Here is a 72,089-nt window from a genome sequence, read left to right on the forward strand (position 1 = left end):
CAGTTACAGCATGGTTAGATGTAGAGAAAAGCTCTCTCCACTCTACTCCAACAGTGTACCTTGGTCCCAACTTCAGAAAAATAGCCCATTACTACACCAATGTGACATTTTTCCATCTCCCATGTCAGCCATCCTATGAACTGTCACAAGTGAAATTGCTGCAGCCTTATACCTATTAGGCTTTAGATTGCCTAAATTCATTTCACGTAAGAACCTCAGTAGAGAACTGCGGCAATCATTTGAGTGTTTTCATAATTAAACTAATACCCAATTTTAACACCGGACCAGTTTTGGGTAGGTGAGCAGTGGTGTGAGTTAGAAACTCACCCTCTGTTCCAGAAATGAGGCCGGGAAGTCAGCAGGAAATCATGCACTTCAGAGGCCACCCACCAAGACCAGTTAAGTGGTAGGATCAACTGCTGGGTTCTGATGATTGGGAAGCGGGGCGAGTCCGCGGCAGGGGAGGCCTAAACTTTCCTCGTGGGGTACTCCTCTGCGCCCCACGAGGAAAGTGAAAATTTTTTAAAAAACTTTTGAAGCCTCATTGGGCTTCTTCACGTCTGATCCTCTTCCCTGCTGTCTTAAATTGGTGGGAAACACTGCAGCTCCCACTCTAGCCACTGAGTTAAAATTGCAGTTGGATGCCGATGACATCATCGGAACCCACTATGCATATGCGAAAAAGGACGCCGCTGGCTTTGGGCTGGTGTCCTTGCATCCTGCTACATGAGCAGATTCCTAGAACGGGTGAGTAACCTGGACAATTTTAACTGACCACCTGCCCACCCTAGAGGGCAAAGATAACCCCAGGCTCCTTATCTCTACTTTAACTGCCTCCTTAAACTCCTCTGCTTTTTTCGTCCACTCTTACCTTAGAAGTGCTCTAAACTAATTTCTTCATCACCAAGATAAAAGACTAACTGTGCTGCTTCCCCACTTTCCCTTGCCCACCTCCTCCAGCATCCAACAATAGCCCTGAACCCCATCTCTCTCTAGTTTCTCTCCTGTCTCCCCAACACCCTCTCCAAGCTCGTCTCACATGGAGACCCACTTCATGCTCCCTCAACCCCATTCCCACGAAAGCCCTGACCACCCAACATTCCTTCCTGGCCTCCATGGTAGCTGACATTGTAAATGGTTCCTTCTCCTCAGACATTGTTTCCTTCCCTTTCAAATTCAGTCATCACCCCTTCCTCAAAAAACCTAACCTCAATTCCTCTGTCCTTGCAACTTATTGCCCCATCTCTAACGTCTCTGCCTTCTCCAAATTTCTTGAACATATTGTCACCTCCTAGAGCTGTGCCTGTCTTTCCTACAAGTTTCTTGTTTGAATCCCTCCCATTAGATTCCTGCCCCTCAGACAACACTGAAATGACTATAACCAAAGTCATGAACATCATTCTCTGTGACTGGAGTCTGGGATTATCTTTACCCTCCAGGATGATCCTAGAATAGTGGGTGGTTTCCATTGGCGACCCTGTTTTCAGTCCCACGTTCTTGAATTCCCTCCCTAAATCACTTTGCCTCTCTTCCTTTGAGACCATCCTCATAATCCACCTCTTAAGCAAGCATTTATTTACCCTCCTTAATAGCACCTTCTTTGGCTCGGCATCCATTTTATTCTTATGTCTCTGTGATGCGCCTTGGGATGTTTTTACCTTAAGAGTTACTATATAAGTGTAAGCTGTTGTTGCTTTACAGCACTTTCTATTTCTGCTAAACTAAAATTGTTACCATTCAGGAAGAGACAAACATCACAAAACTGATTTCATCTTAAATGTCTTTATTTGGCCCTAAAACTGGACAGTTTATTATTGAATACATGAGGTAAAGAGACAGGGTTCACTAGGTCAGTCTGGTTCAATGACCTTTTACATAAAACAGGATAAACTAGGAAATTGTTCCACAGATTAATCAATGTTCAAAAAGGCAGGAATTACTTAATTGGCTCTAATTGATTTCAATTATCTATGTAACTCTGAAAGTACAGCAAGTGACAGGTTGCTGCTGTGGAGCAGGCCTTCAAACATCTTCAAATACAATCTCAGGGAAGATGAGGCCTTCAAGCATTTCAACTAGAATATATAATTTCTTTCATAAAAATCAATAAATTAAATGTAATTCTGTGAATTGCAAAAACACATTTTAATTTTACAAGTTGATTGAAAAGTTACTTATTTTCTGGAATGTTCTCATCAATGAGTTAACTCACTGACTTTGGGTTAAAATGTTTCTGTTGCGAGAAATTTCCATTTCTGGTTTTCTTCATCAAATTGTAGCTGGACAATCAGCCTCCTTCATCCTGCCTCTAGTGGAATATCCTACTGATATAGCACAGTATTCCAGCTGGCGATCTGGCTGTCTCAAGGACTGATTCTGGCAATAGCAGCAGGGAGATTAGAGTGACAGGTACTCTGGGGCTCAGCCCGAACACTATGCAATTTGGAAACAGGGGCTGTAACTGCTGTGACAAGGGAATAATACCGTGCATCCATGTGGTGCATAGTGTACCTACAGCAAGGCACTAGTGTTGTTTGTCTGTGTGCATGTGTAAACAAGGGCATGTAAATATGACAAGGGAACAGTGCTGTATATAATTAGAGGATATCACCATTGATGTGTGTGAGATAAAGCAATAATGTTGAGTATGTAGGTATCTGTGGGAGACAAGGGCATTGTGTTCGTATGTATCAGTGACATGGGATTATGTGGTATGTGCACATTACAGGAAATAGATTGGTCGTTGGAAATAGATATTACATACAAATACTTTTGATATAAGAGTTCACAATGTTGAAACCAGTGATTCTAATGATTCTCCACACAGTTTTATGGTAGAAGAATTACAACCAAGGCCACCCAGACAAGTAGTAAAACCCCGCTTGCTTTTTAAAATGTATGGACATTCACAAAATAAATTGTAGAAGTATTCTTGTGTACAAGTCACTTACAGTATGTTTGATTAATATTTAAACAATATTACTTATAAAATTATTAATCTAATATAAGGATTGTTAATTTAATGCAATTATCAGCCTGCAATGACACAGTCCATTAAATGTAGTACAAAAATATAGGTTCATTAATGACAATATTTCTTGAATTGCTGGTTCTTTCCTCCCAGTGCACCTTGTCATAATTTCCAAAATGTTGTTGGCATTATCACAACATAGATGTTTAACCAAGTGACTCAGCAATTGGCTGACACCAGCATTGGTAAGGCCAGGGCACAGTAATTGGCTGGCATAAGTCTCGGTAAGGCCAGGGCACAGTAGCATGATGAGCTCAATCCTAAATAGTAACACTGCCAACTAGATCAGGGAAACCTGATGGATTGTCTAGCCTGAAAGCACCTCAGTTTCTAAATCAATGCCACTGGAATGCCTACATGACGTAGTGGTTCATATAAAAATCCTTCCAGTTGCCTTACAACATGGTTTTCATGGAGCTTTCCCATTAATTCAGTTTAGGCTTTGAACTAGGAAAAACGCCAAGATTTGAGGAGGTGTAAAAGAAAATACTTCACTGCTAGTAAACCAATACCATTTAATACCTCAATGACCATCCACTCTCTGGGTTTTACCATTACCCTGTACTGTTCTTAGAGAAAAAAAAATCCCAATTTAGGACAACAAAACCATGAATCTCCTATTGAAAACACTGGAAAGACGCTCAGTGAATCTATCCAGTCAGTAACTGAGGCTGAGCTATGCAGACCAAGTTTGATCCCAGGTTTATGTTGAGTTGGCTGATCTTAGCCAGAGTGATGGTAAGAGGCCTGCAAGGGGTCACAATGCCTCTGAGATTGGAAGGGAAAATGTCTAATAGGCACTTGGGCGAGGTACAGGAAGGTGCCCTATGCTCATGCAATCATACCCAACAAGGAGTCAACAATTTCAAGAGAGGGGGAGGAGGATTAAATTGGAAAGAGAAAATTAGCAAGGGAAAAAAAAATTAACATTTTGGGGTGGGAAAGAGGCAATTTAAATGAATTTGTTTCTATAAATGGTAGGGAAATGTATGCTGCCATTCTTCTTTGTGCCTCCAGCGACAGTCCTTTATAGGTAAATATTCATATGAATGTCAGGATGCAATCAGGCAGTAATAAACCAGTTGCACCTTTTAGTTCAGTTCTCAATCAGCATCCTGCCAACACTAGGATGACCCACCGCCCCACTACCTTATGGGTGGAACATGCAAGCAGGCATTGCGGCCTGCTCAAGGTGGAACATGTACACCTTCTTGGTTTTGTTTTATTCCAGTCCTGACTTTAAGTATAGTTCCACCTTCTTACCATCTCACTTTAACTGCTGCATCAGTCCACAGCAGGCTTTGAGGCAACAAGTAGCTCTAAGAGGAATAATGAAACAAAGGGGAAGGAGTAGAAAAGAACCAGCATTCATTTTTTCAAAGTGTTGGTACTGAAGACATCAGTCATCCAGAAATTGAGGAACATGGTGGACAGAGGCGAGAAGCTTTCAGTCTTGTGCTTCAGCTTTTTTGCCCGTTGGTAAAATTGTGCCAATGCACAATTATTGTAAACCCTGCCAACAATGTAAGGAGGAACAGACTGCATTCCTAAATCCCAGAACTCTTCAACTCTACTGTTGAAAGAAGGCACCTTCATTGTAGTACCAGTTTATGAAAAAATAATTTATAAGAAGGCAACAATTTGTTTGCAATAAACATGCCAATGTAAGACACTCTGTACAGCTACATTCAATTCAATCTTATTTACAGGAAATGTGATTGATAGAAGAGGACAGGACAATTCAGGCGACTCTGTTGGTCACATGGTCAAGGTTATGGAGGTCATATTTGTACCCATAATGCTAAAGCCTCATTCTTACCTGTTCGGATGGCATCCTATTTATAAATACTGCACCAGAGCTAACTTTTCATCAGACACCGAGTTTTGGCACATCAACGACTGATTTAAAAAAAATACATGAACTTGACTAACAGCAGCAGCTTAGCATCCTAACAGAAGCACTGTTTTTGTCGTGGTCTCTACCTTGACAACAGCCACTGACAGCATGATTACCGTAGTGGTGATGCTCCCTGAATAGACAATATCCCTGATACAAGCCTGCTATCAACATTCCTGCATCCCACTGTCTCTCAGAATGCCAAGGAAGGAAAACTTTTCAGCCGAAGCATATTGGGGAATTGACCCCGGCCCTCTGGACCAGTGGGATTACTGCAATTTCTCCCCCTCCCCCCCTCCCCCCCTCCCCCAAATTGCCAACCTGAGCTGCCTCAGTTTGTGGAGCAAAGTTCAATGGGCTCCGGCAGTAGGAGAAAGGGAACATTGGAGTGAAAGCTACTCATACTTTCATGCCCTGGGAGCTGGCTGTCCTCTCACCTCTTAGCAATCATTTGTGTGTAGTATAAGAGACCAGGGAATAGGTAAATGACAAAACAGGGAGCCTTACTCTTTTTAAAAAAAACACAAAATCCTATTTTTTTCCACAGATGTCTCTGATAGCTACTGTAAATAATTCTAGACCACAAAAATATTGACACTAATAACCAGAAAAGGAAGCACGGCTGCCAATAAGTTTGGACATGCCATTTAGAGAAAAATTTCAGATACAAATATTTTTCTATTTTACAGTTTTCTGCAGGGTTTAAAACAGTAAACTGATGATTATCTGGACAAGTGTTGCTGCAAACAGCTGGACCAGCTGTTCCCAGACTGTTCTATTCACACAGAAAAATTAATTCAATCTTCTAAAAAGGAGAGTTGCTATGGTTTTGGCTCTTTTGAGACTAGTTGCTGTTTATATAGGCAAAGGTGAATACAGTGATGCAGTTGGATAAATGATTATGTTGCCAATCATGTCTGGAGCTACAAATCTATTATTTTTGAAATCAAACATTAAAAAAAAACAATTAAACTTGAACTAAACACACAAATCTTCCCATGGGCATTTGTCACTGGGTGTTCAGAGCAGGCTGTTCCAAGAAAAGAGCAAGCCCTGAAAATACCCTAATAATACAATACCAGCTCTGTAAGGCTGGCAGAAATTAAAATTATATCACATTTACTTTGATAGCTATTTGCTTATGTAGATACAAGGATATTTTCTCTTTAAAATGGGATATCAAACTATTACATCCTTAGAAGAGATGTGCATCTGATTTCATGTACTCCAGAACTAAACACATCACTATGTGATATGGTTATGGTAGCATCATCATTTCCAGGTGGACCAATGGCATCCTACGGGATCACACCATCAGGATCAGGTGAAATCGTTATCTAAAGCACTCCATTATCGTAATAGCTTCGTACTCCTGCAGCAGTGAGTAGGAGCAAAATGGAACTTTTAAAAAAAATCTGTGATGCTAAATGATGTGATTTCATTGAGCATTGGGTAGTGCTATTAATCATGTTGTTGTTGAAGAAGATAGACTTGATCCTTTTACTGGGAATGTTAGTCCAGTAATTTCATGCTAACACATTTTCACTTGATCTGTTCCAATCATTGAAGTTTGCGATGGATCACAATAAAGGTTAAAGCATGCAGTGGGATTTTTGTTAAGGTAAATTTACTATTTTCATTGGCTGATCCTTCATGGCCACCCTTTGATCTTGATTGATTTTCAGATGATGATCCTTCTAATGTAGGTGGATTTCTATTCCAGGTAAATTCTTTAATGGTCTCCGGTGTAGCTGAGTTTATGCTCCTTCACTGCCATGGCCCATCATGCTGTGATGCAGCAGGTCCTTTGTTTGTGTCTCAAAGCAAAGCTCAAAATCATTATGATCACCATAAAGGGTAAAGCACAAAGCTTCATTGGTAGGGAGCTCTGTTGCTGCCCCATGCCTGAATACACAGAGCTTCTCTCCATTCAAATATGGCTTTCATTGTCAAAATCATCAATCTCAAATGCCAAGAATTTTGATAAGTCAGAATCAATGAAGATCTTAATGGTTTTACACAGCCATGCTATGCAAAGGGGTTTTCTTCAGCAAAAGATATTTCATATCTTTCAGGAAGAAGTAAATCTTATGGAAATTCAGTCTCTATCCAGTTTTGGATCATCCCCCAAGTACCTCGATGGTAAATTACAGGGGAAAATAACAATAGAGCCAACAGTTCCAGAATGACATTTCTCTCAAGTCCTGATTCGAGTGTTACAGTCACGATAGTTGAGTAAGCAAGGGTCATCAGACAAAGGCTCATGGGCAAAAACAGAGTCATCAGAAGAGCATGTGCTGTTGCTGTCCTCGCACAAGGGAGAATACTGCTCAAAAGGAGTCGACAGGTCCAAATACTGTTGAGGGAGAAAATTCAGACACACTTACTTCAACTGAGCAGCATCACAATCATTTACAAAATACACTATATATTAAGAATAAATCATTGAACTTTTATGTAACCTAGATGGGATGAAATTTTCCTCTGTAATGGGGAACTGGGTGGTGCAGTTGGTTATTACACTGTCCTTTACATCTCAGGCGTAAGTTCCTATCCAGCACAGACTGATAGCCATTAGAAAGAGAAGACTTTCATTCTTAGTGAAATGAGTTGGGCCAGATTCAATCCTGTTCTCAAGACAGAACTACCATAATTAAGTTCAAACTTACACTAAATTGGCAATCTCATTCAGAGGCTGCTGAGATAGCTGGTGTAGGAAATGGAAATATTTATACTGGTGTAGCAGAACTGCTATTCTGAGGTTGGGGGTCAAGGTACATTGGTGAAGCATTTTATCCATTATGAACCTGACACAGATGTATTTGCATTCTGCATCATGAGCATCTTTCACCTTGATGGGCACAAAAATTCACCAAAAAATAGGAATGAAAAACATTTTTTTGCTTCAAATGTCCTTTTTCTATGCCACAATTTATAAAGATTAACCACGTTAACCACATGGAGCACTGTCAGGAGAATCAGATAAAATTTGGGTGGTTAACTTGTACTTCAGTAACTATTTGCACTACTTCAAACTCAGGGCCATCAGCAATACTCATCATCACTGGGATGACATCATTCCCATCTGTTGAATGATCAATCATTGAATCAGTAATCTCTACTCATATTTGTGTAACTAGCCAACCAAATCCCTAGAGTGATGTCAGTGGTACATTTGGAAGGGAATCAGATTTCCGATGCCCAAGAAATTCCATTGTCCTAATCCCAGTGCAATTACTTTTATTACTATTCAGAAACCAAGGTGAAGGCCTAAGACCCATCGTGCAGGACACCACCAAGGTAAAACAAAAGGCAACATAAAATCAGGGAATAGAGATTGAGTAATGCCAAGCTTGGGTTTTAATGTATTGGGTTTCAGTTCTGAAATCTTTTTGCAAAAGAATGGGTTAGTGTAATAGCCTGTACAAGGTGTTTTGATTTCAGTACAGTAAGGATGCACAGAGGAAGAAAATTGCGTAGGGGAGAAAACCTGAGAGCACAAATATAGTAGGTGCACTGACCTCATCTGATATTGAAGTCAAGACCTTGTCAAGTTCTGCCACCAGCTGTTTGAATGTTGGTCTCTGGGAAGACACTGCGTGCCAGCACTCCCTCATCAGCAAATATCTGAAAGAGAGAAATATAATTTGTAGGATCCAATGACAATAGTTTCACACAAATCGCACATACTGTCACAAACATTTCAAAAGCAGACTTGCTATTGTTAGGTTGAATTCCTTTGCATGGAGTCTATTCAATGAGATGCTCTTCAACAGTCCAAACAATCTTCATGTCAAGACACACACAGTTAGCCCTTCTAAAGATGCTTCTGCCAGCCCTGTACAGCACAGTTATCTGGGTTTGGGTTTTAAGTCTTCAGGTGCCTCCACAGACCACAGCTGCTGCCCCGGCATGGTGAAAGAACATGGACATCCTTTTGCAATGGAGTTCTGGCTGTGACTACCAAATGTATTTCCCCTGTTATTCACCATTAAGTTTATACTACTGGAATGTATTCAGCTGTTGTAGGTCCCTTAGCAATGTTACCAATGGTACATCACTCATATCTAAGATCAAGACAAGCCTGTTTTTCCTGCTCTCCTTTCTGTCATTAAGAGTTAATTTTGCACTCCCAGTGGGGAGCAGCGGTCACAGAGGACGCATCGTGGGAAATAGCGGGCTAACGACCCATAATTTTTTGGTCCATTCATTTTAATGGACCAACTCCTCATTGGGAGTGCAGAATCTGCCTTTAATTTTTTTAAACTAATAGCTGAAAGAAGGTAAAGAAAATTTTAGCAAGTTTATATGTAAATACCCAATGCAATGCTGATGAGTTACTTACAGCTCATGTGTACAGTTGGAGGGCTTGTCCATTCGATGGCCCTCTTTGAGAAGCTTGAAGAGCTCTTCTACAGGGATTCCTGGATAGGGGGAGCCGCCAAGTGTGAAAATTTCCCACATCAAGACTCCAAATGACCATCTGCATTGGGGTGGAAACAAACCAAGGACTCAGGTCTATCATTCTGTGGTCTAATAACTTAATACACTCAAGGGAGTCATCATAAGTATAGTGATTGAGAGAATTTACAAATGATCCACAATATGTTTTCATGAAAATGATGAGAATGACATCAAGTGCAATTTTTTTAGTACAGTACAGCTCTGATTAATCACAATGTTCATAATTCAGTACAATTTGAAATAAACCTCCTTTATTTCACGAGATCACAAGATATTTACACATGGTGAAGGCCATTTGTCCCATCTTGATTCATCCATCCCATTATAGCAATCATCCTTCACATTATAGCATCCAATTGTTTCTTAAATGATTCCAGGGTTTTGCTTGAAGTTTATTCCACATGATCATCACTTCTTGTATGAAGAAATTAGTCCTAAAAGCACCCTTCTCTAGTTTGAACCTGTGTCCCCTAGTTCTACTCCCACAGTTTAATTTAAAGTAATATTCCAGGTTAACTTTTTCTATATCCTTAACATGTTATACAACATTACCTCTCAGTTGCCTCCTTTCCAGGCCATAAAGCTCAAATTTATCCAATCCTTCCCCATAACTCAGACCCCCGACACAAAGGATCAGCTTCGTGGTTCTGCTCTGCACTGCCTCTAGCACTTGACTGTCTCTCTCTTGTTTCTTGGTGACCAGAACTGGACACAGTACTCAAGGTGCGGTTTGACTAAAGCCTTATACAGTTTGATCATTACCTCCTCTGATTTATATTCTACAGTTTTGTCTATTGTAATTCAACATCCTATTGGCTTTGTTCATTGCTGCTCTGCATTGGTTGGATATGTTTAGCGTTGAGTCTGCTAAGACTCCTAGGTCTTTTTTAGCTTCATCCTTAACTATTGCCACATATTCATGGAAACTACGTGTCTCCTATTTTTCTTCCTTTGTGTAGCACTTTACATTTGTCTATATTAAATTTCATCTGTCATTGTTCTGCCCAGTTACATATCTTTCCCAACTCATTCTGTAGTTTCTGAGCTGCCTCTTCCGATTCCACTGCTCCTTCTAGTTTGATATCACCTCCAAGTTTTACCTTGCCTTGAGGTTCTGAATCCAGGTCATTTATGTAAATTAGAAACAGTAATAGTCTCAACACTAAGCCCTGAGGAACCCCACTCAGTACTTTCCCCCTCCACACCAACAAAATTCCTCTAATGAGTATTTGTTTCCTATCCTTCAGCCAGTTTCTTATCCATTCCCTAGGTTTACCCTAAATCCCCACAAGCTTTCAATTTAATGAATAGGCTTTGGTGTGGACCTATGTTTCACTTTTAATAGAAAAGGGAATAAGTGAAATTAAATGGAGAGCTCAAATATTTTGGGTAACATAAGCTCAGTAATTGGTGGCTTGGGTGGATATAATTTGTTCAGGTAAAGGTGTTGCTTCTACTATCAGTAATGAGTGATTCCAATCTCTTCACCTTCCTAGCTGCTATGTGGCAGAGAGCAAGTAGTCCGTAGCCTCTCCCTCTTTCCCCACTATAGGACAATGCATGATAGATATTGGGTGATTCAGACTACCTCATCTTGCTTGCTGGATGATATAAGGTAGATGGCAAGTGGCTTAGATCATGTTGCCTTCTGTGGATGAAGGTATGCAGTAAGCAGATAGCAGTCCAGCTGCCTTACCTTTCTCATTGCAGCAGGACTTACAATATGTTTAATACTTAGACCCACACTGTATAATATCCTGAAATGGTCACTTCAATTCACATCCAGAATAAATTATATCCAGAGTTAAACAGGGGCTTCCACCAGTAAAGAGAGTTAATATTTTGACAGAATCTCTAACTTTGTCCATCCAGTCAGTGCAGGATTTAATGACACAGCACTGGCAGGCTTCCGTCAATCATCTACACAGTAACTTTCTTACACTCAGTGCAGCCTGCTCAGACTGAGCGGGGGAATCCAATACTTAAAAGTACTTAAACACGATCAGCACTTACACGTCACTCTGGTGTGTGTACACTCTGTCAAACAAGGCCTCCGGCGCCATCCACTTTACTGGCAAGCGACCCTGGAATGAAACATAAAAGTCAACGGCAGTGAGCCTAATATCCCCTTTTGACAAGTTTAATGTTCTGTCAGGCATAGGCTCATGCATCGGGGTTTCAAACATTACAATAAACTATGTGCACAGGAACTGCCCAGAGCACATTACTTAGTTAGGCCTACAACACTTGATTTATTTTTATTTGCTACTTTTCTCCTTTCCTGAAATTTGGGTGTGGTTTTATCAGTACAATCAGCCCAACAGCAGTTTTCCCAAGAAATGGGGACTCTATTTAAATAATTAGAATTAAATCAAGGCTTACAGACTTGGGAGATCCCAGAGTTGGTTTGCTGAGTGAGCTGATCTCAGCTGGGCTGAAGGGCAGTATAATTGACCTGCATGTCTGGGTTGGCATGAATTATGACTTTGCTTGCAAAACTTTACAAAATGAGCTTACTTACTACTTTTCAGGTCACTGGCGCCTTTATAACTGATTCTGTTGGAATCTATCCTATATATCCTCTACTTAGTGGGAATGTTCTTCCTGTATCCCGTCTCACTTGAGGCTTGTTAATTTTGTACTCAAAGTAAGTCCTGCTTTATGTTTTAGTCTTAAAAACAGTTTAGTGTCTGATCCTTTCAGTCCTCAAGCGTGTTCACCAATTCAAATACCTTTTCAATCCCCAGTCTATTTTCTGGCTTTCCTGGATAAATCCCCAGTCCGTTTGTAGGCATTTCAGTCCTCGATGGGTTCACCCCCTCAGCTCTCTGACAAGAATGAGTTAAACTAGAAAAGGTAGGTGCAGGCCTGTTGTTTAGTAGTATTATTAATTTGGGCTTATCTGGAGAAAGTGTAGAGCTGGTCTGTGGTTGGCAGGGCACTCTGCTACTTACATTGGTAGTTTTCTTGTAGTAGTCAATGTTGTTCACACCTCGTGCCAGACCAAAGTCTGCAATTTTCATGACATTGTCTTCAGTTACCAGCACATTCCTGGCTGCCAAGTCACGATGAATACACTGTAGAAGGAATTAAAACAATGTACTTAGTGTGCTCACATCTCTGTACCACAGCACAAGCTATCAAGTGATGGGAAGTAAAGGAGTACAGTAGCACAGGGAACATCTGACAGTGTAGTACTACAAGGACAGACAATATAGTGCCTACTTGAGACAATACTCTTTAATGTAGCACATTGGTACTCAACACGTTGCCCAACTGGACACTTTTAACGATGGCTTATTTGCAGTCTGAGTGTCTAAGATGTCAGTCCAGCAGCTCTCCTTCAGTAAGCAGTCAGAGGAAAATCCTGCTGATGGACGGCTGGCTGACAAGCCTGAAAAATCTAATCCCCGCCCTTCGTAGCTGCCCTTGCTAAGTCACTGTAATGTGAGCCTCGTTCCCCTTTGCTTGTGAGGGGTGGATGTTGTTTTTAAACCATCATCTTACTCGTAGAACATGGGAAAAGTGAGACAATGCCCTTCCCACATTGCTCAGTTCACATGACCTTTCACCTATCCCAAGGGGCCAATGCACATACCCAAAATCCTCCTATGTTAAATGAAAAATCCACCTGGGCCTCATCCAAACAAGCTACCTACAAATCCTCTGTCCCGTTCTGTCATGTGGAAGCTGGATTAGTTGATGACTTACCTTTTTAGATGCCAAATATTCCATGCCCCGTGCCACTTGGTAAGCACTGGACACCAGATCTTTAAATGTTAACTGTTCTTCAGGCACCTTAGTGATGTGAAAGTTGTAATCCATACCAGGTGGTCGCCTGGCCCTGAGGTATTCCCGTAAGTTACCTTTTGCTGCGTATTCCACTATTACATACAGCAAACCTAGGATATGAACAGCAGATTTAAACACTGAACTCTCAGCAAACAGAAGCAGCTCTTGTAACTTTCATTACATTTGCACTATAATTTGCTTATTTACCTATTTGCACCTTGTATTCATCATGATACAGAAACAGTGTCCTTAGAAAGAGCTGCCTTTATATAACCTCAAACCCACTGTGTTGCCATGCACTGCATACAGGGTATAAGAGCAATATAATCAAATAGAGCTGCCCCATACACTGTGCGATAGTGTATAGTCCCATGTAACTGTGTAATACACTAGCCTGTGCTCCAGTGTGTGATTGTTTTCCCTTCCCTCCTTTCCTGAAAGTAGTGCTGTTTATGGAGGGTACAGTTACATTAGTACCAGCAGCTCTCCAGCCTCATCAAAGTGACCATTTTTCACATACAAGCTTAGATGATGAATTTTAGAAGGCTATTTGGACATGGAAGGTATCACAGCAAAGCTCAGTCCTATTCTCAGTGTAGACATGCGCACTTTTCAGCAGGGATCACTGGATGGCATTCCAGAGTGGGAACTCTTGCTGATTGTTTTTTAATCTCTCTAGCCCAGGGGCAGCAAAGACAACTCCGGAACCTGGCTGCTGCACAAGATGAGATCAGCACAGTGCTGCACTGGGCCAGTGATTTTAATACTGGCGGATGTTTTCCAGACCCGTGCTAAAGTGGCAAGCATAACACACTAGCAATGGCGCCTGGAAAATTTCCTCTCATAGGTAATCAGTGGAGCCCAGCGTATTTGTTTGATACTGCAATATGTAGCACTGGTGGATACTCTGACATATCCGAGCAATACTGTCATGTGTATTCCATTGTGGGTGCAATATTGCATCGTGTGATGCTGCAATATATGCCATACTATTTTGTGTATTTATGTAATATTGCATTGTGCATTCCTGAGTACTATATGTATGTAATAGTGTAATAGTCATGTATGCACTACTGTATGCATATAAAACTATTTCATTTTAATATCATTGTGTGTACTCCACACAATGTATATTGTGCAATACTGGATCGTGTAACACTGCACTCCTAAGTTTCTTAACACCTGCTAAAATGCTGACAGTGTTATGAAATTCCTTTATTGTTCTCGGGTATCAGTATCCACCGTACACTCACCATCCTGCGTGCAGGCACCCAGCAAGTTAATGATATTTTTGTGTTTATCCATCACCTTCATCATCTCCATCTCTGAGATAAGATCTGCCAGGTCTTTTTCTGTAGCATCATCTGGAGATGAGAAATAAGAAAAAGTTATATTTTATCAGCTTCCTTCAGGTTGATTTTAGCAAGTGAGAGAAATTATCATCTCCAGCTGAGGTCAGTCAGAGAGCAGGTGCCTGGAGTTATTTGGAATATTCTATTTGGTCAGGGTACAGGTTGAATTATTAATTTTCCTGCTGGGGCCAGTTAGAGTGTAGACTGGACTATTCGGTCTCCTACTGGACCCAACAAAGGAACAACCTGGATTACAAGGTTTCATATTTTGTCTGCTACTGCTTCTTGCTCACCTTTCAGTGATTTCACTGCCACAGTAACTGGTTTGTCTGGGTTGTCCTTATTAATCCCGTAGGCTTCTGCTTTTACCACCTGTCCAAAGCAACCTTCTCCGAGGGGTTTCCCTAGTACCAGTCTAGAAAAGAAACAACAATATAACTCTTTGAAGGTTCAGAGGTATACACAAAACATGTTCAGGAACTTGCTACTTTACTTTGAAACACACAGTGTTTAAGGCTGACCATCTAAAGTCTTGAAGCGCTATTTGCCATATGATGAATCTGCTAGATAAGTTTTCAGAAAAATCATTATATTTTTTGAAATACAGATGACAGCAGTTAATAGATTAAAGACCAGACCCCTAACACTGACCATTTAACACAAGATTTTATAGTCCCCTGAACTCCCCTTTCAGCACAAGATTATATGGAAGACTGTTTGGTTTATGCCTTATTTAGGGTCATCTGTCACTGAGCCATCTGAAGTTTGGCCAGATTACTATGACATTTGAAGTTTGATATTCTGTCTGCAGCACCATCCCACCCGCTTCTATCCCCTTCCTCCCATCACACTTACTTATCTCGATGGAATTCCCATTTTGGGTCCATTGGCAACTCAAACTCCACAACACCTGCCAACATGGGTGTGCCACTGGAGGATAGCCGTGCCACCCTAACCAGAGAGGCATTTGACTTCATTGAAGAGTTTGATTCTCGTGAAAACTAAAAATGGAAAAGAAAATGATAGTCATTAGACTGAGTGTAGACATACATAAAACATCACTTCAAACCCACTTATCTCCAGCCAGACCCAACTTGTGTTGGTGCAGGTTGGCTGTACTGTGATAGTGTTGGTGCAGGTTGGCTGTACTGCGATAATGTTGGTACAGGTTGATTGTACTGCTATAGTATTGGTGCAGGTTGGCTGTACTGCGATAATGTTGGTACAGGTTGATTGTACTGTGATAGTGTTGGTACAGGTTGGTTGTACTGCTATAGTATTGGTGCAGATTGGCTGCACTGTGATAGTGTTGGTGCAGGTTGGTTGTACTGTGATAGTGTTGGTACAGATTGGTTGTACTGTGATAGTCTTGGTGTAGGTTGGTTGTACTGTGATAGTGTTGGTGCAGGTTGGTTGTACTGCGATAGTGTTCGTGCAGGTTGGCTGTACTGTGATAGTGTTGGTGCAGGTTGGCTGTACTGCGATAGTGTTGGTGCAGGTTGGCTGTACTGCGATAGTGTTGGTGCAGGTTAGCTGTACTGTGATAGTGTTGGTGCAGGTTGGCTGTACTGTGATAGTGTTGGTGCAGGTTGGCTGTACTGTGATAGTGTTGGTGCAGGTTGGCTGTACTGTGATAGTGTTGGTGCAGGTTAGCTGTACTGTGATAGTGTTGGTGCAGGTTAACTGTACTGTGATAGTGTTGGTGCAGGTTAGCTGCACTGTACTAATATTCAAAGAGATTAGCTTTAATGCCAAACAAGGCTAGAAATTACTGTTGGCAATGTTATTGTATAAACACAAGCTTGTATCAATTTCCTCTTTCTGGAGCTTTTTACCTTTTTAAAATAAACAGGTCAATGTCTCCATTAAAATAACATATTAAGAATTTGTATGAGAACATCGCCAACAGTGATTTCCACACTATATAATGTGTTACAACGAAGTGCCTCTGTACAAAGAAATGTAGATCATGCTGAGTTAGGCAGTCTCAGTCACAGTGCTGGTGGGGGGCTACAATTGGCCTCAGCATCTCAAGATATGGGAAAACAAAATAAATAAGTCAGGATTCCCACTCCTAACTGGTTTCTAGTGGCCCCTATTGATTGTGTGCGCTTAATATTGGGTGTGGGCAGGATCAGGCTCTGATATGATGCCGCCCACCACCATGGAAGAATAGCCTGCCAGGCTCACATAGGAATAATCTTCATTTGGTCAAGGTAACCATTTGGGCGTGGAGCCATATGACAGCATGAATTAAGACCTCCAGAACTGAAGGAGAGGAAAAAAAGAAAAGTGAGTAAGTAGTAACATGCTATATCAGATATAAAACAAAGCCATAAAAGAATACACAACACTAAACTGAAGTGTTGCTGCACTTTAGTAGTTGCTTATTTTCAGGCATTATTCAACACCGTTGAGTGATGTACTGGGCAGTGTCCAGAATTTAACACCGTGATACAGATCCTAATATGCCCATAATTCCATTATCCAAAAACCCAGCTGATACTCTTAGCTATCTCCCATTCATGAAAGACAGAAGCATTTTTCTTAATTTTTTTTTAACAGTAAAATACTGTTTGGAATTTTATTACCTGTCGTTTGAAAGGGAACTTGGAGAGTTTCTGTACAGGGAGTGGGTCAAAGGCCCTCTTGGTAGACCTTGCCTGCATCCTGCATAGTATAACGATAACCACTGACAAGATGATGGCCAGAGAGGTAGCGGCATAAATCAAGATGTCAGTGTATTTGGCCCCAGAGGAGTCATTTGCTTCCGGGGGTTCTTCTTCTATAGAATAAGAAATAGAACAACTCTAGTGAGTATTCTTTACAACTTGCATTTATGACTACAGAGATGATTGAGCATTAAACGTATGTGAAACAGCATGCAAAAACTGTGTCTTCGACACCTAAATCAAAGTCTGTCACCACTTACACAGCAACAAAGATTTATGCAGATCAGTGGTCTGCACCGTGCCCGCCCAGCAGGAACGGTGCGGGCGGAAGGTTAAGGTAACTGGGGGAATCACGCCTTGGTTCCCGCCCCCATCCATTTTAACTCACCTCAGAACAGGCACGTGAGGTCCGCCCACCCCAGGCAGGCGGGGTTCTACTTTACATTCAAAAGTCGCGGCCCAATGATGTCATCAGCGCCGCAATGCCTTTTAACTAAAAAAAAAATTGAGGAGGCCCGCGTGGGGCCAAACCTGACATCAGAATGTGGCAGCAGTCAGTGGAGAGGCCAAGGTAAGTATTTAAATTTACCTTTACTGCGGATTCCTTGTGTGCCAGGAGGAGCAGGAGTGCTCCCCTGGACCGCACAAGGAGTCCTTTGATCTCCCCAGCCCTGGTTTTGGCCCTCTCACCCAACGCTGGCATCAGCCATGAAAACCCCCGCAGCACTAACATCATGCCGGGGACCATTCCCCAGGGTTTGCGGTGTCCTTGGGCTCCTATCCCAATTTCTGCACCCGCCCGCCGGCCCTGACATCACTCCCGCCGGTTTCTGACAGGAGACAGTGCTTCAGTATTTAAATGAGGTCCGGGAGTTCAAATGGCCCAGGTCTCAGGCTGAAGTTTCTGCGGGGTTTTCCTTCCTGTCCGCACACCACGTCGAACCCACCCCGAGTTAAAATCCACCCTACAATCTTTTAAGACATACACTTATGTGTTCGCCTCCTGTCTCAACTGATTGACATTGACCCCAACCTGTAAGTACAATAGCACGCACCTGGTAAAACAGTCAGCCATGCTGAGTGGTAAGAGATCCCAATAGAATTGCCTGCCAAGCAGGTGTACTTCCCCGCATCCTCAAATGTGACATTATGCAGGTAGAGGACTTCAATTTCAGTGCTGTTAATATCAGCAGTCTGTGAAGAGAGGAAAAATATATGAACTGGCTTAGGAATAATGTTCTGCAGAGGGCAACGTGTATAAATTGGGTTCTGCAGGTGCATAATATTGGGTTACAGAGAGATGAAACAGGAAATAACTGGGCTATTCAAAGTTATAATAGAACGGTTTGTGCCAAAATAATAACAATGGCACGCTACTGTAAAGGTTATTTGAGAACCAGCTTGTCCACTAAGTGTACTGTAATTGACTGGTTATAAACAGCTTTAGAATGGTTATAGTCCCTAAAATGATTCATTTGTTGGCCCACGTACATACCTTTAAAACTTGGACGTACGGGACCTCATCAGGCCCATATCTACTGCCATTCACCTCCACGTGTTTCAGCCACTGGATGTGAGGCTGGGCATCACTGAAAACTCTGCAGTGGAACTCCACATTGCTGCCCACCACCACGGATTTGTTAGCTGGCAGCCCAACCTGCAGGATAGGCCGGTGAGGAGACCGTTCTGTTGGCAGAAGAAGTTAAAATAAATATAAATTTAGAATAATGCACTTCAGGTCGAGCAACCTTGCAACCATGAGAATGAATATATATATATATGTATGTCGCTATTTATTTTGCCACTGCATTAGTTTAGCTGACTGGCCTCAGTCATCCTCAGACAACTCTAACAGGAAGAATATGGTACTATGGCAGCACTCAGTTTCTTGTCTACTGTTTATTTGTATTGCTAATCGTAACAGAACCTGGCTCACTCCTTCCATTCTTCAAATAATTTCCAGGCAAAAATCGTCAACATTAATTCCCAATTCCCTATGGTAGACAGATAAACAAGCAATGTAACATGGAGGATCAGAACAGCTCATAATGGCTTTCATTATTACAGTTAACAGCGTTGTGACCTTTGATGTTCCTTTGAAGTCTCGTTGTACACAGAGATCGTGGTCAGACCCTACACTGACTCTGACTGCAAGACTAATAACATCTTAGGTCAACCAGAAACATCATATTGGCTCAGATCCAAAGTCAACCACAACCAAATCCAACAAAAACACCTGGCTTTCACGGAAATTTTCAAATCATTTGTAGACTTTTACTTCTGTTTGATTCTTATCAGCATTTGGAATTTAGACATAAATGAAACTATATTCCAAAAGCAAAAATCTGCCGTTATCAGAATCATAACAATTGGTGCCCTTGTGCCTATAATTACCTGACTCTAATTTGAAGACTACTTTTCATGCAATTATGTTCATTCCATTTCGGTGGCACAATACTTAGTTTGAATATTACAAGCCAAACAAATAGCCCCTAATATGGCTTTGTTATATATACTGGCTTGGATTTTTCACACTCCTAGAAAATGATTTTAATATTCAGAAAAATCATGAATTACGAGTGCAGAAGTTCCCAACATGTACTCCTGGTGTTCGTCAGGAGCACTGAAGCAGAAAATTCAAACCACTATATGTACCACAGACCCATAAGATTAGAGCATAGAAATTACTGTTGCCGACAATAGCAGATACATGCTTAATGTATTCAAGTGACATTCCTCTATTCACTATTTTAATGGAGGCATAAACCATTTATTTTAGAGCAACTCAAACATTGAGTATTTGTCTATTATCAGCTACAGTCGTTTCTAGCTTTAGAGCATTGCAATCTGATTATCAGAATCTGTAGAAGTAAGAAGCAAAGTTCATTAGATATCATTTGAACCTATTTATTATCTCTCCCAATTCCCATATCAGCCTGTGTCTCTCTCTGAATCACTCAAGCCTTACCCAACACCTCCAGTTGGTAACTGTGGTTGATGCTACCATACTTGTTCTCCACCACGCAGGTATAGTTGCCACGATCAGATGGTACAACACTCTCCATCACCAGGCTCCAACGCTGATGGCGTAGCTGAAAGGATAAATGAAATAAAAAATTACCAACCAGATGAGAGGCAAACAAACTTATGGAAGACACTAAAAAAAGTGAACTGGGCACAGACCAGGAATCAAACATTCCGGCTACATGTTGACTTTACCAACTGAGCCATTGGGGGGTTCTTGAGGTTTGCGTTAAGGCAGATTGATCAGGAACAGCAAAGGAAGGGTTATTCTACACCTGATAATGCTGCACCTGACTAGCAAGTGCTTGTTGGGTCAATGCAGATGGAACTTTGCTTAGTATCTAACCTCTGCTATATCTGATATGGGAATGGTTGTTGGGATAGTGTATAACCATGTCTGTCATGATGATGTCATGTGTAAGTGATGTGATCATGTGTTTTCAGGTGATATGAGTAAACAAAGTTTGCCAAACAATTTTTCATTAAGACAATGTACCTTTAGCTTCATTGGTGTTGCTGAGGCATCATGGCTGTTACTAATTTCAGAAACAGACAGAGGCAGAGGCTAACGGAGACAGAAAGGCAGTTTAAATCTCCTGGGCCTCACGCTGCAGAGGGCAGGGGGATTTGGTGCTTGCCTCAGCCCCCACCTGCCCAATTCCTGCTCCAGGCTAAAATTGGGGCTATAGAAGCTGGATATTTCAGTCTGCTTTTCTGCATTCACTTCACAACTGGTTTGGTCCTGTTTTCTCCATAGAAAGACTTTACATTTATATAGTGCTTTATCTTGTCTTCATCCCAAAGTGCCATACAACCAAGGAATTACTTTCTGAAACGTAGGCAAATGTAGCAGCAAATTTGTGCACAGCAAGGTCTCACAAACAGTGAATGAGATAAGTGACCAGTAAATCTGTTTTTGGTGGTCTTGACTGAAAGAACTCCCTACTTTTCTCCAAATACTGTTATTGGATCTTTTACTTGAACTGAGCAGGCAGAAGGGCTTCAATTTAATGTTCATCTGAAATAAGGCACCTCTGACAATGCAGCACTTCTTCAGCACTATGCCTAATTGTCAGCATTATAGAATCATAGAAAGCTTACAGCACGGAAGGAGGCAATTTGGCCCATCAAGTCCACGCCGGCTCTATGCAAGAGCAATCCAGCTGGTCCCACTCCCCCTGTCCTATCCCCGTAGTCCTGCAATTTTTTTCCTTTCAAGTACATATCCAGTTCCCTTTTGAAGGCCTTGATTGAATCTGCCTCCACCACCCCCTTGAGCAGTGCATTCCAGATCCTAACCACTCACTGTATAAAAAAAGTTTTTCCTCATGTCACCTTTGGTTCTTTTGCCAATCACCTTAAATCTATGCCCTCTGGTTCTTGACCCTTCTGCCAATGGGAACAGTTTCTCTCTATCTACCCTGCCTAGACCCTTCATGATTTTGAATACCTCTATCAAATCTCCTCGCAACCGTCTCTGTTCCAAGGAGAAGAACCCCAGCTTCTCCAGTCTATCCATGTAACTAAAACAAAAAACACTGGTTCGGCCACAACTAGAGTATTGTGTCTAGTTCTGGGCGCTGCACTTAAGGAAAGATGTGAAGGCCTTAGAGAGAGTGCAGAAGAGATTTACTAGAATGATTCCAGGGATGAGGGACTTTAATTACGTGGATAGACTGGAGAAGCTGGGGTTGTTTACCTTGGAACAGAGAAGGTTGCAAGGAGATTTGATAGAAGCATTCAAAATCATGATAGGTCAAGACAGAGTAGATAGAGAGAAACTGTTCCCATTGGCGGAAGGTTCAAAACCAGAGGACATAGATTTAAGATGATTGGCAAAAGAACCAAAGGTGACATGAGGAAAAACTTTTTTTTTTACACAGCAAGTGGTTAGGATCTGGAATGCACTGCCCGAGGGTGCGGTGGAGGCAGATTCAATCATGGCCTTCAAAAAGGAAAAAATTTGCAGGGCTATGGGGATAGGGCGGGGGAGTGGGACCAGCTGGATTGTTCTTGCATTGAGCCGGTGCAGACTCAATGGGCTAAATGGCCTCCTTCCGTGCTGTAACCTTTCTATGATTCTATGATAAAGTCCCTCATCCTTGGAATCATTCTAATAAATCTCTTCTGCACCCTCTCTAAGGCCTTTACATCTTTCCTAAAATGTGGTGCCCAAACTGGATAGTTGTGGCTACAACTGGCCTCCAGTTGTGGCTGCTCCAGTGTTTTATAAAGGTTCATGATGTGGAGATGCCGGTGATGGACTGGGGTTGACAATTGTAAACAATTTTACAACACCAAGTTATAGTCCAGCAATTTTATTTTAAATTCACAAGCTTTCGGAGATTTTCTCCTTCCTCAGGTAAATGTTTCAAGATCTTGAAACATTTACCTGAGGAAGGAGAAAATCTCCGAAAGCTTGTGAATTTAAAATAAAATTGCTGGACTATAACTTGGTGTTGTAAAATTGTTTACAATTATAAAGGTTCAACATAACTTCCTTACTTTTGTACTCTATGCCTCTATTTATAAAGCCCAGGATCCCGTATGCTTTTTTTAAACCGCTTTTTCAACCTGCCCTGCCACTTTCAACGATTTGTGCACATATACCCCCAGATCTCTCTGTTCCTGTACCCCTTTTAGAACTGTGCCCTCTAGTTTATATTGCCTCTCCTCGTTTTTCCTACTGAAATGTGTCACTTTGCTCAAGTCCATAGTGGAGCTTGAACCCACGACCTTAAGATTCACAGGTGAGAGTACTACCAACTGAGCCAAGCTGACACTAAACAAGTTATGTATTTATAAGCAAAGCCTGTAGATTTATATATCAAGACAGAATGCAATGATCCTAGAACACTCTTAAAGCAACACTGCCAATTCTGTCAGACATGACAACTCTGATTTTAAGACTTTACCCATAAACACAACTCAAACATGTTCTTAACTTCCTAAAGAAAAGAATTCTAACGATAGTTATAGAAGCTGCCGAACTCTCACTCTTTTGTTAGTTATGGCTCCTCCTCTGCTGGCAGACCCCTACATGCTCGGAAGCATCATATATCATGCTGCCTTTTTGATAATTTATTATTCATATAAGCCACTTTCTTTAATGTGTTATTCACACTGCTGCTGGCATTGCCCCAGGCCTGTCTTTCAGATTGTAGAACCTTTTATACTGGAGCTTAACTATATCCTAACTCTGTAATGCCAGTTTCAGTGTTGTCGTAACGTAGGAACACTCAGCTGGCTTGAAATACAATATTAATTACTCATGGTTGTGTTCCATTCCTCACAAGGCAGTACATTTAAGAAAACAAAAAGAGTTAGAATAGTATTGCTTTAGTGGCCTTCACATCCTTCATGGATTAGTTGGGGAGGGTTATACACCTGATCCTTGATGGACTCATGGGGTGTGCCAACATGTGTTAAATCCCTAGTGGTCTGGTGGGGCAGCTACCCGGCTTATTGGTTGATGGTTAGTGGGGGGAGAGGATAGGTGTATGATCACTAGTGGTCCTGGGGAAGAGGTGAGGAAAGAGAGTATGTATGTCTGACTGGTCTAGCTGTAATGGGTATGTGCCCAATCCCTGGTAGTCTGGTGCTAACTCCGGTAACTAGAGAGCGTATTTACCAACCTCTTTATTTAAATTCAGACTTTGATTTGTCCATTTGAATTGTGATCCTTTGGAATCTGAATGAACACTTATCCCCAGCATTAGCTATGGTCTTATTGGATGGTGGAACATGCTCAAGGGGCCATATGGCCTACTCCTGTTCCTATTTCTTATGTTCTTATCATGCCATTTGTGCGTGAACGTGAGTTATACCTTAATGCCTCCGATCCGCTGCTCTCCCCTGAACTCCCTGCCATTCTTCAGCCAGCGTATGGTGGGAATGGGATTTCCGGCAGCTGGGCAGCGAAACTTCACTGTATTCGCAGCTGGAACCACATGCAGGCGCTTCTCCATACGCTCAAAGTGTGTCCAGTAGGGGGTTCCTGTATGTGAGAGAAGGGAAACCAGTAAGGAAAGCTCTTCAGTTAGCAATGAGCAATTAATTGGACATTAACAGACCGGGATCTATTCTGCCAATGGGAAATATGCAACATATTTAAATTAGAATTATGTGGAACACAGCAACTGTCTGGTAAGAAACTTTAAAAGTTGGATCAGCATCTCTATAAAACTGTGGACAATAGGAAAATTCACTGATCGAGGAGCCAGGAGAACGTCCCTGCTCTCCTTCAAATAGTACCATGGAATCTTTTACCTTCACCTGACAACGCAGATGGGGGCCTTCAATTCCCTCAGTACTACATTGAAGTGTCAGCCTATATAATGTGCTTGGGTCCTGGAATGGAGCCTGAACCCACAACTTTCTGATTCAGAGACAAAAGTGCTATTACTGAGCTAAGATGCCATTTATATCTAAATATGTTTGTGTCACATCTGGTGTTGTTGTGGTTTATGATGTGTGTGTTGAGTTGCCAATTCCAGCATGAGCTCCAATCAGTATTTTCTCATTGATTTGATGTGAAAGAATTCTGAAGTTAGTTGGCAATGAACACAACTAACCTCAGAGGGGGAGGGATACTTAAGCTAAACATCTGAATTAACTCCAGAATCACTAAAAATCTGACATACTGGCCAACCTGAGTCAATTATTTTAACCTTAATTTATGAGCTCTGTATAAATGAAGCTCAACAGTAGCATATCAAACACTAACCATTTTGAAACTCTTCCCAAAGAGGTCGCACATTCCTTCACATTCCTGCCTAATCGGCTCTACAGTAATTGACCTAATTAGCTGAACTGGGAGCTCCTGTGGTAATTAGGTTATGCATTTAGCAGTAGACTGAATCCTCAGAACCTGAACAATTAGAGCAAAGACAAATTGTCGCCCAAAAATACACAGAGCAGTTTAATTGGAGAGCTCACTGGTCGGCTCTGGAGTCACACATTTGCTTCTCCAAGTCTCACATGTTAGGGCCCTGGACATTCCCAACAGCCCTGAGAGTGCAGCATTGCAAAGAGCTGATTTAAATTAATACACATAAGCGTGACCGACAAAGGGGCTGCATGATGGGTGGATCAAAATCACACAATTTCATTGTTCTAATATACTCATAACTCAGCATCCTACACCCAGCTATTAATTAACATGCATACCAAAACTAGTTATTCCAGTGCAGCTTAACACTAGAGTCTACCCAACAATGTTGAAATTTGCCCAGGTATGTTTTTGCCACAAAAAGCAGGAGAATATAACCCAGTCAGTTAAAGCCCTATCAGCCTCCTCCCAATCATCAGCAGAATGATGGAAGAAGTCATCAATAATGCATCAAGCAACACTTACTCACCAATAACCTGCTCACTGATGCTCAGCTCGGGTTGTGCCAGAACCACACGGCTCCAGATCTCGTCATGGCCTTGATCCAGGCATGGATGCAAGAACTGAATGCCAGGTGAGACGTGAAAGTAACTGCCCTAGACATTAAGACAGCATTTGACCGAGTATGGCACCGTCCATGCTGTGGTGTGTACAGCATTCATGCTGTGGTATGTACACCATCCACGTTGTGCTTTATAAACCACCCACATTGTGCTTAATCCTCTGGCCATGCTTAATATACAGGCCACACTGTACTTGATACACCCACCCACACTGTGATTGATATACCACTCACAGTGTACTTTATGTACCAGCCACCAGACTCATAAATACATGTAGACCATACAATGCCCGAAAAAGTACAAAATATTTTCTGGCTTCATGTCAGGTCTGTGTGTATAAGAGAGAGAGAAAAGGCGCTGATCTAACCCACTGACCTTTCTGAGGAAAAGTATGGCCATCATTGAATTCTGGAGCTGAATCTTCAGATCCACCGTCTTCATCATCATCACCCGAGGACAATGAGTCTGAAACAATTAATGTAGGGGACATTAGGCCTCATAAGCCTCGCTCTGGAATCTCATACTGTGCTCATTCCAGATTTTACTGACTGTACTGTTGTGAGTAACTCTGCAATGAAGAAGCTGTGTTGATTATATTGTATTGACTACACATCAGATTTAATCTCGTACTCCAGAAGCGGTCTGTTATTGGAGGGGAGCCCATTTCCCTTTCCCAGCAATGGACGCCTACTGGGGAAAGGTGCAATGGGAGGCAGGCACTTGGCAGTAACTTGTCCAAGTGGCCATTCTTCATACTTGAGCCTAGGAAGTCAGGGTCGGAGTGCTGTTCGATTGGAATGCATATCACAGCTCAAGCCCCATCTTGTCCTCACTTCACTTGCGCATACATGTACTTTCCAGACGGGGTCGCTTGCTGTACTGAGTATGCTGTATATCCTGTATTAATTATACTGTACCAAATATATGATTCGATCCTTACAATAGATTGGTATTGGACTTGGCATTTTTGCGCCAAGCTGTGAGCTGAATTTGAATTGTACCGTCTGAAAATGTGCATTGTACCTAATTTTCCAGGATGTATTAGTACTGTTTAGTCAGATATACTGGTGGAATAATTTTCCTCAGTTTCTAGCAGTTTTCACTCAGTTGTATTGAATATATAATTAGACCGTACTAATACAGTGCCATAGTGTACATTCAATAAATTGCACATATTGTATTCAATATAAGTACTGTGATAGAACACTATCTACATATATATTATTAAAATTGGTACATCTGTTGCATCTTCCACTGAAAACAACACATAAACAACTCCCTATGAGATTTCCCATTCCCAAAAGTATAGTTCCCGTTGCCTTAGGATCAGTACTGTAATGGGCTGTGTCTTATTTGCCAAGTTCTAACATTGTAGGTGTCAAATGTTGCCAATAATGAATTGTGGTTAGTTATTTTTTTAACGGAATAGGCAATTCCCATACCAACATAATATTCGTAAGGAATCTTACAACACCAGGTTATAGTCCAACAAATTTATTTTAAAATCACAAGCTTTCGGAGATTATCTCCTTCGTCAGATGAATGAATGAAAAGGTTCTCAAATCGCATATCTTATACTATGTTGGGACAGCATCACACCAATCAAAAGGTGTCGTTGTTATTCAAACAGGCCAGTCACGGAGAACAGCATGTCCCAGTACACTAGATATACATTGTGTCTATTACACAGGCAGGCAGAAAGAAACTCAAAATGGCAGAGAGAGAGAGAGAGAGAATTTTAAAAAACATATAATTTTTTCCCCCCTTTTTGCTGGTGGGGTTACGTGTAGCGTGACATGAACCCAAGATCCCGGTTGAGGCCGTCCTCATGGGTGCAGGAGAACAGCGTCCACGACACCACACAACCCTGCCACGGCAACCTCTGCAAGACATGCCAGATCATCGACACGGATACCACCATCACACGAGAGGACACCACCCACCAGGTACATGGTTCATACTCCTGTGACTCGGCCAACGTTGTTTACCTCATACGTTGCAGGAAAGGATGCCCCGGAGCATGGTACATTGGCGAGACCATGCAGACACTGCGACAACGGATGAATGGACACCGCGCAACAATCACCAAACAGGAGGGTTCCCTCCCAGTCGGGGAACACTTTAGCAGTCAAGGACATTCAGCCACCGATCTTCGGGTAAGCGTTCTCCAAGGCGGCCTTCGAGACACACGACAACGCAAAATCGTCGAGCAGAAGTTGATAGCCAAGTTCCGCACCCATGAGGACGGACTCAACCGGGATCTTGGGTTCATGTCACGCTACACGTAACCCCACCAGCAAAAAGGGGGAAAAAAATTATATGTTTTTTAAAATTCTCTCTCTCTCTGCCATTTTGAGTTTCTTTCTGCCTGCCTGTGTAATAGACACAATGTATATCTAGTGTACTGGGACGTGCTGTTCTCCGTGACTGGCCTGTTTGAATAACAACGACACCTTTTGATTGGTGTGATGCTGTCCCAACATAGTATAAGATATGTGATTTGAGAACCTTTTCATTCATTCATCTGACGAAGGAGATAATCTCCGAAAGCTTGTGATTTTAAAATAAATTTGTTGGACTATAACCTGGTGTTGTAAGATTCCTTACATTTGTCCACCCCAGTCCATCACCGGCATCTCCACATCACAACATAATATTCAGTTGAGCCCTAAATCGGCATTCCATTAAACATCTGAAGGTTGCACTTTCTGCCCTATCGAATAAACTAGTACAAACAAACAGTGCTCATGGTGGGCATGCTTTTGTACCTTGCACACCTGAATTCTGCCAGGGCATTGGATCAAAATAGCCTGGCACAGAAATTAAGGAGGTCATTTAAGTTCAGATTGGAGGATCTTTGTAATCCACTCAGAGATGGACCAATGTGCATCTCAATGGTTCAGGCCCATGAAAATCCTAGCCAATAACAATGATTCAATGATGGTACCTCATATACTGGACCAGCAAAGTCTCAGACCCTTTTTAGCATCATGCTGCATCTATTTTTTTAATTGAGAAATTCAGATGAAGAGCTAAGGCCTATAGTATAGGACACCATCAAGACTGAAAAGCATTAGAAAGAAGCTTAGATAGAACAAGAATCATAGAATGGTTACAGCACAGAAGGACACCATTTGGCCCATCGAGCCCGTGCTGGCTCTTTATAAGAGCAATCCAGTTAGTCCCATTCCCCCGCTCTTTCCCCATAGCCCTGCAAATTTTTTCCCTTCAAGTATTTATCCAATTCATTTTTGAAAGCCATGATTGAATCTGCTTCCATCACCCTTTCAGGCAGCGTATTCCAGATCCTAACTACTTGCTGCATAAAAAAGTTTTTCCCCATGTCGCCTTTTGTTCTTTTGCCAATCACCTTAAATCTGTGTCCTCTGGTTCCCAACCCTTCTGCCAATTGGAACAGTTTCTCTTTATTTACTTTAGTGATTAGGTCCAGTGCTCAAAGTCATACACAGAATATGGTGCGGTAATTCTGTGCAGCATAAACTCATTTACTGCATGAAAAAATATTTATTTAGCCTTAGATGTCAGAGTCTTACCTGCTACGGTCACTGTGAAGTTTTTTAGAATCTCGCCTGTTCCACGCACCACACAAAGGTATAGGCCGGAATCATCATAAGTCATCTCTACAATTTCCAGAACCTTCCGGGCTATGTGCACCCTGTCATCTGACAGGATCTGCTTGTCTTCTTTGTACCAGTTGATATTCACAGATCGATTGGTGTCACATGTCAACCTGAGCCCATCACCAAGATCCAGGAGGATATGGTCCTGGGGTTCTGCAGTTTCACTGCCAAACAACACTGTGGAGACAGAATAAGGAAAGATTTAAGTATGATGATGTGATCCATGGTAGGTTGCTTCAAATTCTGTATCTCTTTCTTATGTATCTATCTTTATCTTATTAAAAATCTTGCACTTCCTGACTAAAAAAAAAACTTACTTCCTGCTGTCACCTTTTTCTATCACAGTTTTGTGTGAAGTTTTTCCACTATAAATTTGTATGTCCACCTTTATAATAAAAACCATAGATGCAAACATGTCACCTTGTAGTTGTACAGTTAGCTGCCATTATATTATCTTTTCCCCACAAATTGCTCAAAATGTCACCTGGGTTCCAAGGTGAGGTTGGAGCCTATACCCCGAACAGGAGCGGACAGATCAAAATTCTTTGAGGGGTTTTAAATGGTCCCCTTTTTAAGGGGCCTGCTACGGGTACCCGGATTGTCTCCTGGGGGGGGGGCACAGAACCCCCATCTTTGGGCAAGCTAGTTACTCCCAGTGTGTCTGGATCTTTGATGTTGGGTACCACAGGTGTGCTCCCAAATTGCCAAAGGCCTGCTCCTGTAGGTTCCTCCCTCTGCCCCCATGAACTTTAGTGGGGTCAGCAGCAGAGTTCTATGACCGATGTCATCTTTGCTTAAGTGTTGGGATTGCACCCCAATGGATTTTCTAGGCCCAGTTGTCTTTTCTCATCTTAAATTGAGTTTTTTTAAAAATTAATGAATTTTGAAAGCTCTTATTATCACTTGCGTTTTGTTAATAGTTAAATGATTGGAATGTTTATATTTTCTTATAGCTGTGAGAGACTCAGAGACAGAGATATACATCCAGGAACCAATCACAAAACACCAAATCCAATGTTTAGATCCAATCACAAACCAGTATTGCCAGAGGTGAGATTAGCGACCCCCCCATCCCCCGCCCCACCACCACCAATCCCTACCCAGTGCTGTCCAGGCCAAGCCTTTCCGCTTCTCTTACCGCTGATTGCTGACAAACACCAGGAATCCAATAGTGAGCCAAACCTCACATTCCATTCCCAGTGTGGAAAACCTCAGGCTTGCCTTCTACGTTATACCAAACCATAGGTTACTCTAAAGTGATGTCAAATGGACCCTCCATACTGCCAAACTCCCACAGCTGCACTGCAGTACTGTCAAACTTCAGGATCCCAATTTCAGTTCTGCCATAGCCTATGAACATTCCCTAGTGCTGACATGGCCCAGGACTACCCCAAGTGCAGCTAAACACCATTCCCCCTCCCCAGTACTATTATAATCAGATATCTACCTATAATTGTTGCATCATGCATACCATCTTGCTGTGTATTCTCAGCTTTAAAAATGGCAAAGGATAAAATTAAATACATAAGTGTTGAAACATTTAGTCATTCATTTATGGCATTCCTAATATGAACAGAATCATGGAATTCAATTCCCAAAGCACCAGTTAAAAATCCCAGAGTACCATTTAATAAAAATGGAATTTGACTTATTAAATCACAATTAATCAGTGGCCGTGATGTTCTGAATTTGCCATAAAAATACCTCCTGTTGTTGTAAAATGATATATCCTCTGACACGCAGACATGCACAAACACATCTCTATCTCTGAAACACTGCTCCCCCAACCAGTGATTTTACATCATGAAATAAACAGGCCTCATTGCCTGGATAATATGTAAGCCATCTCCAAAATGCTCTTATACCAGACCTACTGTGTGCAGTGAGGGAGGATTAAAAGATGGTTTCTTCACAAAGATCAAGAAACATTTTGGATCATCTGCTGGCTCTGTGTGAGACAGGGTAAGTTAGACCACCCTTGAGAGCTCTAAATTTCACCATATGGGCTTGGCTAGGAATACCTTTATCTGGTACAATACAGTCTGGGCTACATACCAAATCCTGTAAAATAGTAGTATAGACATAGGGAAAACTTGAACCTGTACAGCACTGGGCACAACGAATGCTTGAGCCTATAAAATACCAGACAGGTTATTGGAAATGCTTGAAATAGCACAATTCCAGCCTGGGCACAGGGAATGCCTGAGTTGATACATCCTCTGGAAGAAGGAAGACGACTGCTCCTAGAGTTGACTAAAAAGCCTTTCCCTTTGTAGCTGGAACTGGTCCCTGTTATCCTGAATTAATTATGGTAACAAAACCAGTGATTCTATCTGCACCAGGGTCAGTAATGAGGCTGAAGGATAATGAGGCATCAGCCAAATCCAACAACAAACACCATTCTGCATGGGACCATTCCACCCAAACAGGTGACACTAATTCCTAAGGGAAATTCTTGGGATTTTTTTTTAAGTCATTCTTCTCCTTAAGCACCAAACACAAAACAGTTAGTGAGTATGTAATGTTGGCTGCACTGTGTGACAGGCTGGAAGCTGTAGCTCTGTTTTACAGCTGCATAGGATTAGCCAAGATAGTACAGATGGAAGGAGATTGTGAGAAGACTTGGCTACTTAGGGAATAAGTGAACTCGTCAAATCTGAGCCAATTCCAAGCTAATTCTAGCTCATATTCTGTAATGGTAAAACATTGAGGGTTCCCTTCTCTTCTCCAGTCCAACAGTTTGATAATGTACAAGGAGTGCTAATTTTAATCACCTTATCCTGTGTTTCCCTGTATTTCACCTATCTGCATATGCTGCACAATATCCTGTTCTCATCATTTCTATGAGGTATGTCATTCTGAAGTTAGGACTCATCCTTCAACATATAAACAGTCCTCTCCTCAATCATTGCTATCCCTATATCTCATATAAAGTCAGGGATCACCTCCCCCTGCTTGATAAGCTATATGTGTAAACTCAAGGGTCATCTCTCTCTCAAGCTGTCCCACGTAAAGTTTAAACATTTTTGCAATCAGTTATTTTTCACAATTTTAGATGTTCAAAACAAAACTGAATTTCTCCCTTGATTTAGTTGTTTCAATGCATATTCATGAAATAAAACAGGTCAGATTGTTGGTCAACTCCAATTAATATTCAGTGAAAGTGAGCTATTTCTGTGACTGAGCAAAAAAATAAAATACAAAAGATGTCAAAGGGGCATTTGAATGTGAGTACAATAGAACTGGGACACAATCACAGCCCTTATCAATCCTGCCCAGCATTCCTGAGATAACACTGACCTTCAGAGTACAAACACTTCAAAGTGCATTAAACTCTGTTGAGGGCTTTACGTCCGAACGTTGCTTTGATCATTCGACTTTTCTCAGCTGGGATTGGTCAGGAGGCTGTAGGATGACACTGGCCTAACTTTATTTTAGTTACAGGATTGCAGCCATGGTCACTTATTTTCATAACGTCAGAGCGAGATAAAGAATGTTTTGGACACAGACACTGTACTTAGTCTGAGGAGGCATCAGTTTCACACTATGGCAAAATCAGCAAGCTTTCATCATGCTGGTCCCGACAATGATCATACAGGGATGAGGTATTACTGTTATGAAGCGGGATTTGAGAAGTTAGCCCTCCTTTCACCAAAGCTGAGAAGGGGTGACCTAGAATCAAAGAATTGTACAGCACAGAAGGAGGCCATTCGGCCCATCGTGCCTGTGCTGGCTCTTTGAAAGAGTCATCCAATTAGTCCCTCACCCCTGCTTTTTCCCCACAGCCCTGCAAATTTTTCTACCTTGATAGAGGTCTTCAAGATTATGATCTGGTAAATAGTGAATAGTTGTTTCCACTGACCAATGAGCTGGTAATAAGAGAGCAAAAATTCAAAATAGTCGCAAAAAAAAATAAAACGGGAGGTTTGAAAAATGTTTCTTTACACAGAGGATGGTTAGAATTTGTAATTCTTTGCCACAAATTATTGTTGAAGCAGAGTCCATAAATTCTTTTAAAAGAGAATTAGATAGTTGCATGAAAAAGAGAAATATTAAAAGTTATGGTGAGCAAGCAGAAGAGTGGAATTAGACTAGTGTCTCCTAGAGAAAAGCTTCATACAGACTTATTGGCTTTCTGTGTTGTAACATTCTATGATATCTTTACATTTTATTAATAACAATTTTCTTGTTTTGCATTTTCATCCCTTGAGAGGAAATGGCCACGGTGTCTCTTTCTTTAACTGTGCCCACAAATGTGTGACAGGCGTTCATTTAAATGAAACAGATATCTATTTGACTGCACCAAACAGTGAATGGGTGACACAAAGGTGTCAGTGCCTACATCAGTATACCCAAACAAGTATTCCACAGTGAGAGTGAGGTGCTAGATAATACTTAAGCACTCTCTGTTTTGGTATTTAACCTTTCTGCTTAAGGAGTCAGGATACTATACTGCACCAGCAGCCACAATTCTATAGTTTAAAAATTAGACTGGCCATTCTATACAGAGTTCTGGTCAGAGAAAGCTCAATCTCTTCAAATGTATGTGATACAGCAGTGCTTTTTGTTGAAAATCAATGTCTTTCTCATCATCAAGCTCCCCACCACCCCCCCCCCCCTCAAGGGTCACGACCCAGTGCCTGACATGGGTTGACAAGAAGGAATGATTTGCTGCTTGCTGAGGTATGACCTTTCAACCTTAGCCAACAACCCCACAGTGACAAGGACAAAAGTACGTTACTCTATAGGACAGGGTGCAGTGAGAGGCTGAGACTCTGCGGGTGTCTTGGAGGGAAGAGGTCACTCACTAGGAAACCTGACAACTCCATTGACAAACACGTCAACCTCTGACAGAGCTTAAAGTCAAAGCCTTTGGGTGGAATACTTGAGGGGTGTGGTTTCAAAGTGCCCAAAAGTCACTTCTTGGCCATATTCTGAGCAAAATAGCACAGTGCTCAACTTGCAAGGGAAGAGCAGCAATTGGGGACAGAAATAATAGCAAAGCTGGCATCATTGCAGCTAGACCCAAAGTCATCAATGCTCACCAACAGCCCCTCCCCCTTCTCTGAGAGCTGAAAATTTAAAGGGCTACCCCACTTTTTGTGGTAACTGATTGCTGAAAGTAATCTTTCTGTTGTTTTATTGGTTTGGTTTATATCAGTCATACAGGCAATCACGATAATGTACTTGAAGGGTGTACCAGCGAGATTAGGTACAAAAAATATTTCATTTTTAATATTTAACTTGATGTTTAGTAAAATAAGGTTCTGGTATTGTAGCCATGGCAATACCACACAAGTTGGATTGTTTAAAAAGTGCTAAATTTGAACGAAGACCTTCAATCCCAGTGACCAGCACTTCCGGTTCCCCACTGAGAAATATAATTTATCTTCTACTAAAAAGCCCTGAGCAAAGGAGGAAAAGGAGGGTTGGTCCCCTGTACTTAGTAACTAAGTTATCCCTATGTACTAAAAGACACCTTTGACAATGCTCTAATGTGCTATAATGCAGAAAAGATTTAAACAATAGATAGCTGTGCTTGGTGCCAGGACCGTACACATAGAATAACATTTTCCGAAAAACATATTTCCCGTAATTTCCCATCCATAGAAATCACTGGATGGAAAATCACAGCCAAAGCACCCACAATTTTCCGATAAGCTGCACGCTGTGTTCGAGGTCCAACTAGTGGTGGTGGTGGGGGCTTGAAAAATTTTGCCCATAGTGAATAAAAACTAAACATATCCCAGTATAACTTTCATGGAAAGGTCAGGGTCTGATAGAATCAATTGGACCCAGCATTTTACTGTTGGAGTTGATTAAGTATTCAGCCTTACTGTTAAAGTACATTTGATGAGGGTCCCCTCAATGCTTAGTGGGTAAATGTACTGCATGGTATGGTGCTAAGCCGTACAGATTTGTTCTGGATTGAGCAAACTGATCTCAGCCAGGGCAGTAGAGTACGAGAACTAGTCTCAAAATTCTTGGGCTAGGGAGGAATCAGGGTTTCTATTTGGGATCACTGTCCAGTGACCTCTGTTGGGTGTACACTGATGTAAGAGCAGAAGTGGACTCAGCAAGATCGCCCATCATCTAATAGCCCACTAATACTCACTTGTCTAGGCCCATTCATAAAGAAGGGCTATTTGGGTGAGATGGTGGAGAATTGCCATCCATGGAACCATGGAGTAAAAATTCTGCTGTACCCACTCATATTGCAAAATTGCACAATCCCCGCCCACAATGTCCCATCTGTTAACTTTAATATATGTAAAATTGCAGGCTGGGAGTGTGCAATCTTGCAATATTAGCTGTCGATGGGAGCAATGCAATTTTCACCCCCACATTGTAGTATAAGTCATCAACTTTAGGAGAGGAACGGTAAGGGGAGAAAATTGGAGAAGAAGTTAGAGAAGGAAATAAAAGGATTAAATTAGATACTGGATTAAAAATTAATAGATCTTGAATTTTAGTATTGGAATTGACTGGATAAATTGTCTCAATGGTTCAAAGGTGAAGTTCTCAACTCTGAGTCATACAGGCTAGCAATGTCCCAGATTAAATTTTTGTTAACTGTTGATCTCAGCTGCACCTGTGGTATGATTAGCCTCAGTTAACTCAGCCTGGAATTAAGGATGGGGAAATCAGCCAGCATACACAATCCTGAATGTTAATTCCTGTTAAGAAATGAGCCTGACGATGCTGAGGGAGGACAGAATTGGGCTGTGCTGTGGTATCCTTTACGATCAGATAACCTGCTGTCACTCACTATCAAGGTTCACAAATGAATAATGGTGATTTGGGTGAGGTATGATAAGGCAGCTGGTGCCCATGGGAGCAGAACGGAGAAAATTGGAAGAAAAAAAATTCGGGAAAAAAATTGATTTAATATTGACACTTTGTAAAAGGAGACTTTTTGCATAAATAGATCCTGTCTTGTAATCAGAGAAATCTTTTTGTGCTAGTTCAACTGCCTCTTTATCTCATCCATGCTTTCCCACATAGATTTTGTCTTTTGCAAAATGGATTGAAAGGCTGCTTCCTTCCTGTGCTTTCCAGCTGACCGCTATCCCAGCTTCCCGTCAGAAGCTGCTGCCTTTCCCTTGTCTCCTGCCTGTATCTTCAAATTAGAAGTTACTGTTTTAGTCTCAGATTTTTTTCCAGGAGCAGTTGCCTTTCCCTAGCTTGCTGTCCCAGCTGGCAGCAAGCAAGGCCACTCTTGGGTCACCAAGTGTTAATCTCTGCCCTCTGGGAGCATGGCAACAACAAACACAAGAGTCAAAGCCAGCCCGCCTTTCTCCATAGGCACTAGCCTGGAATTCCCTGATTCCTTCTCAAAATGACAGAGAGATTGAGTCCCATACTGGGAGGCAGACAAAGCTACCTCTTCTTCCAACTCTGACACATGAAGAAGTTTATTAAGATGTCATTTATCTCCAGCTGTGTTAAAGAGGTGCAGACTGCCAGTTAAAATTATGAATAAAATGCAACCTGCTCATGGTGCCTTTTAACTTGCCTAATAGAAAACAGACCTTGGTCTAAGGCTTCCTGGGTTGATGGAATCACTATCGTAGTGTGTATTTTGCTAATCAGGAGCACAGGGAGAGTGTGAGAGTGATACATGGTGCTTTTGGTGATAGACCTGAGATTGATATATACTCCACAGCATGTTGATAGCATTCCCTATTTCAGGTTGGACACTCAAAGTTGGTAACTGGAACAGCTCAAAATCTTTCTAAAGAACAAAGAACTGGGAAACTAAGAAAGAAAAAGGAAGTGACAAAAATGCAGAAAGAAATCTCAAGTGTGGAAAGCACAGCATCTTTCAAAATTGATCCTTTGCTAGACACTTTATCCAGGATATAGAAGTAGTGGAGGGCATGATTGTGCAATGGGTCATGTTCTGACATTACAGTTTTTCATTGTGTCTGCCAACACCAAGTTTTTTTTTAATGATAATTTTAATGAGAGTTAATTTTAAAAAATCAAAACACTTTGAAGTGTACCAAGTGAAGCACCTGCTGCAATGAGGCATCCAACATGATGGTACTGCAGTGAGGTTTTTGCAGCAGCTGATTCTGGTCATTTCAGAATCTCAGTCTGCCCAGAAAGTATCCCACTGAGGCAATAACAGTTATTGCTCCTGCTTTGTATCAAGGTGCAGATCCACCTACTCTAATGTTCTATTTAGTATGTTGGCTCTATTGCACCAGGGTGCAGACCCATCTGCTCTGAGATTATTTCTAGTGGCTCAGCTCTTTTCCCACTGCAGAGTCATATAAACTCACAACACTTATTTATTCTTTTTGGAGGAGTGATTCCTGCCTTTTAGCCTTATGAATTGTCTGAGGCTACTACGGGGAAAGATATTCTAGGGAAAAGGGTTTAACATGCAAAGTAATTTCTCCCCCTCCTGTACCCTTAACAATATTATTGTTATTAAAACATATCTCCTAAATGTTAGGAGAAATATGTAATTCGATTGCAACATGGGGACTCAGCATATCTAGCTAGTTACAAGTTCTTGTATGAGTTTCCTTAATGACATTCAGCTGGTATTTATTTAATGTTACTCTGCTTCAGTTCAGCATCGTGGAACATGAGAATCATAGTATATCATAGTAGGTACAGCACAGGAGGAGGCCATTCGGCCCATCGTGCCTGTGCCGGCTCTTCGAAAGAGCTATCCAATTAAACTTGTTGTCAGCAGTGATATTGCTACAGTAACACTTAATACCACTAACAATTCCACTATAAAGGAAAACTCCTTTTAACACTAATTCAGCATTTAGAAATTTTTAAAAATTGTATAAGATTCTAATTCATGCATTTTACATTATTTTTGAGACAGAACCTGCTTTTCAGAGAGATTTTTAAGCTACATCTTAAAAATTAAGTAACAAACATTCATCAAAAAGTACATTAGCCATTTTACATCTCTAAAGGTTATGGTGTCATCCAATGGGGTGGAAAGTCCTGATTAAGGATCAGCTAAATCAATATAGGGACTCACTGACAGCACTAAGCTATGCAGACCAGATGGTCCCAGTTCAATCTCCAATCTGTTGAGTTAGCTGAACTCAGTCAGAGAAGTATTTAGGGTTTACCAATTGGCCTCAGCTCCCCAGACTAGTAAAGGGGAAACGATCCAGTGCTTCCTGCTAGAAAGCAGGCGAGTGCGGATGTTGGTTGAGCATGGGATTGGACTGGTCCAATAGCCCACCACAACTCACTGTCTAAGCTCGTACCAGGGTGAAGTATCCGAGGACCGGTGGCACTCAGTGCCATATCCCTCAAGAGCTCATGCTTTCAGGTGAAGCAGACTGGCATTAAATAAGTGCCGACTGAGTAAACAGCAAGAGGAAACCTCACAACAGGTGTATAGCCCATTACTCTAATTTTTTCCTGAACATCAAGGTAGAACCTGGGAGTTTACCTTGATCCACCAGAAGGGGATCTTTTTGAGTGTACTGTAACCCAGAGCGACAAGAGCTGAAAATGGTGTTAATCCCCACACTAACCTTTTAATTTGTTAAAGGAAAGATTTAAACTACCTCCCCCAGGAGTCTTCCTCTGTGTAGCTCTTGAATAATGCTGCATTATTAGCCGATCTTCTCATTATCTCCTGCTGCTCTCTGTAAACAGCTTTCAATCTTCACACACCACCTGCGTGGACGAGGCCTTCCATTGACCTTCTCAGCCTGCTCACAGCTTGGTGTTGAACCATCTCCTAGGTTTGTCTCTGCTCTTTCTATTCTAATGGTCTCTATTTTTATAAAATTATAATTTCAGGTCACAGCAGCAATAAGCACTCTTTGATGGGTTCAAGCCCAAGGTGGACATAAAAGATCCAATGGCACTATTTCAAAGAAGAGCTGGGGAGTTCTCCCTGGTGTCCTGGCCAATGTCTATCCCTCAACCAACATCACGATAAAACAGACTATCTGGTCATTATCACATTCCTATTTGTGGGATCTTGTTGTGCGCAATTTGGCTGCCGTGTTTTCCTACCTTACAACACTGACTACACTTCAAAAGTACTTCATTGGCTGTAAAGCGCTTTGGGACGTCCTGAGATTATGAAAGGCGCTATATAAATGCAAATCATTCTTTGTTTCTTTTATGTACAAGTCTTCCATACTGACACGGGTCTGGGTCTAGTATCAATTATATACAATTGTTCCATACTGACATGGGTACAAGTCTAGTATTAGTTACATACCCTTGCAAACTGACAAGTTGTAAATAACTACCAGTTATTTACAACTTACCCAGACTGACACAGGTATGGATGCGCCACCATTTATGTACAAGTCCCCCATACTGACATGGGTATGGGTCCAAAATCAGTTACATACTAACACAGGTACAGATCTAGTATCACAGATGTACCTTTCTCCCATACTGCTGCAGGTATTGACACTCAGTGGGTCTCGGCTGACTGGATTTGCAATTGAACCTTGTTTTCTTTTGGGAATAAACTATGTTTGGCTGACAATAACTAAGATCCTGACTGCTCAGCTGGTCACTGTAGGATACATTCCATAGGCAAGGGGACCATTTAACTGGTTGTGGGCCACTTCGTGACGATGACAAACTCCATATTCCACAGACGAATAAATTCTATTTAGACTACAAGAACATAGATGTAAATCTCAGTTTTGTTTGATGTTTTTCATGTACATTTAACCATTAGACGCAGTTTGGTGGTACTATTACTAATTAGGACACAATGTGCAATTGACGCAAGTGGTATAAATTAGTTCAATCCAACGCAATCAGCATAACAAAATGGCTAGATTGCCTATCGACATTTGTGGCGTAAAACAGATTTAAAATGAAAGTGTATCTGGAAGGTGCATTGTGAAAACTTTCACTGATATGAAGAAATTGAACTTTTGAGTTTTATACAATTCAAAAAAAGCACTAGTATACCTAAGTGTGAGGGAAGGGGGGACTGGGGAGAGGGAGACAGAGATACTCCTTCAGCAACCAAGAGCCTACTATTCACTAAACAAGCATCCCTTAATTGGCTTCCATGTCTGCAACAATTAAATATTCCTGAAAATTAGCCAAGCTCCTTCGCCCTCCATTCAAGAGGAGCAGAGTAGAGTTGCTTGCAGGCCGTGTGAACTCCACGCCTCGTCTAGGCTGCTATGTGTGAGACGCTCACTCCATTCATAATAAACTGACAGCTTCTGTTTCTGGTGCCTCAGACTGCAGTGGGGCGGGGGGTTGGATTGTCCTTTCCAGAGTGGCAGGCCCGCTTCTCTTCCCTTCCCCCCACCCCCCTTTCCTTCATAGGTTTTGGCCTGGGGCCACAAATCTCACATTATAGCCCAGAACATTGAAGGATAGAGTGACACACAGAATCGAGCCTGAGCGGGTGCTCTTTATACACAAATGTACACAGTTCCCAGGGACAATAACTGGGCCACCACTCAAAAGCAGGCTAGATTACAGTGCGCATTTCTGTGGACAAAGGCCTCTCTCTGGGTCGAGACTTTGGGGGCAGCATGTGAGACAGGCTAATGAGATCTCATGCAGCAAATCCCTCAGTAACCGCACCACGTCCTGATAGTCCTCCTTTAACCCTTTGCATGCCGAGAAATATTTACTTGTTATAAACCACACACTGCTTCCTTAACAACCTTAAAATGGCTGTCTCCTGACCAATTCATTTCCTCTATGAGATTCAGGTCTTAGAGAATCCAAGTTTTTAAAAAAAATATTTATCATTTTTATTATGTATTAATTAATATTTTATAATGTGTTAAGGGTCTTCTAATAATTCACCTGGTTAAGACAGTAAATCAGTGAATAGCTGAGCTAGACAGAGCAGGAGTAGCAAACTCAGCATGGAATGGTAACCTCGAACAGCAGATGCTGAACTACATCCTTATACTCTCCCTTAACCATCGAAGTTTGATCCTTGGTCTGTGCTGGTTTCATTGATTTAAGTCAGAGTGCAGGCGGTGGTGGTGCTGCAATTTGCTGGTTGATTATGGAGGGGAAATCAAAGAGGGATGCCATTCCTCATTGCTAGCCAGTAACTACAGCTGGAAATGCATATGTGTAGATGTCAGGTGAGGACAGAATAGGGCTTAGCTGTGGTGCTCCCCATGGTCAAATAGGTCACCAGTAGTCACTGTTCAGGCTCACACATGAAGAATGGCTACTTGGGCAAGTTATCGAAAGGTGAGTGGTGCCCATGAAGCCTTACCCCAGCGAAGAATCAGCACTTTTAGAAAATGTGGTAGGGAGGGGACACAATTATTGGAAAAAGCAGAGAGAAAAAAAAACATTGTTGAGAGATCCTTTCTCTCAAGGTGCAGTCCCTCAACGTGCTCAAATCCTGTAGAACTGCTCGAGTAATATATTGCAGTTCTATAGTGAGCAGAGAACATTTGTTAAAATCTCACAAATCAGTTTCCTTTTCTTACCCCTCCTTCCTGACATAATTTTAACATACTGGCGGGAACTCAGCTGGGTGGGGGGGATCAATACGCCCATGGAAAACACGGAAAAATTATGCGTGTGTTGTCTCGAGCGATCGCGACTCAATTGAAGGCCCTTAGTGTGGCTTCCAGATTTCCCGTCTCCAAGCTGCGCTGCAGGCGTAATGCGCACCCAAATGACGTGCTGGGAACTAGAGTATTGAAAGGGCCATTGCAACCATGGGTTTTGAGGGAAAAAGGAGTAATTTAACGAGATGGAGCTTTTTTTTAAATCGTTCACGGGATGTGGGTGTCGCTGGCGAGGCTGGCATTTATTGCCCATCCCTAATTGCCCTTGAGAAGGTGGTGGTGAGCCGCCTTCTTGAACCGCTACAGTCCGTGTGGTGAAGGTTCTCCCACAGTGCTGTTAGAAAGGGAGTTCCAGGATTTTGACCCAGCGACGATGAAGTAACAGTGATATATTTCCAAGTCGGGATGGTGTGTGACTTGGAGGGGAACGTGCAGGTGGTGGTGTTCCCATGTGCCTGCTACCCTTCTCCTTCTAGGTGGTAGAGGTCACGGGTTTGGGAGGTGCTGTCGAAGAAGCCTTGGCGAGTTGCTGCAGTTCATCCTGTGGATGGTACACACTGCAGCCACAGTGCGCCGGCGGTGAAGGGAGTGAATGTTTAGGGTGGTGGATGGTGCCAATCAAGCGGGCTGCTTTGTCCTGGATGGTGCTGAGCTTCTTGAGTGTTGTTGGAGCTGCACTCATCCAGGCAAGTGGAGAGTATTCCATCACAGTCCTGACCTGTGCATTGTAGATGGTGGAAAGGCTTTGGGGAATCAGGAAGTGAGTCACTCACCGCAGAATACCCAGCCTCTGACCTGCTCTTGTAGCCACAGTATTTATATGGCTGGTCCAGTTGAGTTTCTGGTCAATGGTGACCCCCAGGATGTTGATGGTGGGGGATTTGGCAATGGTAATGCCGTTGAATGTCAAGGGGAGGTGGTTAGTCTCTCTCTTGTTGGAGATGATCATTGCCTGGCACTTTTCTGGCGTGAATGTTACTTGCCACTTATCAGCCCAAGCCTGGACGTTGTCCAGGTCTTGCTGCATGCGGGCTCGGACTGCTTCATTATTTGAGGGGTTGCGAATGGAACTGAACACTGTGCAATCATCAGCGAACATCCCCATTTCTGACCTTCTGATGGAGGGAAGGTCAAGGCCAGCACCCCGGTTCACTGACTCTTCTCTTGAGTTGTTACTAGCTGGTTGAGGAGCAGGAAGGACATACTGTACTCGGCTGATCGGAGGAAGCACCCTGCCCCTGCCACCAAGAAGGCCCGGCTCGATATGGTGGAGGAGGTGAGCAGCAGGACCACTGTTTCAAGGACGTGGATGCAATGCAGGAAACGTTTCAATGATCTAACCAGATCAGGAAAAGTGAGTACAGTAACTGATTCCCTACATTCTGTGGTGTACAATACCACACCTCACCTCACTCTGTCCTACCAAGCCTACTCCATCACATCATACCTCACACCCCTTTAAGGCTCATTATCAACTTACCTTCACTTTCTGTGCACCTCCTCACCTCCCCATTTGTGAACCCACAACTCCTACTCAATCCAATCCTCATGCAATGTCGTGAATCTGTCTGATACTTACCCTCTGACACATCTCTTTCATTGGCAGCCTCATTCAAAACAATGCATTCATTGGGTGACCCTTCACACTCACACGTCTGTCCTTTCCCTCCTTGTAGGAGAAGAGAGCGCAAAATGCACAGGAGAGGAGTAGGACTGGAGGGGGTCCACCGCAAATAGTAGCCCTGACAAGAGGCGGAGGAGGAGGCCTTAGAGCTCAGCCAGACAGTTGAATGCCTGGCTATCGGAGATGCCGAGACTGGTACCCCGCAAAAGTCTGGTGATAGAACTTTAACATCCTTCATGCATATCATGAATTGATGTTATCAATGATTGACCTGTTGCACACCTCAGTATGCTCATCACAAAATAACTTTTGCGATGAATCTTAATATTGCTTTATGTTCTCTTCCAGGGCCTTCAAGGAATGCTGAAGTGGACGAGGGAGATTCCTCAGAGGAGCTCCCTGCCTCCGAGGGCGCTCCGTCACATCATATCTAGCCACGCACTAGCGCAGATACTCAAACCTCGGTGGGTCCTGGTATATAGTTAGTTGGGTTGTTACCTGGTGATTCACCACTCACAAGTGAGCACAAGCAGACATTGGTGGCAGGGGCAGCTGTGGGGAGTCCACGTCGGGGGGCGTCTCCTCTCCAAGATCTGCTCAGCTGGACGCAGATGGTGAACCCCGGGGGCCATTGTTGAGAAGGAGAATGACAGAGGTACAGCTGCATCTTTGCGAGGTACTGGAAGGCGTGCCACGCACACTCTCCACAATAGTGGAGAGGATGGAGGAGCCCACCGCCAGCATTAATGGAATAGTGGCGCAGTTAAATGCGGGAATGTCTGTGATGGAGAATGGCAGCCTCCATTAAGCTTCAAGCACGGCTCACAAATTAGTCCATTCAGGTCATGACAACGGCCATGCGGACTCAGGGTGCCAATTTTTCTGCCGCCTTAAACAAGCAGACAGATACTTTAGCAGTGGCCTTACAATGCGTCACAGATATGCTTCAAGCTACTGTCCAGCAGAGGGGTGGGAGTGATGTGGCCGTGGCCCGGGAGAGAGGTGATGGCAAGAGGGGATATAGAAGTGGGGACTCCACTCAAAGCGCTCCCATGTCTCACCCGTTGCCTCCCCCTCAACCAGTACCCCAATGCTGCCTCCTCTCCAGATGGCCGCGTCTACCCCTGCACAGATGCACATGGAGCAGTCTTTGGCGGGGCCCTCACGGGTTTCAAAATCCAGAGGGTGTCGGACGAAGCATCGCAGCAGTCAGGGCAGGGACCTGAGCAACCTGCCACTACCTCTGCTCAAGCCACAGGGGATGCACCACGTGAAAGTATTAGGAAGAGAAAGGCGTAGGTTTTGTAATCACCAAGGATGTGCACAAGGGTGTCTGACAGAATGTTATGTTTTTCATTTATATTTGTTCTTTGTTACATTCACATTAAATGTTATAATTCTCACCACCACTGCCACGTCTTGCCCATTCTTGAGTCCCATTTGTGAAAGCGCCCTTTCACGTGCTTCATCATGAACACCAAGACTTCATGCCACCCATTGGGTGCGTTTACAATGGGTGCACATATGGTTGAAGAACTGTTCTTCAATGACAGACCTGATGATGATATGATTGTTGTTGTACCGCTGCTGTGTCTCAGTGGGGTTTTTCATAGGTGTCACGTGCCACGTCTGCAGCAGATCTCCCATGTCTCCAAGGAGCCGGCCCTTAAGTCTGTTTTGTGCGTGGAAGAGTTCTGGGATGTTGGACTTGAGCAAAATGAAGGAATCATGGCAGCTGCCAGGGAATTTGGCACACAACTGCAGAAACCTCTTCCAGTGGTCACAAACCAGCTGTGCATTGATCGAGCGATATCCCTTTTGGTTGATGAGCAGTCCTGGCTCATGTGCAGGTCCTCGGATTGCTACGTGTGTGCAATTATTTGTGCCCTGTACCCGTGGGAAGCCAGCCAGAGAGTGGAAACCCACTGCACTCTCTGTCTGGCTGATATGGTCGCAGGGGAAGTAGAAGTAATCGAATGCCCTGCAAAACAAGCTATCTGTGACCTGTCGTATACACTTATGAGCAGACGACTGAGAGATCCTGGTGATGTCACCGGTGGCGCCCTGGAAGGATCTGGAGAGGAAGAAATTGAGGGCAGTGCGATTTTAACTGTGACAGGCAATGTGTGCCCACCAGGCCCAGCCAGTAGCAGCTCTGCATGAAACCACCTAGCGACTCAATCTGAGCCTGCTTAGGCATTGCTCCTCAGAGAGGTCCAGAAAGCTCAGCCTCTGCCTGTACACCCTCTCACGTGGGTAGTGCCTTCTGCGACGTCGGCCCCTCCGTTGGTCCCCTCCCTTCTCTTCTGCAGGTCCTTGTGGCACACCTCCAACACCCAGAACTGCACACCATGCCTGCTGCGGATGGTGATGTGCCTTCTCCTCAGATGTAATGTTGAATAAATCCATTGCGCCCCCCCTATCCTGATGCTATTAGTTTGAGGGGGTCCAAAATGTAGGTAAATATATCTGAACACAAGATTTCTGAGTGTGAACCAAGTGTGAACTCAGTCTAAACACAAAGAACTCCCAGCCAAAGGTTTTTCCCGAGAGAATTGATTTCCTTGCTGCAAAAACTCACCTTTTCTTCACGAGGGTCAATCACTGGTTGAAAGGTCCAAATGAGGGCCGACTACAACTCGCCTTTGTTTCCATGGCGTGTTTCAAAGGCCATGGGAGACACGTTCAGAAGCATTTAAAATGGCTTGTGTAAGTCAATACACAAAAAGTTAACAGGTTTAAGCACTTTAAGTACCTCAATTGGCCCTTTAAATATCATCCCGCCGGCACTTCCGGGATTCAGAAGTGCGCACGCGTCCAAACGCGTCAGGTCAAACCTGGAAGTAGGCGCGTTGTAGGCAGGTTGTGGTTCCGCTCCGAAAACGGAGAATTTTTACTCCCCATCCACCCCCAACCCACCTGTTCTTGGGGGTTAAAATTTACCCCAATGACTCACATTGGGATATGATTTCACTGCCCACAGCAACCCTGTTGTACCTCAGCCAAATGACCATTCTGCAGGTACTTGCGGGCTAATTAATGAAGGGGGCAGAGAGCTAGTCAAGGCAAGGAAGGTTCTTAGGGTAGAGGTTGATACAGTCCAATATCAGAGGAGTTGTCTTGAGGGGCAGGCCATCAGGCAAGAAGCAGTGGGAGACAAAGATTGGTTCAAGAACCAGCAAGGGAGTGGAGGTTCAACTTAGAGCCAGTGATGGGCAAACATCAGCCCAGGAGCCGACAGAGGAGTGAAGTCCAGTTCACCAGCCAGTAGAGGAGCATTATTTGATCCAGAACTAGTTTAACTCAGACTTAAGTAAGGATTGATCCTTCTCGGTCTATAGGCTTAGTATACCACATGGTGTTTTTACCCACTGAGCCATTTGGAGAGCTCTGATGGAGAATTAGCATGTAATATTAAATGAATACCTATATATTTGTCTTACCTGGCTGAGTGGTCTTCACTTCCAATTGTGATACTGTGGGCCTCGACACAGTGAGCGTAATGAAGGTGAACAAGTAGAGACACAGTTTGTACAACACGTGGCTCATTCCTCTTCTTTTGGTTGAAAATCAAAGGAATTATAAACCCTCCAAATCTTTGTATCTCAGCTACTCTGGGCATTCATTGGTGATGTTGGGGGATGGAGGGGCCCCCAACTCTTTGTATTTCAGCTGTTCTATGTACTCATTGGCAGGGGGCTTTGGCTCAGTTCCTCAAATGCTGGCAGCCTGCTGGAAAAGAACATAAAATGATCAGATCAAAATAAACAGCTCCCTCCGCGAACTTGGTATTTCCACCAAGTACCTTGAGAGTTAATGCAACATTACTTTGCATTTTACACAGACTGAAACAGTTGAACCCATCTGCAATGTTTTAGCGATGGGTCTGTCCAACTGTTCCTGGTGGGGTTATAGTGGGTTTATGTTCATGATCCCTAGTTATCTAGTGAAGTGGGCAGAGGAATGGGGGAAGAAGAGGAACGAGAAGGAAATCATTTGTGTTATTTCATGGCCCATGCTTATCTCATTGGGATCAGACTCTGACTCTATGAATACATGAGAAGATATCAGGGTTTCTCAAGTTCAGCTTCCTTCTCTCCTATTACTGGTATCTATATGAGATTACCACTGACTAGCCTAAATAGGGGAAATTATCGGTAAGTGTGTCTGACATTACACGCAACTTTGTCATAAACTGTTCCTTATCGTGTAGACATCAGTGAACACTGCATCCATCTCCAGTGCAGGATGTACAAAGCTAAACGAAACCTCAATTACTGACCCTCGGATAGATTTTCATCTTCGGTGCACTGGGTGATAATCTGGCGGGCAGATCGCCTGCCCTTTACAGAACTCACCTGATTTTTATTCCATTGAAATCAATAGGATGAAAATTGGGATTGGGGGTATTCTATAAAGGGTGTGTAATCCACCTTTCCGGATTACTGCCAGGCGGTGAATCTGAAAATCTACCCCACAATTTCTCTCAGCTCCTGTTTCTCCTTTGATAGTGGCTTTATTCATGTGACGAGACCTCTGTAGTCTGAATTACATATTAACATACTTTCAACTCAAGTGGAAGGACATTTGCACATTATAACTTATGTCCTACTCTACTGTGCATAGGATCACCTGACAAACATGGATAAGGAAGTCTATTTGACCCATCCTAGTTCATCCATTCAGAAAGACACTACATTCTCCCCATCAAAGAACCCAGCTATTTTTTAAGATTCCAATCTTTTTGCCTCCAGTACCCTACCCAAAAAGTTCATTCCTAGGGTTGATCATTATTATGTGAAAAGGAACATTATTATGAATTTCATTTGTTCTTTTACCAGTCTGTGCTACAGTCATGTTCCCACGCACTCACAATCTAACTTGTATGCTTTATCACCATTCTCTTCTTAAAACAAAAAGCAAAATTAAAATGAGTCAAAGTAAGCTTGTATCACTTGGAGAATTGGTTCCTTTGCTGTTGAACGAGGTCAGAGCTTGCTGCTCAGGATCCTCTAAACATTCATATCTGTATTTACTAATTTAGCTGTGAGTCCTGGCATTGATAAGAGTCTGTTGATGGAAAGTCTAATGAAACATCCCGGCATGCAATCTCAGAATCCTGAAATATGCCCACACTCTTGCATGTAGCAAATGTGATTGTGCTGCATACTGAGGCTGTCACCTTGTGGGTTGGCTTGGATAATTAATTATTTAATTGAGTCAGAAAGTCCAGTGCAATGTACACTAACACCACTCTGCTCCTTAAGACCATGGTCAGTGTTTTACATGGTCACAACTAAAGCCCCATCCTCAGCCTGGACAGCGAAGCATTCCGTTTATCAAGATTTTAAAGGGACCCTTTTAACGTGCCGAGATTGCATGGGTTTACCAAGCTAATGTTGCCCTTTAAATTCACGATCCCATTGTTAACAAGGCACTATTAGCCCACTCATGGTTTAGTGGGTAAATACATTGCCCAATGTGGCACTCAGCCGCACACACCAGGAAGGTCCCAGGTTCGCTTCCTGGTCTGTATTAAATTAACTAATCTAAACCTCGGCAGGAGGAGCTATAACTGGCCTTTGGCTGTAGAGAGAGAAAATCAACCTGGATTTCTATGTCTGCCCACTGTCCATCAACTCCTCCTTGGAAGAGCATTTGGGTGGATATTGAATGAGGAAAGATTTTGGATCAGTTGTGATGCTCCCATAGTTGAATAGCTTTCTGGCATTTACTACTGAGGCTCATGGGCAAGGTATTGTAGGGTGACTGGCACCCATGGTCATGATTCTGCACCTTCAGAAGGTGGGGGAGGAAACTGGGAAAAAAGAGATGCTGTACAAAAAGTAGGGACTGCACAGGTGGCTGAGCTAATGCAGCTCGTTAAATGGATGCCACCTCCTCCTATTAACAAGGCCCTATATCATATACAATGTCCAGTCACTGGACGTTGTAGTGGTTTCAAAGAGTCAGCCCTGATTTTGAAAGGGACAACATCCCCCCCGACTCAAGATCACAGGATAAGTTGCTGTATGCTTGATTACTTTCTTTAACTTGGGAGTACAACAGCAAACAGTTGTGAAAGCAGCCAATCTTGACTAACAGCGGGCCCTCTGTCCAGCGAAAAGAGCGTGTCCGTCTTTCTCTCACTCTCTCTTCCTGTTGTTTTAAAGTCAGGATCCAAAAGAGCTTTGCTCAAGACAGGGGAGTAATTCTTCTATCGTCCGCTCTCACTTGTCTGGGCCATCAAGGGCCATCTGTTCATTCTGCTGTTATCACAGTGTTGACAAAGAAGCCTCTTACTTTCCAACATGGTTCAGAGCACAATCCCTCCCCCCCCCCCCTCCATACACCCTTCCACTAACTACCACCATCCCCTCCTGAAACCCCGAAGCCTGTGGCTCCGATACCTCAACACTAGTTGTTTATCTCTTACGTTTGTCATTTGTCTAGCATTTGTCAAGTGTCAAGTGGAATAAGACAGAGCCCTTTTTGTCAGCTTGTGCAAGCTGTTCTCTGAATAATTAGAGATAAAATCCACATGGCATTCCGAGCTGGCTCCTTGTCGTAACCTCCTGTAGCCTGTTCCGTACTCTCCTTTTTCCCTACCGAAGATGTGCCACAGTGATGTGGGCATGGTCTTTGGTATTCAGTGAACTTATCTGTAGGCTCCCCTGATAGTTCAACACGTTTACTCAGTGAATCATACAGATCAGGAAGATCCGAGATTTGATCCTCAGTTGAGTAAAGGTGCTACGTTTAGTCTCAGTACGTCTGAGTGAAGAAAAGGAACTTCTGAAGTGCTTGAAGACAAGGGTGGTGTTTGGCTGTGATGCCTCCCACAGTTGTATAGTCTGCTATACTAACATCAAGCTCAGACATGATTAATGACTACTTGGACAAAGTACTGGAGAGTGCCCATGCCAGGAGTCAACATCCTCAGCAGAGATGAGGAGAAAACTGATGGGAAATACGTTAAAAAATAGAATGTGAAACTGGTGATTCACATCAGAAAACTCACTCCTCTGAACATGTGGGTCAAGTCACCTTGATATTGATGAATTGGTACCTAGGGGGTAATTTTAACCTAATTCGCTGGGCAGGAATCCCACGGGATTGAGTGGAACGCCGGTTTTACACTCTGCCCAATTTTGCTCTCCATTGATTTCATCAGAGTTAAAATTAGGCAGGGTGTAAAACTAGCATTGCACCAATCCCGTTATTTTTTAAATGGGTGGGTTAGGTTAAAATTGTTCCCTTGGTCTCAGCCAAACCAAAGAACGCCCATATGGGGATATGTAGTTACAATGTTACTCCTCCCATCCAGTATAAATACCACGGGCCCCAAATAGCACATAGAGTAAGTGGTACAGATAGACCCAGGACTGGTACACAGACTGAGCAGGATAGATAGACCTAGGCTTGCACTCAGAGCAAGTGGGACAGACAGACTCCAGACGGGCACAGATAGTGAGCAAAACAGACAGAACCCAGGCTCATACACAGTGAAAAAGACAGATAGGGCCCAGATTGGGACCCAGACTGAGCATTCCCCTCCCTGTCCACGATCAGCCGGTGTGAGCTATGCATAAAGTGCAGTAAGATAGGTTATACTATGAGGATGAGCAGATAATAGTAAATATTCTGAATGAATACTTCCTCCAAGTATTCATATGGAAGATATACAACAACAACAACTTGCATTTATTTAGCGCCTTTAACATGGTAAAACATCCCAAAGCGCTTCACAGGAGCGTTATCAAACAAAATTTTACACCGAGCCACATAAGGAGCTATTAGGACAGGTGACCAAAAGCTTGGTCAAAGAGGTAGGTTTTAAGGAGCATCTTAAAAGAGGAGAGAGAGAGATAGAGAGGGTTATGGAGGCAATTCCAGAGCTTAGGGCCTAGGCAGCTGAAGGCACGGCTGCCAATAGTGGAGTGATTAAAATCGGGGATGCGCAAGAGGCAAGAATTAGAGGAGCGCAGAGAGCTCGGAGAATTATAGGACTGGAGGAGGTTACAGAGATAGGGAGGGGCGAGGCCATGGAGGGATTTGAAAACAAGGATGAGAATTTTAAAATCGAGGCGTTCCCGGACTGGGAGCCAATGTAGGCACATGAGCAATATGCCCGCTCCAAACACAGATATTGCAAGTAAAGTTTACCTGGAATATTACTTTAAATTAAACTGCAGGAATAATGCTAGGAGACACAGTTTCAAACTAGTAAAAGGTAATTTTAGGACTGATATCAGGAAATTCTTCTTCACACAAATAGTGATCAACATGTGGAATAAACGCCCAAATTGAGTAGTGGAGGCAAAAAACTCTGGAATCAATTGGATGCTATAATGGGGTGATGTTAGGATCTCTCTGGATGGATAAATTATGATGGGCAAAATAGTCTTCCTTATCTGTAATTATCTTGTGACCATTACCCCCACATGCACCCATACGTACACCACCAACATCAAGCATACCATTCACTGGTTGAATGTTGATTAAACCTGCCAGGTATATGAGTGCCAAAGCCTGTGATCACATTGCTCCTTTAGAGAACAGCCTGAGAAGATTCCCTTGTACCATACACCTGCTATATTACAAGTACTCACTCATCTTTTAGGTCTAGGTATCTCACTCTGCTATCAATCAAACCACATTGCTCCATTGTAAAGGAAGTGTACAAACAAAGTAAAACAAACCAGTGTGATTGCACTGCCTCTGAGCTAGATTAAAAGACCATCATTGCAGGCCAGAGACCCAGATTACATACAACCTTAGAACACATTTAAAAAGGGTTAAATATCAACTCGCTGAGCATTCTGATTCATGGAATGAGATTTAATTTTAATAATTCCAGGATATTTGCAATACGTTTTGTAAAAATTAACATAAGTAACATAGTCAGCACTGATCTGTTCCCCACAGTCAGAACAATATGGACCAACATTAGCTGACACTTCAAATAAAACTCTTCGCTCTTTTCTGCAAACCTTCTCACCTCCCCTTTTAAAGTCTTTTCTGAGCCCGGTTCCATAGGTGCCGGTTATCTTTGGGTATCTTGCCCTGTTGTCATTCTCCCAACATCCACACATGTGCACTTCTAGCTGGGATCAGGGGATGGGGATTGGGAGCCCTGAACAGTGTAGATTTTCCTGTCCTTAACCCAAAGGAGTTGAAGCCATACTCTATCTATTGCCCTACCTAAGATGAGGCATCAAAACTGTGATGTTCCTGGACTGTATGTCCCACAGACACACTACCTTAATGAGCTGAACTTTTGAGGGAGCCCCTTTTACTTTAAGTAAAAGTGATCCAGGCTAGTTGTGGGGCTGGGGGGTGGGGGGGGAGCAGGGGAGAGGTAATACACCGATAAAACATGCACAAAATTCATGATGTGATGGAATGCACCGACTTTCGACAGCACAGCCTCTGACCTCCCCACCTTCTATAGATTTACTTGGCCTGCACATTGGCCAATTTTATGAAGCATTTTGTGACTCAATCACGTGCAGTAGGTCTTGCAAAGTATTTCTGTTACACTTCAGGACAGCTGGTTGCTGTAGGTTTGGGTGCATTTTAATAGACTTTATGAGGTATCTTGTAAAATCATGAGTGCATAGTACCTCTGCTTGATTATTTATTGCAATGATTTCATTTAGGAACAAATAAACCTTGCAAGGAACAACCTCTCCCACAACAATCACTCAAATACGCATTAAGAGGGCTCTACAGTACTAGCCTCTCCACTGGAGGTACCTTTAAACAGTAATTAATATGCTTTGGAAAAAGCATCATTCATATCAAGCACTAGCTGGAGCCTACTCTCATCTGATAGGGACTATCCATTTCCTCTAAGGAAGTTGATTTTCTGTAAGTAGTCTGAATGAGGTCGATCTTTTTGATTTATAACCATCTCCTCATTGAGTTCCAAAAGGTCAAATCTCATTCAATTAATTCTGACCATATGGATTTCCTTATCAAGGCAAGGCAATGACTTTTATAAAACTACACCAACATGTCCTGAGCATGGGAGTGGGATATTTCTGACAGCTCATTTAGAACTCTCCAACAGAAAGCAAGATGGTTCAGTCTCACTACAAATAAAAAGTGAGTCATCTTGAGACTGGAAAGGAGTAAGATTCGTGTTCCTATGAGTTAATGTGTGAATGGGTAAGATGATAAATGTGGATACAAGCTGGTGATTGTGAGTTAGTGTATCTCTGTGTCTGATTACAGGGAGGATTAGTGCAGGTGATGGGGACAGGTGCATGTAAGCAATATTTTGTAATGAGACCTATTCAAGAAGGGGGACAGTGGGAGTTACAGTTTGCTAAAAATAACTAGGGGAAAACTATAGACAGGAAATTGCAGTCAGGAAGTATTATTTCTGTAAATACATATAATACTAGCTAAAGACTAACTTTTTTTCTGTTTTGAAAACCCAGCTCTATGTATGATATCATTCAGATACAAGTCCCAACTACAGCACCAGCCTTGGTTAGAATGCGCTGTTTCAAACTGACACCTTCATGCAACGGACAAGGTTAGAACTCATTTTACAATGTAAAGCAGTGCAAGTTCATTTCAATTAACATTAGTAGAAGAATCATTGAAAAGAGTCTAGTAAAAATATCACAAATAAATTCTTGTTACTGACTGCACCCGTCTTGAGTTTTGTTTTGTTTGGAAGAGATTCTTAGTTGTGACCCCACACTCATTCCCAGGCCAGGTACTGTACTGTACTTTAATGTACTGTAGGATTAAATTTAAGATCTATTTCACTGAACACTTTCACAGCAGCCAGAATCTTATTCTGTGTCATCTCTTCAGGGTCCTGATGTTATGCCCTGCTATATACTACAACCATCAACCAACCAGAAAGAAGGAAAGCAGCGTAACTCACTGCTTTCATTCATTTGATCTTGAATCTTCATGTAGCTGTAATAAATAAAATGGCATTACTACAAATCGGAATCAGCGGAGAAAACAGTCAACCTGATGTTTCAGGTTTGACCTTTCATTGGTTTGTGTTCTAGATTACATGCCCCTTAATGCACTGTGTAATGCTCTCCACTTTGCCATCATATTGTTCTGATACGCATATGGGGCATTCCTCGCAAGCGCCCTAAAAATTTGAGGACTTCATGGGAGTTGCTATAACTGTCTGAAGTAACTATTGCACTTCAATACCATCTAAGCGCCTAAAACCAGATAATCACAGCATAATATTAATAAATTTTTCCCAGTTATACAGCACCAAGTGCTCTATATAAAGAGAAGAAAGAATGAACTATCGGGGCGGACTGGCTTCCCTGAAACGGGGGATTCTTCGAATTCTCACAGAAATCTGGGGGGCACCAATAATACAGCGCTATGGAAATCATTCACAGAAGCACTCGGGAAATCTTTCAATTTCCCATATGGCCAGTCCACCCCTGAGGACTATATACTCACAGCACAGCTGGCTGGTCACGATCTGTTACAGAAGAGGGTGTTTATAACATTGCAATTGCGAGGCTTCTGCCTGCACAGATTTATATATTCTTACAAACACGCACACACATATACATACACACAAACACACACATATATGCACACACAAATAAATGTATCATCACCACTGTTTGCTTACTGCTGGAGACCTACCTCTTTGAGAATCTTCAGAGCCGTCCCAGGGAAATTACTAACTGTAGAAGCAGTGCTTCAGACCTTGGCTACAGTGGCTGGTTGATCCATACAATGTCTCACTCCATCAAGGTGCTTGTGTGATGATGCAAGGAATTCACACACAAGTAAACCCCACCAATTGTCACTCCCCCCAGGACACGCTGACAAGAAGGAGGCTTCCAGAAATTCTCCCAAGTACCTGTACACCAGTCGGTCAGTCTGAGTCACAGTCTCAAACACATCAAAAGAGAGTCTTCTACATCAATGGGAGACCGGTGCCACCGTTGCACAAAGGGAGGAGAGGAAGATGGGCACAGAGACACCAAGAAGAGTTTGAGCTGAAGAACTAAACCTGAGCTCCAATAATAGTTTCCAATCCCTGTCTCCAAGTCTCCAGGAAAGGCTCCTTCTGCTTAATGCCAGCTGGATGATCCCAGAAAAGTTCACTCCTCTTTGGCTGTCCCAGCAATTCCTGTGAAATATAACTGCTACAACAAAAATTAAATTCTGCTGCAACTTGTGAATCTTTGGCACAATCAGGAGTCAGCATTAACTGATAGCACCTCCTTTACAGCCTTCAGACTTCATACTCTGGCAGTCGCAAATATGCTACACAGTTAAGTCCAAAGTAAACAACACAAAGTTCTAGCCGGGAAGATGGTTGTTTACGCACTTGGATCACAGAAGAAGAAGTTTTTCAGTCTAACTATATAGCACAAAGCCGTCCTGCTCCTGGTAATGGGATTGCTGTTCCCAGAGAGAAGCGCTTCAGTTTGCACTTGCACTGTACACAGGAGGTAGCTGCAGAGCTAACAGTTCCCCAGCCTGTTCTCTCAGCTCTCTCTCTGCACACTGTCTGACTGAGTCAGTATTGCCAAACCCTGTGCCCTGAAGGGGTCAGCAGCATTAGAAATCTCAATTAGCAGCTCTCGCGTTACACCCACTGTTTGCTGGAAGGTTCTATCTCTCACTCACTCTGAGGTAACAATACCTCTTAAAGGGAGCTGAAAGAGAGGGGGTGGCTCCAATCCCCTGGCACCTCCCCCTACCCCCCAGCTCTGCACTAAAATCCTTTCACACACTAGAAGCAGAAAAGGTAGCGTTTGTCCTATCTGTGGAGAATGGGATTAACCCTTTTCAATGCAGGCTCCTCGCTGCAACAATGACAACCTGCTTTCTGCTACAGTACATAGTCATTTATAAAACACTGCGGCCCTCCAAGTAAAGAGATTGACAAAGAGGGAATTCTTCACATATCTTTAGTATTCAAGGGGAGTTGTGAGTGAAAGTTGACATTTAAAATAATATATAAATAATCTTTATTGTCATTTTCCTCTCTCACACATTACTCTGCTTGCCCAGAAGTTGGTTTGAATGATGTGGAAACACTTCCCATGCCCCACTCCTCCTCGAGTCCTGCCCCCTCTTGCTAACAATCTGGTTGAGTTCCCACTCCTAAGGGAAGCTTGATCAGAGGTATTGATTTGGCAATTTGTATTTTTTGTATTTCTTTTTTTTTGTATTTCTCCCCTCCTTTCTTGTAGGTGCTAGTTCCTGTGCTGGCTGTGTTCCAATACCTCCCAGAAGGCGCTGATTCATTTAGGTTACTGTTCCCTTTGATACCTCCCTGGAGGTGTTAAATCGCACTGGGTGCTGTTCCACTGGGCCTGCTGCCCTGTGATGCCTCCCCGAAGTGCCTATTCTTCATCCATGAGCCGAGACAGCAAGCGTCGACAAGCTATTTGATTGTTGGGTGCCAAGTCGGATCTGGTTTTTATCTGGGATAGAACCCTTCTGATTTTTCCACTCCCAAAGCCCAAGAGTAATGAAGCCATTGTAGCAACTCCTAGGCCACCCTAGTTGAGATCAGCTAACATCAGCATAAAATTCTCCTCATCTACATGACTCAGTGCATGCTGATCAAAGCCATCTTAGTAGTTTGTGGGCAATTTATTTTATTCTGGCATATAAATCAGTACACAGAGAATATACAAAACAGGCCTACGGCATGCTGTGAGTAACAGTGCAGCAATGCACACCTCAGAAATGGAACTTAGCCCTTCATTTGAGAGCTGGAGTAGCCTTTCTCCTTCATAGGGGTCTTTTTTCTTTACCTACAAAAAAGACTTTGCTCCCTTAGCCTCTTTTTATAGCTCATTAATTTAAGACACCTCTTTAAAAAAAGTATTTTCTCACCTTACTTTTTTCTGGGTCTTCCCATATCTAGTGGGTGGGTGGGTGTCCTGCTCAGAGTCCTTCTGCAATGCTACTCAGAGAATTGCCATTTATTCTCTATCCCTCCTTGTGGTGGAACTGCTAGCCACTACTCAGCACTTCTCATGGTGGCATGGCTGAGATCACGATGTGAAGGAACATGGACGCAAACCCTTCATGCTATTCCGTGAATAGTGCCTTGTAGCTCCTAAGCAATCCACCATGCAAGGCATCCCCAATTAAAGACACAATTCTATAATTGGGCAACTCTGGCACTCAGTTCCTCACTATTTTGAAAAAATTAATAAAGCAAAATTTGAAAATATCCACAACCAAAGAAGATATTTTGGTTCATATACTTCTTTGAATAAAATATGAATGTCTTGTTTTATTACAATATCTTGCCCCGCTTCTTTTAACATCTGTGTTGGATGAGAAAGTCGGTAGGCAGTTTGCTCCCAACTCTCTGTCAATGGTGCTATTCCTTCTCAGTTCTTCCTCCTCCAAACTGGTGTAACAATGCATCATAGTGTCAGGATGTTAATGCTGTCATGTCAGACTGTCACCTCAGCCAGAACCAAAGACCATCCAATAAAACAAATTGGGCAATGAATTACTGTGGTTTCTAGATGTAGCAAAATTGAAAACAAAAACAGAAAACGCAGGAGATACTCAGCAGATCAGGCTATATCTGTCGAGAGAACACAGTCAGTCGTCGATATGGGTGTTGAACCCCTAATCAAAACAAAATTGGAAACAAGTTGGCTGGAACTTCCATACTAATTTCTGTGTCTAATCAGAGGAAGTAACTTTTTTGGCAGCAAAATGGGGGCGGAATCTGTTTATGCTTGTTTGCCACCACGAAATCTGTCTCCCTGTGTTTCTTCAGGCTTTTTGGCTCTTTCCGCAATCCCGAATCCCAAGTGAACTCATTTACATATAGTATAACGAGGGCCCGTGGTGCTGCAGTTTTGAGTTTCCTCCTTTTACATTTGCAAAGCACTCAGGGTAGGTTAGACCAAGCTGATCAGCCAAGTTGCTGTACAGGAATGCCTTCAACAGGTGACTGGGGAATTCATCACATTTGACATCCGACAAGGCAGCAGCGAGACAAAGTTACCCAGTTTTATGGGGTTGCTGGCTATCCCATGGTCCAGGGTGGATAAATGGCACATACATTGCTTTGTGACACAAGTGCACGTTTATTGCATTACAGCGAAGTCCAGAAATGAACTTAAGCCAAATTACTCATAACACAGTGCTTTCTCTGGGTGGCGACATGTGCCTTTCTTTCACATATTCTAGCGCTGGAGACCTGGCAGGTGCTGCTGTATCAGATAGGTGGATTCCAGCCATCGCCTTTCTGGGTCCATGATCTGTGTCTCTACTGATCGGTGGGATGGCTGATCTGATGGTTGCTATCATACTGAAAGCCCTGCATGCATTGTGGTCGCCATGGTATGGAAGCGGGTTTGCAGGGTGTTGTCTATTCTGCCCCCTATTACCACCAGAGTTTCAATCTGTGCTGCTGTGGAGGTGGAGGCATGGACTGGTCCCTTGCTGTGGGTCTGCTGAAGATCCCAATGAGGCTATCACACGCTCCACTGATGTCTGCAGTGAAGAAGAAGCTTCCCTGATGTTGCCACAAATGAGAGCTGTAGCCTCAAGAGTCACATCTGTCAGTTGCCGCACATCCTTGGAAACTGACCTCAGAACCTGCACATAGGTACGTTGTTCCTTGAAAATACTTCTTTTCCGATGAGTGCCCATAAGTTTGGGTCCCACGACTTCAAAGCCACGGGCAGCCTTCTCTTCAGCCTCCGCTGGGAAGGTGGCACATCTTCACCCACTTTCCATTCCTCCAGCTCCCTCATGCTCTGTGCATCACACAGTGCCACATCCTTACTATTACTATCTAATTCATAGCTGATGAGGAACAAATTTATTCCCTGCTGCTCCTCCTCATCATTTGTTGCAGGTGAGTCAGAATTTATGCCCTTTGCAGCACTGGGATATAGCCAGGTTCGGCTTTAACATATTTTTGTACAGAAACTTTCAAGAACATTCCAGTTTCACTCGTTGCATTTCACAAGCAGCTACAGTTCTGTTGACTGTGGTGCCTGCTGACCATGAATGCTCGCACTGTTACTAACTGACATTATTGAGAAAGAGGACTGCAAGGAATTTGTTATTGAATGACACAGTATTGTTTATCAACTGGGTCAACGTGAAGCTCAAAAGGTCTGTCGTATTGTTTTTAAGTGAAGACCCACCTAGTCATTCTTAAGAGAATGCCGGTAGACAATATAATATCCCCTTTTGTAGTATAAATAAAATGGTCTTCAGGCTTGATTAGGTCTACTGACAAGAAGAAAAGTAAATAGGGGAGAGCAACTCACGATGTGCCACTCTTCCCTATTTACTTTCCTTCCTGCTGCCACTCCTAATGAAGCCAAACATTCCTGTAATTCCCATTGCTAAAATGGAATGTATTCAGTTCTGTGCTTTTTAGTTTTAATTGGAGGCTAGATGGTATCCCTGTTGGGTCATTTCTTGATTAGATAAAAGGGTGAATTTTGCAGGGTTCCACACCGTAGGCTGGCTATTAACTTGGAGCTGGGAAGAGAGCGGGATGGGGGGGGTGGGGAGGATTTTCGGATGGGAAACCCGGAAGTGAGGGTTTCCCACACGTCGTGATGATTTTGACAGTAGGACGTCTTTAAAATGTTTTCAATAGCTTTTGCGCCCGACAGCCAGCCAGATGAACAGACTGGCTGCATGTCGGGCAGGAAAGCAGCCGGGGAGATCAGGGTCTTCGGGGTTTGGATGGGGGGGGGGCAATCGTGTTGGACATTGTGGAGGGGGAAGTTGAACATCGTTGGGGGGGGGAAGTCGGATATCGTGGGAGGGGGGATGTCGGACATCGTGGGAGGGGGGATGTCGGACATCGTGGGAGGGGGGATGTCGGACATCGTGGGAGGGGGGATGTCGGACATCGTGGGAGGGGGGAAATCGGACATCATGGGGGGGAAAATCGGACATCATGGGGGGGGGATGTCGGACATCGTGGGAGGGGGGATGTTGGACATCGTGGGGGGGAAATCGGACATCATGGGGGGGGATTCGGACATCGTTGGGGGGTAGTCGGCATCATGGAGGGGTGAGTGGGAAGTCGGACATCGCGGGGTCCGATCACAGGGTGTGTAAAGAGGTCAGCTTGGGGAGCCGGGGGAAGCACTCCTGCTCCTCCTGACCCACAAGCAGTGCTGTAAGTGCACTTACCTCATGGATCCGGCCCTTCTCGCCTCCTTTTACCTGCAGGGAGTCCGGCGGCCCGGGAAGCCTGGCCTCCATGGGTTAAAAATAAAATTTAGAAAAAGGGAGGCTCGCAGCCTCTTTAAAAAATTTCACTGACCGACCCATCACCTGAGGGCAGGGTGGTCGCCCATGGCCCCGACCCGCCTCCATTAAACCTGGAAGTGGGCACGTTGGAGCCGGGTTGATGTCGTGCTTCAAATTTCTGCAATTTTTACTTCCCACCCAACCCTAATCCACCTGTTTTTGGGGGTTAAAATTCCCCCCATGGGGCCGATTCTCGGGTGAAGGAGCAGGTGCCTTGGGGGGCCGGGGGCTTCAAAAATCGCTGAAATGCCGAGCGGGTTCGGAGCCCAGCTCCAACCCGCTGACTTCCGGGTTCCCAAGTGACGCGTCCGGGTGCGCGCGCGTCTCCTGAATGCAGAAGTCCGACTGGCAATTAAAGCCGGTGGGATGATACTTTGCATAGTTTGTCAGAGAGTTGAGGTATTTGAACTACTTGATTGACTTGACATTTTGGCAGGGGTGCGATTTTGAAGCATCTTCAGCGTGTTTCACGTGCTGTGGGAAACACTCCATGTTGCAACAGATGTGTTTCAGCCAGCAGCCAGTGGGAGATTCAAATGGCACAATAGAGAGGGGTGCCGCTTGAGGAAGCCCTATCCACATCTGCCACCCACATTGAGGAGGAGGAGGAGGAGGAAGAGGAAGAAGAGGAGCAGGAGCTGGAGCAGGAGCAGGAGGAATCCTCCCCTCCCTGCACAAAACAGTCCTGCAACTACACATACACCACTGTAGAGTGACCCAATGGGTGGCATCAAATGTGGGTGTTCATGGTGAACTGCATGAAAGGGCCTTATTGCAAAAGCCAGTCGGGAATGGCCAAGACATGGCAGTAATGGTGACAATAATAATATTTAATGTGAGTTTGACAAAAAGCAAATATAATTAAAAAAACATGACCAACTGTCAAACACCCTTGTGCATCCCCTTTGTGCTCACAAAACCTTCGGCTTTCACTTCCAATTACTTCTACGTGGTGCATCCCCTCTGGCTACCGCAGAGGTAGTGGCAGGTTGCTCTTGTTCATGCCCTGACCAATTTGATGCTTTGGGCTTACGCCCTCTGGGTTTTTGTGCCCGTGAGGACCCCTCCAAAGACTGCTCCACCTGCACCTGTGCAGGGGCAGACTCGGCCACCTGAAGAGGAGGCAGCATTGCGGGTACTGGTTGAGAGGGGGGCAACGGGTGAGATGTGGGAGCGCTTTGAGTAGCGTCCCCATTTCCATGTCCCCTTTTACCATCATCCCTCCCCTGGGCTAGGCCCACACCACTCCTACCACTCTGCTAGACAACAGTTTGGAGGAGATGTGTGAAGCCTTGTAAGGTCAGTGCTAGTGTATCTGCCTGCCTGTTTAAGGCGGCAGAATGTTGTTCACCCTGAGTCCGAACGGCCATTGTAAGGGCCTGAATGGATTCATTTGTGAGCCGTGCTTGAAGCTGCATGGAGGCTAGCCTTCCCTCCATCGCAGACATTCCTGCACTTACCCGCGACAGTATGTCAGAGATGCTCTCATGTCCCTGTGACACTATTTCAGAGATGCCCTCACGTCCCTGTGACAGTATCTCAGAGATTCCCTCCCCTACCTGTGCCACCATTCCACTCATGTAGGAGTTGGACTCCTCCATCCTCTGCGCTATTGTTGCACCTGTTCCAGCATCTCGCAAATGTGCTGCTGCCCCTCGATCATTCACCTTTTAAAGGATGGTCCCCAGGGTTCAGCATCTGTGTCCAGCTGAGCAGAGCCTGGAGAGGAGAGCTCCCACCGATGCAGACTCTCCACAGCTGGCCCTGCCGCCAGTGTCTGCTCGTGCTCACATGTGTATGGTAACTCACCATGTGCGATCCCAACTAACTGTGGTGTGTGTATCTGCACTGGTGGATGGCTCGCTCAGATGTGACATTGCACCCTCAGAGGCCGGCAGGTCCTCTGAGGAATCGCCATCCGCCGTCGCTGAAGGCCCTGTAAGAGAACAGAAGGCAATATTAAGCATGATCATAGATGTGCCATGTTGCGATGAGCATACTGAGGTGCTTAAGATGGCGGGGCATGTTAACATCAATTCATATTGTGTGTGCTGCATGTGAAAGTTCTGTCACCAGATGTTTGTCAGGTGCCAGTCTTGGCTTCCCTGATGGACAGGCACACGAGGGCGCGGCTCAGCTCCAGCGCCTCCTGCTCCGCGTCTGTGAGGACGACGATTTGTTGCGGCCCCCGTCAGGTCCTCGCCCTCTCCCGTACATTCTGGTCTCTCGTCTTATATAAGGGGAGAAAGTACATACACGTGAGTGAGTGATGGTGAAGTGGACAACCGATTAATGCATTGGTTTCGATGCGGCTGACCGTGAAAGAGATGTATCAGAGGGTGAGAATGAGGCGGAGCAGGAGGCGCTGGAGCTGAGCCGCGCCCTCCTGTGCCTGTCCGTCAGGGAAGCCGAGACTGGCACCTGACAAACATCTGGTGACAGAACTTTCACATGCAGCACACACAATATGAATTGATGTTAACATGTTTATGACATTGTATGAGGATTGGATTGAGTGGTAGTGGTGGGGTGACTAATGGGGAGGTGAGGAAGTGGTGAGGAAGTGCAGGTAAGTTGAGGATGAGCTTTGAGTGGGTGTGAGGAGTGATGTGATAGAGTAGTGTTGGCAATGCAGAATGAGTTGGGGGGTCGGGGCAGTGATGTGAAAGACAGAATGTAGGAGAATGAGTAAGTGTACTCACTTTGGCTGACCTAGTTAGGTCATTGAAGCGTTTCCTGCACTGGATCCAGGTGCGGGAGATGTTGCTGCTGCTGGTGACCTCCTCTGCCACCTCGAGCCAGGCCTTCTTAGTGGCAGAGGCAGGGCACTTCCTCCCGTCCGCTGGGTAGAAGACATCCCTCCTCCTCCTCACCCCATCCAGTAGCACCTGGAGTGAGGCATCGCTAAATCTCGGAGCAGCCTTGCCCCTGTGCTGCTCCATTGTGCTGTGTGGGTGTTTGCTGCAGGAGCAGCCATTGGAGAACTGCCCCTTTAAATAGATCTCCTCCAGCTGACAGCCTGTGATGCGGGTGCGCAGTCCGCCTGCTGTGCAGCTTTTGGACAGCAAACCCGTAAGCCATGTTAGGTGGCTCCAATTGACCCGCGATCACATGGGAAACGGACAGATTTTATTGGGCAGGTTACCCACATGCCCCCCCCCCACCCCCCCGCCCTCCCACTGCCATCCCACCTCCCCGCTAATATTGGGGCCTATGTGACTGTAATTTTCTGATGTGCACTGGCCTTGCAAAATTTATCCTAGAGATTATAGGGTAATTTTCTGACTTCAGACCCTCAGCAGGGAGCCTCACACATTAGTAGCACACAGTAGATATTCGGGGGTGCATATATAAATGTATAATATATATACACACACAACAATTCTTGTTCATGCGCATATTTTGCCTAGCAAACTTCCCCAGGTGGATTTTCCTCTTCTATTCTTCCCATGGGAAAAGGGGCAAAATTAGGCACTGTGGACGACTGCTGCTTCACTCTCCTGAATTTCACTTGACCTGAAATTTCCTCACCCGCCCCTGCCAGGACCACCACCGGCTGCTCCTTCCCCACTTGCCACATGCAAATGCCAGTTGGGAGCGGGGCTGGGGGAGGGGGGTGGAAGGGCCTGGTTTACTGGCCCATTTTGTGTATTTAGCAAATTAGATGTATGACAAATGAAACTCTGCATTTTGTCATTTGATTATTTTTTATATTTTGTTGTGTACTCTAAATGCTTACATCAGTTGTATTTCTTTCATTTATATTTAACTCAGAACTCAAAAACAAATATTTAACAAAGGATGAATGTAGCAATGGAAATTCTGGAAGGACTGTGTCCCTGTTCAAGTTTGGGAAGAGGTTCTTAACACAAGTTCTGAACTTAAATGGGCTATTTTATGCAGAAACTTTTAGGTAACACTAATGCCACTGCAGAAATATTTGGTAAAGAAGCAAAGATGCAATATAGCTTAATCTTTTCTTAAGTGTTGTATATTTTTTATTCATCTCTTGATCCTCATTATAAAAATCCATCCACAGCCAAATGGACAGTAAAGATATAAAGCTACTCCCCATATTACATGCAGAGATGTATTTATTTACATAACTGTCGTATGTGATAGAATAAATGTATTTATTCGCTTGAAAAATAAAGAATACATTATAATTTATTTATTTACAAGAAAAGAAAGAATGAACTTGCATTTATATAGTGCCTTTCATAACCTCAGAATGTCCTAAAGCGCTTAACAGCCAATGAAGTACTTTTGAAGTGTAGTCACTGTTATAATGTAAGAAACACAGCAACCAATTTGCACACAGCAAGGTCCCACAAACAGCAATGTGATAATGACCAGATAATCTGTTTTAGTGATGTTGGTTGAGGGATAAATATTGGCCAGGACACCGGGGAGAACTCCCCTGCTCTTCTTCGAAATAGTGCCATGGAATCTTTCACGTCCACCTGAGAGGGCAGATGGAACCATGGTTTAACAACTCAAAAGACGGCACCTCTAACAATGCAGCACTCCCTCAGTACTGCACTGAAATGTCAGTCTAGATTACTTGATCAAATCCTTGGAGTGGGACTTGAACCACAGCCTACTGACTCAGAGGTGAGAGTACTACCACTGAGCCACAGCTGAAAAAAACATGTACTGCACTATCTCTGAAGAAATCTTTTATAAACTTCTTTCTGAATTCTCTCAGTGCAGATGTACACCTCTCCCCACTTCTACACCTCCACAAACCCCACCCTTGCAACAGCATAACGTCTGGCTCACCACGAGCAATGTAACAAGAAATCTGCTAGTATATTAAAGAGTTCTGTCAACTGCAGGGTTACCACATACCTGTAGTCAATGGCACTCTGTTATTGTAAAACACTTATTTTGCAATATAACTAATGGCTTAAGAAGCTATGGCATATGAAAAGGACATTTGGATCATTAATTTTCATTCCATAAAGGCTGTAACCCACAATTTTAACCTTGCCCATTGATCACGACCCTTAGTCTTGTTCAGGCTGATACTCCCTTCACAGAATACCATTCCTCACGACTAATCAGCAAAACATATTTTTAAGGCCACAATTGGGCAATCAATGTCAGGTTCAGCTACTTTACTGTGAAGATTCTTCAACGAGACCTGCAAACAGCGCGTTTAACACTAGTATCTAATGGTAGAGAGTGAAAGGAGCTGGGGTTTCCGCCTCCTGCTGATCACTTGTCTCACTGGAATTTATTTATTGAATTTCAGAATCTCAAGGCAGGGGGTGCTGCGGTGTGGCAGTGGGGAGGGGTCTTTATCTCCACTGAAAGAATTTGAAAAAAGGTTTGTCAGACAATGCAGTGGTACACTAAAGCTGAGCTCAGCACTCCTTGTGCAGGGCAGTTGCTGGATACATATTTGACTCTTCTGATTGCTCTTTTTGAGATACTTTTCTCTTCTTCCCCCCTCTTTAGTCTCCACAGTTCCACAGTTGAGAAGTCTGGCAGGTGACATAGTGCCAGCCCAATAGGGAATACCTCTCGATATCTTTCCACCAACAGGTGCATGAACCCTGCTGGTGACCCTGCCCCTGGTTTTTTTTTACTTCCTGTGGGAAATTAGCTGAATTCCTGTTGGCATCCTCGTAGTGGCTCAGCTGAGATTAAGAACTCAGGTGTCTATGTGAAATTAATTTGGGCAGCCTCATTCCATTTTCCCCAATGGGCACGGGCATACAGCACAAAGCAATTAGGCTCTAATTGGCAGTCTCATTCACAGAGGCTGCTGGATAGCTGGCATGGGACATGGCAAACAAAAATGTCATACTTGTGCAGTAGGAAGTGCTCTTCTGAGGTTGGGGCTGGAGCACATTGTTGGGGAAGAGTAGATGAAACTTTCCTCTGCTTCTAGCTACGCTATGCCTGACCTGGGAGTGTTTGATGCTGATACTGGATACCTAAAACCATTAACCGCCATCACTATCTCTCATCTCTAGCTCATGGAGGATTACAGGTACCAGCTGCATCCTGCTATTATTTTGGTCCTGTTTAATAGGGCACCAAATGGATAACTTCTAACATATATATTTTTAAACAAAAAGGACAGCATTAATCATTTTGCTTGTAGTGGAGGGGAACTCATAGATCCTACCATTCAGCTGGAGGGGTGATTGGTTGGTCACAGATACTAGCATTCAACCACTAAAACCCTTGATTAAATTCTCTGTGAACAGAAGATCTATTTAAACAGGAGGGACAGCCTGTAATCTCCAAGCCCTGCATTCCAGCCAGAGCCCTCTGAATCGCAACTGCGGGCTAATGTACACACAGAGCACTGCTAATGCCTTACATTTAAAGCAAAGAAAAATTCTATGGCCTCTTGTTGTTGCCTGCCATACATATGAATATGCTGTTTAAGCCTATTCTGCGCTGTCCTTTCGTTCTCCTGAAATTACCTACTCCCAAAGCTATCTGCAGCATGTGCATGCACCAAGAGATAAGTATATTCAGATAAGTATATTCAGATAAGCAATATAGTTAAATCACGCTTTTCACCAATTTCAGGGATTTACTCAGAATGTTGATTTATTTATTCTATCGCTAATCTGAAGCACTTCTGCTACATTCATACTCTTTTATATGCAAGAGTACAGTCAATAGGAGAAGTGTGGATCTCCCTCTGTTGGCTGCACTCCATCGTGTGAATGCCCTGACATTTGGGCAATCAAAGGCATTGTAGACCCATGGAAATGTGGTTCTACGGCAATCCTGAAAGTGCAAGTACAGGTGGATAAAGTCATTAAAAAAATGCCAGCAGCGTTTTGTGTTTTACAAAGAGAGGATAGAATACAAGATTAAAGAGATAATGATAAATTTGTACTCGGCAATGGTTAGGTCACAGTTAGAGCACTATTTTTGGTGCCCCATCAGAGAAAGGACAGTAAAGCTTATAGAACTTTCAGCGTAGGTTCATCAGGGTGATGCCAGGGATAGGAAACTATAGTGATGAGGAGAGACTTCAAATACTGGGACTATTTCCACTGGAGCAATGAAGTCTTGGAGGAGATTTAATAGAAGTTTTTAAAATTATGAAGGGTGAATAGGGTAAGACAATTTCCTCTGGTTGCAAAGTCAGTGATAAGGGGATCGTCAATTTAAAATTGTCACTAAGAGAGTGAGATCAGAAAAATTTCTTTACACAGAGAGTCGCTGGAGCTTGGAATGCTTTACCACAGGGAGGAGTTGAGGCCGACAACATTGCATCTTTAATGGAAAAGTGGATAAATATTTCAAACAGAGAAAAATGCAGGGATATGCAGAGAGCAGGGTAGTGGGATTACCCTAGAGCAAAGAGCAGGCACATACTCCATGGGCTGTGCTGTAAACCTCTACAGTTCTATGGTACAATGCTGTGGGATTAAGGGAGCCAGTTTTAGTAAATGTGGGGAGCCGGTCCCTTATATTCTCATATAGCAATTGGGTCTCGGCACCCAATTTAAAAGTAAAAGGGGGGAATCTCATTCTCTCTAGAGAGTAGGGTAACAACGAGTCAATACAAATCAACAACAACTTGCATTTATATAATGCCTTTAATGTAGTAAAACGTGTCATGGCGCTTCACAGGAGCATAATCAGATAGAAATTGACACAGAGCCAAAGAAGGAGACATTAGGACAGATGACTAAAAGCTTGCACAAAGAAGTAGGTTTTAAGGAGTGACTTAAAGGAGGAGAGAGGTGGAGAGGTTTAGGGAGGGAATTCCAGAGCTTAGGGCCTAGACAGCTGAAGGCATGGCCGCCAATGGTGGGGCAAAGGAAGTGGGGGATGCACAAGAGGCCAGAGTTGGAGGCAGCAGAGTTCTCAGAGGGTTGTAGGGAGGAGGTTACAGAGATAGGCAAGAACGAGGTCATGGATGGATTTGAACACTAGCATGAGAATTTTAAAATCAAGGTGCTGCTGGACCGAGAGGAAGTTTAGGTCAGCGAGCACAGGGGTGATGGGTGAATGGAATTTGGTGTGAATTAGGATATAGGCAGCAGAGTTTTGAATGAAAAGCAATCAAAGTTAACATTTGTGGATGTTAGAAACTTACCTGATGGACTTTCCCATTTGGAAAAGTAGGTTGAGGATCTTTAGTTTTGAAAATCACCCTGTCGAGGGATGTGGGCAGCTGCCACTGTTGTTCTGATTAGGAGTGGAATAGAATACACTACTAGTTGTGACTCAGCTGTAAACCTGTACACAAACATTTTTTTAAAAATTGTTTCAATTTAGACACAGTATCAGGAGGATTGGGTAGGGCTGAAGGACAAAAATACATTAATAAGGCTGCGTTTGATACACTTACAAAATGACTATTATAGAAATGATGTTGTGGTTTTCAAGTCCCTATCACCCCATTTGCACTTAAAAATGGGGCAGTACAGGGACCAAAATAGTGCACGCAACAGAAGCGCCAAGTTCGGGTGGGCCTCAAACTTGACAGTCATAACTCCCACCAAAGACAGGTGGGAGCCTCATCAATGTATGCTAATCGGGGTCAAATTACGTAGTTATGATCCCCGACGCCAATTTTCGTCTACGTTGCTACCGCCAGTTCCTGCTCCCACCCACCAAACATGGATGGTATAAGTCGCGAGATAGCCATTTTCAGCGGGGATGGTCAGCTGCAGTCAGGGAATGCTGCATACAGGTTTGGACTGCAGTCACTTGTGGGTTTTGAGCCTTAAAGACTTCCACGTTTAATGTCCTTGCTGCTGTAGGTTCTGCATAAATGTTGATTCGCTGCTGTAAAGTGGTACTTCCTGTCACTCCTGATGCTTCTACCCCTCCCCTTTAATTTGCTGCTGCAGGCCCTTCAAATTCGGCTGCCCTACCTCCAAATTGGCGAGCTGCCTATTGGGAAGCACACAGTTTGGATCCACACCGGCTCCGCTCAGCAAGCCCTGCATACACACCGCCACCACCTGCCTGATTTATACTCCACATCACCCTAAATGTGTCGTAAGGAAAGTAATAAAATGAGCAGTGTGTTATAGGGGGACTGTTATAGTGAGCACTGTGTTATAGAGTGTGTATTATACAGTTTCTCTATTAGGGAAAGAGGCATTAATAATGTTATAGAAAGTGTTACATGTTGTGTTATAGACTGTTATAGGAAAGGATGCATTAATGAGATTGAACCAATCATCCAAGAAAACCAGGTAACCTTTGTTCCCACTTTCCTCTCCCCATGAATTTTCCAGTTTCCACTTTTCAAAGTCACCTTCATTTTCATCCTTTTCAGAGAAGCCAGTCAGAACCATAGCATGCATCATCAGTGTTATAGGGCGGGCTGTGTTAGAGAGAATGTTATAGGGAAAGATGCATTAGAGTGTTATAAAGAGGTCTGTATTGTAGAGAGTGTTATAGCGAGAGTATTACGGGAAGGAATGCATTAGTGAGAGTATTATACAGGGCTGTACGATAGAGAGTTGCACTAGTGAGAGTGTTATACAGGGCTGTATGATAGAGAGTTGCATTAGTGAGAGTATTATACAGGGCTGTACGATAGAGAGTTGCACTAGTGAGAGTGTTATACAGGGCTGTATGATAGAGAGTTGCATTACTGAGTGTGTTATGGAGGATAGAATGTACCAATGAGAGCATTATAGAGAGGGCTGGGTTGCTAAGAGAGTGATGCATTATTGCTAGTGTTATAAAGAGGACTAAATTATAGAGACAGTAATGCATTAGTGAGGCTATTACAGCGAGAGTTTTACAAGAAGGGATGAATTAGTGAGAGCATTATAGAAAGGGCTTGGTTACTAAGAGAGTGATGCATTATTGCGAGTGTTATAGAGAGGACTGTGTTATAGATCGAAGGATGCATTAATGAGAGTGTTACAGGCATTAATGCAAGTGTTACAAGGAGAACTGTGTTATAGAGAGGGCTGTATCAAAGAGAGTGTTATAGGGAGAGTTGTACTTCTCCCCTTTTCTCCTTTTGCTTCCTGAAAGTAACAAATTTTACTGGGATATCGGTGATATGGGCATTACTCTGAAACCTTGCCAAAGAGGACATTGGTTCAAGACAATGTGGTGAGTGTTGGCAGATTTTTTGAATATCAGAGACACTGCAGCAGAGCCCAATCCGGTCCGCACCTGAGATATTATACATAGATACAAACACATTTTCCAGCAGGGGTAACCAGGTAAGGATCAGGTCTGATTTTCCCCTCTCTAGCTCTGGGACACTGAGGTGCACTGTAATGCGTCCACTGCTGCCTTGGCCTAGATAAGATAACTCAGCCCAGGACCGGGACCTTCATGGTGAGCATTGTTTGTTAGTAGTACACATGTTGCATTTACCCAAAAGTGAGCATGTTATAATGAGAGCTATGTGGTTAGTGAACGAACCCTAAACAATGCATTGTCAATTATCAATAGCTTGTGTTCTGCAATAGTCTTGAAGCCCAGCCGAGAATGTGCACTGAATAAATAAAAGCTGAAGCAATGAGGGAAAGATGGTGCTCACTCAGTGTGGTTTTATTTGTCATAGATCTATATACTGCTGACTTAGTGTGTCGGTCTTCCTCGTGAATATATACAATACTGACTCAGTGTGGCACTGTCTAATGTAGGTGAAGCTAAGAATATTGGCTAGATTTTGTTTTACGTTTTGCAATGTCTCCATAGGCCAGTAAAAGGACTCCTTCCCCTTTAAATGTGATCAGCACATACTGTTCCAAAGGATTGGGGGAGGGGAGAGGCAGAGGGATCAGTTTGGGGCACTTTAAAGGTCAATCCAGCAAAAAACTATGCTGCAATCACTGAAAGAACTTATCTACTTAAGAGCCTTGCATTACAAAAAATACTGGACCTTCACACTCACACACCCACAGTTTTCCCACAAGGTGTATTTTTATAAGTCATGCGATCCAGAGTTTTGGTTTGTCAGGAGATTTAAGGGACAGTGTGGATTTGTTGACTTGCACAGTCCATTACAGTTTCTGGCTTACAATAATTCATTCACAATTCATGGGATACTGGCATTATTCCTAACAGTGCCCCATTTAGTCACTTCAACTGTGGCAGCCAATAGCTCTGCTGGAAGTATTATTAAACAGCGGTTTGGATAATTATTATAGTATATAGAGCTCATATTTAAAACCATTCATAGTCGCAGTCAATGGAAAAACCAGAACCAACTCTATCAGACTTTTGATGTTACTAAAGAGGCAGCAGTAACAACCAGTACATGGTGGGTAGAAAATTAAATCTTCCTGGTGTGACACTGAGCCATGCATACGGGGAGGTCCGGAGTGGCAGGGCCTGGAGCACTGAGTTCAAATGTAG

At 43.3% G+C, this 72,089-nt stretch overlaps 1 protein-coding gene across 1 annotated transcript; it reads right to left on the bottom strand.

The window, feature by feature from the left end:
* Positions 1 to 1,766: 1,766 nt before the first annotated feature.
* LOC137332550 (fibroblast growth factor receptor 4-like) lies at positions 1,767 to 56,004 on the bottom strand. Its single transcript, XM_067996462.1, has 18 exons — positions 55,128 to 56,004; positions 46,922 to 47,210; positions 29,241 to 29,504; positions 26,062 to 26,151; positions 24,060 to 24,229; positions 20,177 to 20,300; positions 18,704 to 18,894; positions 18,264 to 18,402; positions 17,128 to 17,321; positions 15,392 to 15,537; positions 14,830 to 14,951; positions 14,438 to 14,548; positions 13,104 to 13,294; positions 12,347 to 12,469; positions 11,406 to 11,476; positions 9,274 to 9,411; positions 8,450 to 8,555; positions 1,767 to 7,284 (listed from the first exon to the last, which is right to left on the bottom strand). The coding sequence occupies exons 2-18, from the start codon at positions 47,025 to 47,027 to the stop codon at positions 7,126 to 7,128; spliced, it is 2,445 nt and encodes an 814-aa protein (XP_067852563.1). The 5' UTR covers positions 47,028 to 47,210; positions 55,128 to 56,004; the 3' UTR covers positions 1,767 to 7,125.
* Between the last annotated feature and the right edge of the window lie 16,085 nt (positions 56,005 to 72,089).

The sequence above is a fragment of the Heptranchias perlo genome, chromosome 14 (assembly GCF_035084215.1).
Source record: "Heptranchias perlo isolate sHepPer1 chromosome 14, sHepPer1.hap1, whole genome shotgun sequence".
In the NCBI taxonomy this organism is placed as follows: Eukaryota; Metazoa; Chordata; class Chondrichthyes; order Hexanchiformes; family Hexanchidae; genus Heptranchias; species Heptranchias perlo.

Excerpts from the sequence above, each read along its gene's own strand:
- LOC137332550 (XM_067996462.1), bottom strand. The coding sequence starts at position 47,027 with ATGAGCCACGTGTTGTACAAACTGTGTCTCTACTTGTTCACCTTCATT. Across the intron at positions 24,230-26,061 it reads CCATACTTTTCCTCAGAAAG|GAACCCCCTACTGGACACAC; the intron begins GTCAGTGGGTTA and ends TCTCACATACAG. Across the intron at positions 7,285-8,449 it reads TGACTTCAATATCAGATGAG|TATTTGGACCTGTCGACTCC; the intron begins GTCAGTGCACCT and ends CTCCCTCAACAG.